Source organism: Meles meles, chromosome 3, assembly GCF_922984935.1.
Source record: "Meles meles chromosome 3, mMelMel3.1 paternal haplotype, whole genome shotgun sequence".
Lineage (NCBI taxonomy): Eukaryota > Metazoa > Chordata > Mammalia > Carnivora > Mustelidae > Meles > Meles meles.
In genome coordinates this window covers 114,097,060-114,169,148 of record NC_060068.1, presented here as the reverse complement: position 1 = coordinate 114,169,148, position 72,089 = coordinate 114,097,060, and positions in this window count along the sequence as shown.

Genomic DNA, 72,089 nt, shown 5'->3' with positions numbered 1-72,089 from the left:
TGGTTTCCTCAGAGCCCACACACTTGAGGGAGGCTGGAGGACTTAACTCAGGGAACATCATTGACTGAAAACCCACGTGACAGTCCCCTCCCCCAGAAAATGGGGAGGGCACGTTTTGCATGGAGCACTGGTTGTTGTGCAAAAAGAATGAATACTGTTACGCTGAAAAAATAAATAAAATGAGAAAAAAAAAAAAAAGGACAACAAGAGAACAACCATCACTACTTCATAGATACAAATTTTATTTTTAACTCGTTCCCACTATTCTGGTTCATTTTTTTTATATATAGATAATTTTTTTTAACTTATTCACCATCACAGTGAGATGTCCAATACATCAGATTCCATAATAACCCTCTAACCTGAACTTTTTTATACATACACCCATGTTTTTCTTTTGCTTTTCTATTTTTTTAATTTTTAAAAAAATTTTAGTTTAGTTTAGTTTATTCTTTTTTATATTTTTATTTTCTAATATTCATATAGAGTTAAACTTCAAGGTAACCTCTTTTCCCCAGTGAATGCTACCCCTATAGGTAAACCAATTTTTAATCCCTCTTTATCTTAGGAAAGTTGAGTCCTTTAACAAAGATATCAAGATACATCCAGGAAGAATCAAAATAACCTTCCCCGCCCACACTGAGAATTTATAACCACTCTGTCATCTTTTTCTTCCACCAGTGTTTCTGTGCATTTGTGTTTGTCCTGATAGTATATAAATCTTATGCTTGGGGTTCTTTTTGACAAGGTTCTTCCCTTTTTTTTTTTTTTTGCTTTTATATATATATTTTTTTCTCTTGTCATATACTTTTTTTTTAAAGATTTTATTTATTTATTTGACAGAGAGATGACAAGTAGGCAGAGAGGCAGGCAGAGAGAGAGGAGGAAGCAGACTCCCCGCTGAGCAGAGATCCCGATGTGGGGCTCCATCCCAGAACCCCCGGATCATGACCTGAGCCTAAGGCAGAGGCATTAACCCACTGAGCCACCCAGGCACCCCGTCTTGTCATATACTTTTATCAGTCTTTTTGTTTGTCTGTTTTTGTTTGCATACTTCATAAATCTTACCTTGGAGCCCATTTGGGCTGAGCCTTCTCTTTTATCTTCCCTTTTTTTCTTGTCTCTCTCTCTCTTTCTTCTTTTTTTTCTTTTCTTCTTTCTCTCATTTGGGTGGGGAATCCTGATTGCTCAGAAGCATTCCAGGGTGCACCTTGACTGCATCACAGTCCATACATCCAGCTACATCTGTTCAGTCATCTCTCACCAAAAGGACTAGGAGGAGGAATGCCCAACAGAAGAAAAATACAGATGATGGGCCTTCTGCAACAGAGCTAGTGGCTATCGACACAGACAATATGTCGGAAAAGGAATTCAGGCTAACAATTAACCAGGCAATAGCTAGGTTGGAGAAAGCCATGGATGACCAAACGGAATTGATTAGGGCAGAACTGAAAGCCACCAGGGATGATGTTCACAAAGCTCTCAATGAGTTCCAATCTAATCTAAATTCTCTAAAAGCTAGGGTAACTGAGACAGAAGATAGAATTAGTGATCTGGAGGACAAACAGAGAGAAAGGAACAAAGGGAAAAAGGAAGCCTGGAACAAACAGCTTAGAAGGCATGAAAACAGAATCAGGGAAATAAATGATGCCATGAAACGTTCCAACGTCAGAATTATTGGAATCCCTGAAGGGGAGGAGAAAGAAAGAAGTCTAGAAGATATAGTGGAACAAGTTCTACATGAAAATTTTCCCAATCTCGTGAATGGAACCAGCGTTCATGTACTAGAGGCAGAAAGGTCTCCCCCCAAGATTATAGATTCTAAAAAACATCTAGGCACCTGATAGTAAAATTGAAAAATCGTAATTTTAGATACAATCTCTTGAAAGCTGCTAGGACAAAGAGGCTCCTTACCTACAGAGGAAAGCCCATCAGAATAACGTCAGACTTGTCCACAGAGACCCAGAAAGCCATACAGGGCTGGCAAAATATATTCAGGGTACTAAATGAGAAGAACATGCAGCCAAGAATACTTTATCCAACAAGACTGACATTCACAATGGATGGAGAGATAAAAAGTTTCCAAGACCGGCAAGGCTTAAAAGACTATGCAACCACCAAGCAGACACTGCAAGAAATTTTACGGGGGGGGGGGGGGGGGGTTCTATAAAAGAGAAAAAATATTAAAAATATCATTGAACATATATATAGAGGGAGACAATCTACAGAAAGAAAGACTTCAAAGGTAACAGGATGTCAATAAAAACGTATCTATCAATAATCACTCCCAATGTGAATGGTCTAAATGCGTATATAAAATGACACAGGGTTGCAGATTGGCTAAAATGACAGGACCCATCCATATGTTGTCTACAAGAGACCCATTTTGAACCTAAAGATACACCCAGACTGAAAGTGAAGGGATGGAGAAGCATCTTTCATGCCAATGGGCCTCAAAAGAAGGCCGGGGTAGCGATCGTCATATCAGATAAATTAGATTTTAAACTAAAGACTGTAGTCAGAGATACAGAAGGACACTACATAATTCTTAAAGGGACTATCCACCAAGATGATCTGACAATTGTAAATATCTACGCCCCCAATATGGGAGCAGCCAATTACATAAGAAAACTATTAATCAAGATAAAGAGTTGGGCGCCTGGGTGGCTCAGTGGTTTAAGCCGCTGCCTTCGGCTCAGGTCATGATCTCAGGGTCCTGGGATTGAGTCCCACATCGGGCTCTCTGCTCGGCAGGGAGCCTGCTTCCCTCTCACTCTCTCTGCCTGCCTCTTTGCCTACTTATGATCTCTCTCTGTCAAATAAATACATAAAATCTTAAAAAAAAAGATAAAGAGTCATATTGATATGAATACATTAATAGTAGGAGATCTTCATACGCCTCTCTCAGTAATAGATCATCGAAGCAGAAAATCAATAAAGAAATAAGAGCATTGAATGAAACATTGGACCAGATGGACCTCATAGACATATACAGAACATTCCACCCTAAAACAACAGAATACTCATTCTTCTCAAGGGCACATGGAACCTTCTCCAGATTAGACCACATACTGGGTCACAAGGCAGGGCTCAACCGATACCAAAAGACTGACATTATTCCCTGCATATTCTCAGATCACAATGCTTTGAAACTGGAGCTCAATCACAAGGAAAAGTTCAGAAGGAACTCAAACACCTGGAAGCTAAAGACCACCTTGCTTAAGAATGCTTGGATCAACCAGGAGATGAAAGAAGAACTTAAACAATTCATGGAAACCAATGAGAATGAAGACACTTCAGTCCAAAACCTATGGGATACAGCAAAGGCGGTTCTAAGGGGGAAATACATAGCCATCCAAGCCTCCCTCAAAAACATTGAAAAATCCAGAATACACCAGCTGTCTCTACACCTTAAAGAACTGGAGAATTAATAACAAATCAAACCAACCCCACACGCAAGAAGGGAAATAATCAAGATTAGAGCAGAGATCAATGAGGTAGAAACCAGAGATACAGTAGAACATATCAATGAAACTAGAAGCTGGTTCTTTTTTTGAAAGAATCAATAAGATTGATAAACCATTGGCCACACTAATCCAAAAGAAAAGAGAGAAAGCCCAAATTAATAAAATTATGAATGAAAAGGGGGAGATCACAACTAACACCAAGGAAATAGAAACAATCATCAGAAATTATTACCAACAGTTATATGCCAATAAGCTAAGCAACCTAGATGAAATGGATGCATTCCTGGAAAACTATAAACTCCCAAAATTGAACCAGGAAGAAATTGACAACCTGAAGCAGTGATCAAAAACCTCCCAAAAAACAAGAGCCCAGGACATGATGGATTCCCTGGGGAATTCTACCAAACTTTCAAAGAAGAAATAACACCTATTCTCCTGAAGCTGTTTCAAAAAATTGAAGCAGAAGGAAAACTTCCAGACTCTTTTTATGAAGCCAGCATTACCCTGATCCCCAAACCAGACAAAGACCCTACCAAAAAGGAGAATTTCAGACCAATATCACTGATGAATATGGATGCTAAGATTCTCAACAAGATCCTAGCAAACAGGATCCAGCAGCACATTAAAAAGATTATCCACCATGACCAGGTGGGATTCATCCCTGGGTTACAAGGATGGTTCAACATTTGCAAATCAATCAGTGTGATACAACAAATCAGTAAGAGAAGAGAGAAGAACCACATGGTCCTCTCAATTGATGCAGAAAAAGCATTTGACAAAATCCAGCATCCATTCCTGATGAAAACGCTTCAACGTATAGGGATAGAATGAACATTCCTGAACTCCATAAAATCTATCTATGAAAGACCCACAGCAAATATCATCCTCAATGGGAAAAAGCTTGCAGCCTTCCCATTGAGATCAGGAACACGACAAGGATGCCCACTCTCACCACTCTTGTTCAACATAGTATTAGAAGTCCTAGCAATGGCAATCAGATAACATAGAGAAATAAACGGTATCCAGATTAGCAAGGAAGAAGTCAAACTCTCTCTCTTCGCAGATGACATGATTCTTTATATGGAAAACCCCAAAGACTCCACCCCCAAAGTACTAGAACTCATACAGTAATTCAGTAATATGGCAGGATACAAAGTCAATGTACAGAAATCAGTGGCTTTCTTATACACTAACAATGAAAATACAGAAAGGGAAATTAGAGAATCGATTCCGTTTACTATAGCACCAAGAACCATAAGATACCTGGGAATAAACCTAACCAAAGAGGTAAAGGATCTGTACTCGAGGAACTACAGAACACTCATGAAAAAAGACACAAAAAGATGGAAGACCATTCCATGCTCTTGGATCGGAAGAATAAACATTGTTAAAATGTCTGTACTGCCTAGAGCAATCTATACTTTTAATGCCATTCCGATCAAAATTCCACCAGTATTTTTCAAAGAGCTGGAGCAAATAATCCTAAAATTTGTATGGAATCAGAAGAGACCCCGAATTGCTAAGGAAATGTTGAAAAAAACAAAACTGGTGGCATCACGTTACCTGATTTTAAGCTTTACTACAAAGCTGTGATCACCAAGACAGCGTGGTAATGGCTTAAAAACAGACACATAGACCAGTGGAACAGAGTAGAGAGCCCAGATATGGACCCTCAACTCTATGATCAAATAATCTTCAACAAAAGAGGAAAAAATATACAATGGAAAAAAGACAGTCTCTTCAATAAATGGTGCTGGGAAAGCTGGACAGCGATATGTAGAAGAATGAAACTCGACCATTCTCTTACACCATACACAAAGATAAACTCGAAATGAATAAAAGACCTCAATGTGAGACAGGAATCCATCAGAATCCTAGAGGAAAACATAGTCAAGATTCATATGGTTTCACTTATTTGTGGAGCATAACAAAAAGCATGGAGGACATGGGGAGATGTAGAGGAGAAGGGAGTTGAGGGAAAGTGGAAGGGGAGGTGAACCATGAGAGACTACAGACTCTGAAAAACAACCTGAGGGTTTTGAAGGGGCGGAGTTTGGGAGGTTGGGGAACCAGGTGGTGGTAATAGGGAGGGCATGTATTGCATGGAGCACTGGGTGTGGTGCAAAATCAATGAATATTGTTACGCTGAAAATTTAAAAATAAAAATAAAAAAAAATGGATGACACTGGGGAGGGTGGTGAGAAGATGGTGGCTGAATAGGAGGACTGAAGCTCATCTTGTCTGATGAACACAACTAGATAACTATCAAATCATCGTAAATACCCCAGAAATCAACCTGAAGACTGCCAACAAACTCCATGACTAAGGGAGAGAAAAGGCCACATCAAAGAAGATAGGAATTGCAGAGATAAGGTTTAGGGGAGAAACAGAACATGGGTGCTGCACTGTGATAGAGACATGGTCACAGAGAAGGGTGAGAGAGAGTAAGGCATAGAGAGGAATGCACAAGGACAGTATTTCCCCAAAGCCATTGACTGAGAAAATGAATAGGGGCTAATTTTTATGAGTTCTTGCAACCAGTGGGAGTTAAAGCCCAAAGTTCTAAAGGTCCACAGTTTTGGCTGGCATGGAGCCTAGAGGGCATTGCCCTGCACCTAAAGAGAAGATAGACAAACAATCTGGAGGCAGACTGCACTGAAACAGCAATTTGAAGAATGTCTGGGGCAGACAGGAGGGAGATTATTCACTCTTCGCTGAGCGCGTCCCTGAGAAGCAGCATTAATGGAGAGCCCTGTCAGGAGGCAAAGGACTGGCCAGCACGATTTTTCTCCCTTGCCCCTCAGCTTAAACACAGAGCCACCTGTGGGGAAGCAGCACAGCACCAACACAGGTTGCAGCAGTTGCTTACACCAAGTTCCACACTCCTACCCTCTAGAGGGACTACCCTTCTCAACCAAGCTTGCCTCAGTCCCAGCCCAGGGGGCTTCCTCCCCAGAAGATGAGCAGAAACCCCTTACGCATACCACATCACCTGACTATAGGTTTCTGCAGGGCTTCCATTCTAGTGGAAGCAGCAGGTCTCATTTAATAAGCAGACCAGAGGAAGCCTAATTAAAACTCACCACATTCTGGCCAAGGACCCAACACTGCCCACTGCAGGCAAGGAGAGACTCTTCAGATGACTAGCCTGAAGGATAGAGCAGTCAAAACACAAGAGCAGAGCACATACCAGAGATACTTCCTGAAGAGCCAAGCCCTGGATACTCCATGACCTTTTCTTCATAAAGCCATTGCTCTCAGGAGCAGGAAACATAACTTCTTTTTCTAACACAGAGAAGAAAGCAGAGACTTAGACAAGATGCCATGATGGAGGAATATCATTCCAAATGAAAGAACGAGATAAGGTCATGGCCAGAAATCAAAGCAACACAGATGTAAGTAACAAGCCTGATGGAGAATTTAAAATGATAATCATAAGAATATTCTCTGGTGCTCTGGACTTGAGAAAATAGTGCAAGACATCAGTGAGACCCTTATCACAGAGACAAGACAGTTTAAAAAGAATCTGTCAGAAATGAAAAATAGAAGAACCCAGATTGGAAATAGGCTTGATGCAATGAACAGCAGTCTGGAAGAAGCAGAGGTGTGAAGAGATAATATGGAAGATAAAACAATGGAAAATAATGAAGCTGAACAAGAGAAAGAAGAATTATGGAAAACAAGAATAGACTTAGGGAACTCAGTGGCTTCCTCAAACATAAGATATTCATTCATATCGTATGATATTAATGTTATTCTTATACAGAACAGGGTATCATAAGGATAATAATATCATATGAATGTCTTGTTCCCAGAAGAAGAGAGAGAAAAAGGGACAGAGGGAATAATAGCTGAAAACTTCCCTAATCTGGGGAAGGAAACAGACATCCAGATCCAGGAGGCACAGAGAACTCTCATCAAAATCCACAAAAGCAGTCCAGCACCAACACATACTATAAGTGTGCAAAATATAGTGATAAAGACAAAATCTTAAAAGCAGCAAAACAAAAGAAGTCCTTACTTACAAGGGAAGACTTATAAGGCCAGCTACAAATTTCTCAAAAGAAACTTGACAAGCCGTAAGAGAGTAGCATGATATATTCAAAGTGCTGAATGGGGGAAATCTGCAGCCAAAAAGACCCTATCCAGCAAGGCTATCACTCAGAATAGAAGGAGAGATAAAGAGTTTCCCAGACAAACAAAACTGAAAGGAGTTTGTGACCATTAAACCAGCCTTGGGAGAAATATTAAGGGGGGCTCTTTGAGTGGCAAGGAGAGACCAAAAGTGACCAAAACAAGAAAAGGTCAGAGAATATCTCCAGAAATAACGACAACATAAGTAATAAAATGGCACTAAGTACATGTCATTCAATTGTCAATCAATTGATTGTCAATCAAATGATTGTCCATCAATCATTATTCTGAATGTAAATGGACTAAATGCTCCAATCAAAAGACATTGAGTGTCACAAGGGATAAAAAACCAAGACCTATCTATATGCTGTCTACCAGAGACTCATTTTAGACCTAAAACACCTGAAGATTGAAAGTGAGGAGATGGAGAAGTATTTATCACACAAATATACATCAAAAGAAAGCCAGAGTAGCAGTACTTCTACCAGACACACTAAACTTTAAAACAAAGACTGTAAGAAGAGAGCAAAAAGGGCACAATATGGTAATAAAGGGGACAATCTAAAAGATATAACAAATTGTTCTACCATTCTATCATTCCCCTTTATTATCCATTCTACCCAACATAGAAGCAGCCAAATCCATAAAACAATAACAAACAAGAAGGAACTAACTGATAATAATACAAAAATAGTAGGAACTTTAACTCCCCACTTAAAACGGTGGGGATAAACAAGGAAACAATGGACCAGATGGACTTAATTAATATGTTCTAAATATTCCACCCTAAAATAGCAGAATATACATTCTGTTCAAGGGTAATTGGGACATTCTTCAGAATAGATGGCATATGAGGTCACAAATCAAGCCTCAACAAACACAAAAAGATTAAGTTTTGTACCATGCATTTTTTTTTTCTGACCACAATGCTGTGAAACTTGAAGTCAACCATAAGAAAAAATTTGAAAAGCAACAAATGTATGGAGGTTAAACAACGTGCTATTAAGCAATGAATGGAAATCAGAAAAGAAATTTAAAAATACCTAGAAACACAATGAAAAAATGTATTTGGGATACAGCAAAAATGGTCCTAAGAGGGAAGTATGTAACGATACAGGCCTACCTTAAAAAGCAATAAAAATCTCAGATAATCTGCCTAACTTTACACCTAACAAAGCTAGAAAGAATAACAAATGAAGCCTAAAGCCAGCAGAGGAAGGAAATAATAGAGAATAGAGCAGAAATAAATGATATAGAAAAAATAACAATAGAACACATGAATAACCAAGAGCTGGTCATTTTTTTTTTCATTTAAAAAATTAATAAAATTGATAAACTTTTAACCAGAACTATGAAAAAGAAAAATGACCCAAATAAATATATCAGAAATCAGAAAGGAGAAATAACCAACACCACAGAAATACAAACTTATAAGAGGATATTGTGAAAAACTATATGCCAACAAAATAGACAACCTGGAAGAAATGGTGAATTCCTAGAAACTTATAAGCTACCAAAACTGAAACAAGAGGAAATAGAAAACCTAAACAGACTAGTAACCAAGAAAGTGAATCAGTAATAAAAAAAATCTACCAGCAAACAAAAGTCTTCACAGGAATATTTCACCAAATATTTAAAGAAGAGTTAATACTTATTCTTCTCAAACTGTTCCAAAAATTAGAAAAGGAAGGAAAAGTTCCAGATTCATTCTATGAAGGCAGCATTACACTGACCAAAATCAAATAAGGACTCTACTAAAACAGAGAACTATAGGCCAATACTCCTGATGAACATGGATGCAACAATTCTTAATAAAATACTAGCAAACCAAATCCAACAATACATTAAAAGAGTCATTCAACACATCAAGTATATTTATTCCCAGGTTGCAAGGGTCATTCAGTATTTACAAATCAATCAATATGATACACCACATTAACGAAAGAGAAAATAAGACCCATATGATCCTTTCAACAGATACAGAAAAAGCATTTGGCCAAGTACAACATCCATCCCATAAAAAATTCTTAGCAATGTAGGTTTAGAGAAAACAAAGTTCAAAATAATAAAGGCCATCTATGAAACACCTACAGTTAATGTAATCCTCAGCGGGGAACAATGAGAGCTTTTGTGCTGTGGTCAGGAACAAGACAGGAATGTCCACTCTTAACACTGTTATTTAACATAATCTTGAAAGTCCTAGCAACAGCAGTCAGCAAATAACTAAGTAAATAAATAAATAAATAAAATCTACATCAACAAGGAAGAAGTAAAACTTTCACTATTTGTAGATGACATGAAACTCTATATAGAAAACTCAAAAGACCCACAAAAATATTGCTAGCACTGATACACAAATTCAGTAAATTGTAGGATACAAAATCAACATACAGAAATCCATTGCATTTCTCTGCAGCAACAATGAAGAAGCAGAGAGAAAAAAATAAAGTCAGTCCCATTTATAGTTCCACCAAAAACCATAAGATACCTAGGAATAAAAGATCTGTCATCTGAGAACTATAAAACACTGATGAAAGAAATTGACAAGGGGGGGAGAAGTTGAAGAGGACACACAGAGAAATGGAAAAACATTCCACACTCATGGATTTGAAGAACAAATATTGTTAAAATGTCTGTACTTTCCAAAAGAACCTACACATTTAATGCAGTCCCTATCAAATTAACAGCATTTTTCACAGAGCTACAACAAACAATCCTAAAATTTGTATTGAAAAACAAAAGACCCTGAACAGCCAAAGCAGTCTTGAAAAAGAAAAACAAAGCTGAAGTCATCATAATTCCAGACTTCAAGTTATATTACAAAGCTGTAGTCATCAAAGCAATATCATACTGGCACAAAAATAGACACGTAGATCACTGGAACAGAATAGAAAAACCCAATAATGAACCCACAGCTATATGGTCAATTAATCTTTGGCAAAGCAGGAAAGAACATCCAATGGGAACAAGACTGCCTCTTCAAAAAACAGTGTTGGGAAAACTGAACGCCAACATGCAAAAGAATGAAAATGGACCACTTTCTTACACCGTACACAAAAATAAATTCAAAATGAATGAAAAACCTAAATGCGAGATATGAAACCATTAAAATCCTAGAGCTGAACACAGGCAGTAACCTCTTTGACATTGACTATAGCAACTTTTTACTAGATATGCCTCCTGAAGCCAGGGAAGCAAAAACAAAAATAAACTGTTAAGACTTAAGAAAAAAGCTTCTGCATAGTCAAAGAAACAATCAACAAAACTAAAAGGCAACCTATGAAATGGGAGAAGATATTTGCAAGTGACATATCCAAAAAGGGGTTATTTTCCAAAATATATAAAGAACTTATAAAACTCTATACCCACAAAACAAATAATTCAATTAAAAATGATCAGAAAACTTGAATAGACATTTTTTCACAGATAACATCCAGAAGGCAAACAAACACATGAAAAGATGCCAACATCACTAATCAGGGAAATGCAAGTCAAAACCACAATGAGATATCACCTTACACCTGTCAGAATGGTTATTATCAGAAAGACAAGCCAACAACAAGTATTAGCAAGGATGTGGAGCCAGGGAACCCTGGTGCACTGTCGGTGGGAATGCAAACTGCTACAGCCACTCTGGAAAACAGTTTGGAGGGTCCTCAAAAAAATTATAACTAGAACTACTCTATGGTCCAGCAATTGGGCTACTGGGTATTTACCCAGAGAATACAAAAATACTAATTCAAAGGGATACATGCACCCTGGTGTACATGGCAGCATTATCTACAATAGCTAAATGGTGGAAGCAGCTCAATTGTCCATCACCTGAAGAATTAATAAAGATGTGACTATATATACAATGGAATGTTACCCGGCCATCAAAAAGAATGAAATGTTGCCATGTGGAACAACATGGATGGAACTAGAAAGTATTATTAAGGTAAGCAAAATAAGTCAGTCAGAGAAAGACAACCATATGACTTCATTTGTGTGGAATTTAAGAAACAAAAGAAAGGAGCAACGGGGAAAAAAAGAAATAGGCAAATCAAGAAGCAGACTCTTACCTATAGAGAACAAACTGATGGTTACCAGAGGGGATTGAATGAGATTTATCTTTATTTACTGTCACATCATACTGAATCTAATTGTATGTACTGCTGGTGTTCTTTTTCTTTGCCAGAGATGTTCTAGAACCTTAATAACATTCGGGGTAAAGCATGATTCAAAAAGGTTACTAAAACTAACATACAGATCAATAGAACAGAACAGAGATCCCAGAAATAGGCCCACACACATATGGTCAATTAATTTATGAAAAAAGTGCCAACAAAATACAATGGGTAGAAGACAGTCTTCAATAAATGGTGTTGGAAAAACTGGACAGCCACATGCAAAAGAATGAAACCACTGGACCATAAATCTTACACCATGCGCAAAAATCTACTCAAAGTGGACTGATGACTTGAATAAAGACCTGAAACCTTAGAGCTCCTAGAAGAATACATGGACAGTAAGCTCCTTAACATTGGTCTTGGCAGTGATTTTTTTTTTTTTATTTGACACCAAAGGTACGGGTAAGAAAAGCTAAAATAAATGGGACTACATCAAATTACAAAGCTTCTTTCTATACAGCAAAGGAAACCCATCAACAAAATGGGAAAGTAATCTATGGGACAGAAGAAAATATTTTCAAATCATCTATCTGATAAGGGGTTAGTATTCAAAACAGATAAAGAACTCTTATAATTCAACACCAAAAAGACAAGTCTATTTTTAAAAATGGACAGAGGACTTGAATAGACATTTTTTCAGAGAAGACATAGATGGCAAATAGACGCTTGAGAAATGCTGAACATCACTAATCGTCAGGGAAATGCAAATCAAGATGATAAGAGGTATTTCCTCACACCTGTCAGAATGGCTATCATTAAGAAGACAAGAAACAACAAGTGTTGGTGAGGATGTGGAGAAAAGGGAAATCTCATAGTTGTTCAACCATTATAAAAAAACAATATTGAGATTCCTTTAAAAATTAACAAAAAGAATTACCACATGATCCAGCAAGTCAACTTTGGGGTTTTTATCCAAAAGAAATGAAAACACTAACTTGAAAAGATGTATGTACCACCACATTCACTATAGCATTGATTACAATTGCCAACATACAGAAGCAACCTTAAGTGTCTATCAGTGCACAAATGGGTAAAGAAAATGTGTGTGTGTATGTATCACACACACTTCCTTGTACTTATATGCATATATTATTTAATTATATATACTTTATTTTGTACATATATGTAAATATACATAAGTAAAGTATTAGTTATATATAAATAAAGTATTATTCACCCATAAAAATAATGAAATCTTGCCACATGCAACACCATGGTTGGACCTTGAAGGCATTATGCTGAGTGAAATGAGTCAGACAGAAAGAGACAAATGCCATATGATCTCATTGATGTGTGTAATCTGGGGAAAAAAAAAAACCCTCATTGATAACAGAGTACAGACTGATGGTTTTCAGAGGCAGGAGGCCAAAGAGTAAAAATTTCCCATTATAAGTATGTCCTAGAGATGTAACATACAGTGTGATGAGTATAGTTAATAATGCTGTATAGTATATTTGAAAGTTGCTGAGACAGTACATTGTAAAAGTTCTCATCACAAGAAAAAATACTTGTGTGCTGAGGGATACTAACTGGACATTGTGGTAATCATTTCACAGTATATACAAATATCTGAAATTATCTGAATATTATCTGTATATACAAATATCTGAAGTTAATATAATCTATATATTTATTAGATTTCGAGTTTAAAAATAAATCACTTGCCTGCACAAACAAACAAACAAACAACAACAAAAAAAAAAAACAAGAAAGATTACTGCATTTTACTGTTATAGTTATCCAGGTTTTTAAATTTATTTTTACTAACATATAATGTGTTATTTGCCCCAGGGGTACAGGTCTGTGAATCATCAGGCTTATACATTTCAGAGCACTCACCATAGCACATACCCTCCCCAATATCCATAACCCAACCACCCTCTCCCTAGCACACCCACTACCCAGCAACCTCCGTTTGTTTTGTGAGATTAAGAGTCTCTTATGTCTTGCCTCCATCCCAATTCCATCTTCTTTCATTTTTTTCCTTCCCTACCCTCCAAACCCCCCCACCTCTAAAATTTCTCTTATCAGAGTGATCATATGATAATTGTCTTTCTCTGATTGACCTATTTCACTCTGCATATTACCCTCTAGTTCCACCCACGTTATTGCAAATGACAAGATTTCATTCCTTTTGGAGGCTGCATAGTATTCCATTGTGTATATATACCACTTCTTCTTTATCCATTCATCTTTTAATGGACATCTAGGTTCTTTCCATAGTTTGGCTATTGTGGTCATTACTAGTATAAACATTCAGGGGCACATGCCCCTTTGGATCACTACATTTGTATCTTTAGGGTAAATACCCAGTAGTGCAATTGCTGGGTCACAGGGTATCTCTATTTTCAACTTTTTGAGGAACCTCATGCTGTTTTCCAGGGTGGCTGCACCAGCTTGCCTTCCCACCAACAGTGTAGGAGGGTTCCCCATTCTCTGCACCCTCACCAGCATCTGTCATTTCCTGACTTGTTAGTTTTAGCCATTCTGACTGGCATGAGGTGGTATCTCATTGTACTTTTGATTTGTATTTCCCTGATGGTGAGTGATGTGGAGCACTTTTTCATGTGTCTGTTGGCCATCTGGATGTCTTCATTGCAGAAATGTCTGTTCATGTCTTCTGCCCATTTCTTGATTCGATTCTTTGTTCTTTGGGTGTTGTTTGGTAAGTTCTTTATAGATTTTGGATACTGGCCCTTTATCTGACAAGTCATTTGTGAGTATCTTCTCCCATTCTGTCAGTTGTCTTTTGGTTTTGCTGACATTTTCCTTTGCTGTGCAAAACCTTTTGATTTTTTTTTTTTTTTTTTTTTTTTTTAGGAAAACCTTTTGATCTTGATGCAGTTCCAGTAGTTCATTTTTGCCCTTGCTTCCCTTGCCTTTGCCAATGTTCCTAGGAAGAAGTTGCTGTGATTGAGGTAAAAAAGGTTGCTGCTTGTGTTCTCCTCAAGGATTTTGATGGATTCCTTTCTCACATTGAGGTCCTTCATCCATTTTGAGTCTATTTTCATGTGTGGTGTAAGGAAATGGTCCCATTTCATTGTTCTGTATGTGGCTGTCCAGTTTTCCCAACACCCTTTGTTGAAGAGGCTGTCGTTTTTCCATTAGACATTCTTTTCTGCTTTGTCGAAGATTAGTTGACCATAGAGTTGAGGGTCTATTTCTGGGCTCTCTATTCTCTTCCATTGATCTATGTGTCTGTTTTTGTGCCAGTACCATCCTGTCTTGATGATCACAGCTTTGTAATAGAGCTTGAAGTCTGAATTGTGATGCCACCAACTTTGGCTTTCTTTTTCAATATTCCTCTGGTTATTCGAGGTCTTTTCTGGTTCTATACAAATTTTAGGATTAGTTTTTCCTTTTCTTTGAAAAAAAAATGGGTGGTATTTTGATAGGGATTGCATTAAATGTGTAGATTGCTTTAGGTAGCATAGACACTTTCACAATATTTGTTCTTCCAATCCGTGAGCATGGAACATTTTTCCATTTCTTTGTGTTTTCCTCAAGTATGTTGTCGTTTTCTGAGTATAGATTCTTAGCCTCTTTGGTTAGGTTTATTGCTAGGTATCTTATGGTTTTGGGTGTAATTGTAAATGGGACTGACTCCTTAATTTCTTTCTTCTGTCTTGCTATTGGTGTATAGAAATGCAACTGATTTCTGTGTATTGATTTTATATCCTGACACTTCACTGAATTCCTGTATTAGTTCTAGCAGTTTTGGAATGGAGTCTTTGGGTTTTCCACATAAAGTATTGTATCATCTGCAAAGATTAAGGATTTACTTCTTCTTTGCTGATTTGGATGCCTTTTATTTCTTTTTGTTGTCTGATTGCTGAAGCTTGGACTTCTAGTGCTATGTTGAGTAGTGGTGGTGATAGTGGACATCCCTGCTGTGTTCCTGAGCTTAAGGAAAAAGCTGTCAGTTTTTCCCCATTGAGAATGATATTCGCTGTGGGTTTTTCATAGATGGCTTTGATGATATGAGGTAGGTACGTACTATCCCTACACTTTGAAGAGTTTTGATCAAGAAAGGACGCTGTACTTCGTCAAATGCTTTTTCAACATCTATTCAGAGTATCATAGGATTCTTGTTCTTTTTTTTATTTATGTATTGTATCACCTTGATTGATTTGTGGATGTTGAATCAACCTTGCATCCCAGGAATAATTCCCAAATGGTCATGATGAGTAATTCATTCAATGTACTGTTGGAGCCTTTTGGCTAGTATTTTGGTGAGAATTTTCGCATCTGTGTTCATCAAGGATATTGGTCTGTAATTCTGTTTTTTGGAACGGTTTCAGGAGAATAGGAATTAATTCTTTTTTTAAATGTTTGGTAGAATTCCCCTGGGAAGCCATCTGGCTCTGGGCTCTTGTTTGTTGGGAGATTTTGGATGACTGCTTCAATCTCCTCACTGGTTATGGGTCTGTTCAGGTTTTCTATTTCTTCCTGGTTCAATTTTGGTAGTTTATATGTCTCTAGAAATGCATCCATTTCTTCCAGATTGTCAAATTTGTTGGCATAGGGTTGCTCATAATATGTTCTTATAATTGTTTGTATTTCTTTGGAGTTGGTTGTGATCTCTCCTCTTTCATTCATGATTTTATTTATTTGGGTCCTTTCTCTTTTCTTTTTGATAAGTCTGGCCAGGGGGTTATCAATCATTAAATCTTTCAAAGAGCCAGCTCCTACTTTCATTGATCTGTTCTACTGTTCTTTTGATTTCTATTTCATTGATTTCTGCCCTGATCTTTATTATTTCTCTTCTCCTGCTGGGTTAAGGCTTTCTTTGCTATTCTTTCTCCAACTCCTTTAGATGTAGGGTTAGGTTGTGTACTTGAGACCTTTCTTGTTTCTTAAGAAAGGCTTGCATAGCTATATACTTTCCTCTCAGGACAGCCTTTGCTGTCCAAAGGTTTTGAACAGATGTGTTTTCATTTGCATTTCTTTCCATGAATTATTTCAATTCTTCTTTAATTTCCTGGTTGACCCATTCTTTATTTAGAAGGATGCTGTTTAGTCTCCATATATTTGAGTTCTTCCCAATTGTGATTGAGTTCTAGCTTCAGAGCATTGTGGTCTGAAGATATGCAGAAAATGATCCCAATCTTTTGGTACCCGTTACCTGATTTGTGACCCAGGATGTGATCTGATCTGGAGAATGTTCCGTGTGCACTAGAGAAGAATGTGTATTCTGTTACTTTGGAATGGCCTAAATATATCTGTGATGTCCTTCTTGTCCAATGTGTCATTTAAGGCCTTTAATTCCTTGTTGATCTTTCACTTGGCAATCTGTCCATTTCAGTGAGGGGGGGGTTAAAGTCCCCTACTATTATTGTATTATTGTCAATGTGTTTCTTTGAGTTTGTTATTAATTGGTTTAAATACTTGGCTGCTCCCATGTTCAGGGCATAGATATTTAAAAATTTTAGACCCTTTATGTATGCTGTAGTGTCCTTCCTTATCTCTTATTATATCTTATTATTATATAGTCTTTGGCTTAAAATCTAATTTATCTCATATAAGGATTGCCGCCCTAGCCTTCTTCTGATGTCCGTTAGAATGGTTATGTTGTTTTCTACCCCCTCACTTTAAATCTAGAGGTGTCTTTAGGATTCAAATGAGTTTCTTGTAGATAGTATATCAATAGGTCTTGTGTTTTGTTTTTGGGGTTTTTTTTATTTATTTTTTTTAATTTTTTATTTATTTCTTATTTTTTTATAAACATGTAATGTATTTTTATCCCCAGGGGTACAGGTCTGTGAATCACCAGGTTTACACACTTCACAGCACTCACAATAGCACATATCCTCCCCAATGGCCATAACCCCTTCCCCCTCTCCCAACCCCCCCCCCAGCAAACCTCAGTTTGTTTTGTGAGATTAAGAGTCACTTATGGTTTATCTCCCTCCCAATCCCATCTAGTGTCATTTATTCTTCTCCTATCCCCATAACCCCCCATGTTGCATCTCCACATCCTCATATCAGGGAGATCATATAGTTGTCTTTCTCCTATTGACTTATTTCACTAAGCATGGTACCCTCTAGTTCCATCCACATCGTCGCAAATGGCAAGATTTCATTTCTTTTGATGGTGGCATAGTATTCCATTGTGTATACCACCTCTTCTTTATCCGTTCATCTGTTGTTGGACATCTAGGTACTTTCCATAGTTTGGCTATTGTAGACATTTCTGCTATAAACATTCGGGTACACGTGCCCCTTCGGATCACTACGTTTGTATCTTTAGGGTAAATACCCATTAGTGCAATTGCTGGGTCATAGGGTAGTTCTATTTTCAACATTTTGAGGAACCTCCATGCTGTTTCCCAGAGTGGTTGCCCAGTTGCATTCCCACCAACAGTGTAGGAGGGTTCCCCTTTCTCTGCATCTTCGCCAGCCACTGTTATTTCCTGACTTGTTAATTTTAGCCATTCTGACTGGTTGTGAGGTGATATCTCATTGTGGTTTTGATTTGTATTTCCCTGATCCCAAGTGATGTGGAGCACTTTTTCATGTGTCTGTTGGCCATCTGGATGTCTTCTTTGCAGAAATGTCTGTTCATGTCCTCTGCCCATTTCTTGATTGGATTGTTTGTTCTTTGGGTATTGAGTTTGCTAAGTTCCTTATAGATTTGGACACTAGCCCTTTATCTGATATGTCATTTGCGAATATCTTCTCCCATTCTGTCAGTTGTCTTTTGGTTTTGTTAACTGTTTCCTTGGCTGTGCAAAAGCTTTTGATCTTGATGAAATCCCAATAGTTCATTTTTGCCCTTGCTTCCCTTGCCTTTGGTGATGTTCCTAGGAGGGTGTTGCTGTGGCTGAGGTCGAAGAAGTTGCTGCCTGTGTTCTCCTCAAGGATTTTGATGGATTCCTTTCTCACATTGAGGTCCTTCATCCGTTTTGAGTCTATTTTCGTGTGTGGTATAAGGAAGGGGTCCAATTTCATTTTTCTGCATGTGGCTGTCCAATTTTCCCAGCACCATTTATTGAAGAGGCTGTCTTTTTTCCAGTGGACATTCTTTCCTGCTTTGTTGAAGATTAGTTGACCATAGAGTTGAAGGTCTATTTCTGGGCTCTCTATTCTGTTCCATTGATCTATATGTCTGTTTTTGTGCCAGTACCATGCTGTCGTGATGATGACAGCTTTGTAATAGAGCTTGAGGTCCGGAATTGTGATGCCACCAACTTTGGCTTTCTTTTTCAATATTCCTTTGGCTATTTGAGGTCTTTTCTGGTTCCATATAAATTTTAGGATTATTTGTTCCTTTTCTTTGAAAAAAATGGATGGTATTTTGGTAGGGATTGCATTAAATGTGTAGATTGCTTTAGGTAGCATGGACATTTTCACAATATTTATTCTTCCAATCCATGAGCATGGAACATTTTTCCATTTCTTTGTGTCTTCCTCAATTTCTTTCATGAGTACTTTATAGTTTTCTGCATATAGATTCTTAGCCTCTTTGGTTAGGTTTATTCCTAGGTATCTTATAGTGTTGGGTGCGATTGTAAACGGGATTGACTCCTTAATTTCTCTTTCTTCTGTCTTGTTGTTGGTGTACAGAAATGCAACTGATTTCTGTGCATTGATTTTATATCCTGACACTTTACTGAATTCCCGTACAAGTTCTAGCAGTTTTGGAGTGGAGTCTTTTGGGTTTTCCACATATAGTATCATATAGAGTCATAGTTTGATTTCTTCTTTGCTGATTTGGATGCCTTTAATTTCTTTTTGTTGTCTGATTGCTGAGGCTAGGACTTCTAGTACTATGTTGAATAGCAGTGGTGATAATGGACATCCCTGCAGTGTTCCTGACCTTAACGGAAAAGCTTTCAGTTTTTCTCCATTGAGAATGATATTTGCGGTGGCTTTAATAATATTGAGGTATGTGCCCACTATCCCTACACTTAGAAGAGTTTTGATCAGGAAGGGATGCTGTACTTTGTCAAATGCTTTTTCAGCATCTGTTGAGAGTATCATATGGTTCTTGTTCTTTCTTTTATTAATGTGTTATATCACATTGATTGATTTGCGGATGTTGAACCAACCTTGCAGCCCTGGAATAAAGCCCACTTGGTCGTGGTGAATAATCCTTTTAATGTACTGTTGAATCCTATTGGCTAGTATTTAGGTGAGAATTTTTGCATCTGTGTTCATCAAGGACATTGGTCTGTAGTTCTCTTTTTTGGTGGGGTCCTTGTCTGGTTTTGGGATCAAGGTGATGCTGGCCTTATAAAATGAGTTTAGAAGTTTTCCTTGCATTTCTATTTTTTGGAACAGTTTCAGGAGAATAGGAATTAGTTCTTCTTTAAATGTTTGGTAGAATTCCACTGGGAAGCCGTCTGGTGCTGGGCTTTTGTTTGTTTGGAGATTTTTGATGACTGTTTCAATCTCCTTACTGGTTATGGGCCTGTTCAGGTTTTCTATTTCTTCCTGGTTCAGTTGTGGTAGTTTACATGTCTCTAGGAATGCATCCATTTCTTCCAGATTGTCAAATTTGTTGGCGTAGAGTTGCTCATAGTATGTTCTTATAATTGTCTGTATTTCTTTGGTGTTAGTTGTGATCTCTTCTCTTTCATTCATGATTTTATTTACTTGGGTCCTTTCTCTTTTCTTTTTGATAAGTCTGGCCAGGGGTTTATCAATCCTTTTAATTCTTTCCAAGAACCAAAACCTAGTTTCGTTGATTTTTTCTATTGTTTTTTTGGTTTCTATTTCATTGATTTCTGCTCTGATCTTTGTGATTTCTCTTCTCCTGCTGGGTTTAGGCTTTCTTTCTTGTTCTTTTCCAGCTCCTTAAGGTGTAGGGTTAAGTTGTGTACTTGAGACCTTTCTTGTTTCTTGAGAAAGGCTTGTACCACTTTATATTTTCCTCTCAGGACTGCCTTTGCTGTGTCCCACAGATTTTGAACCATTGTGTTTTCATTACCATTTGTTTCCATGAATTTTTTCAATTCTTCTTTAATTTCCTGGTTGACCCATTCATTCTTTAGATGGATGCTGTTTAGTCTCCATGTATTTGAGTTCTTTCCAAATTTGCTTTTGTGATTGAGTTCTAGCTTCAGAGCATTGTGGTCTGAAAATATGCAAGGAATGATCCTAATCTTTTGATATCGGTTGAGACCTGATTTGTGACCCAGGATGTGATCTATTCTGTAGAAGGTTCCATGTGCACTAGAGAAGAATGTGTATTCTGTTGCTTTGGGATGAAATGTTCTGAATATATCTGTGATGTCCGTCTGGTCCAGTGTGTCATTGAAGGCCTTTATTTCCTTGTTGATCTTTTGCTTGGATGATCTGTCCATTTCAGTGAGGGGAGTGTTAAAGTCCCCTACTATTATTGTATTATTATTGATGTGTTTCTTTGATTTTGTTATTAATTGGTTGATATAGTTGGCTGCTCCCACGTTAGGGGCATAGATATTTAAAATTGTTAGATCTTCTTGTTGGACAGACCCTTTGAGTAGGATATGGTGTCCTTCCTCATCTCTTATTATAGTCTTTGGCTTAAAATCTAATTGATCTGATATAAGGATTGCCACCCCCAGCTTTCTTCTGATGCCCATTAGCGTGGTAAATTGTTTTCCACCCCTCACTTTACATCTGGAGGTGTCTTCATGTCTAAGATGAGTTTCTTGTAGGCAACATATAAATGGGTTTTGTTTTTTTATCCATTCTGATACCCTGTGTGTTTTGATTGGGGCATTTAGCCCATTAACATTCAGGGTAACTATTGAGAGATATGAATTTAGTGCCATTATTAGCCTGTAAGGTGACTGTTATGTATATTGTCTCTGTACCTTTCTGATCTACTACTTTTAGGGTCTCCCTTTGCTTAGAGGACCCCTTTCAATATTTCCTGTAGAGCTGGTTTGGTGTTTGCAAATTCTTTCAGTTTTTGTTTGTCCTGGAAGCTTTTGATCTCTCCTTCTATTTTCAATGATAGCCTAGCTGGATAGAGTATTCTTGGCTGCATGTTTTTCTCGTTGAGTGCTCTGAATATATCATGCCAGCTCTTCCTGGCCTGCCAGGTCTCTGTGGATAAGTCTGCTGCCAATCTAATATTTTTACCATTGTATGTTACAGACTTCTTTTCCCAGACTGCTTTTAGGATTTTCTCTTTGTCACTAAGACTTGTAAATTTTACTATTAGGTGACGGGGTATGGACCTCTTCTTGTTGATTTTGAGGGGGGTTCTCTGCACCTCCTGGATTTTGAAGCTTGTTCCCTTTGCCATATTAGGGAAATTCTCTCCAATAATTCTCTCCAATAGACCTTCTGCTCCCCTCTCTCTTTTTTCTTCTTCTGGAATCCCAATTATTCTAATGTTGTTACATCTGATGGTGTCACTTATCTCTCGAATTCTCCCCTCGTGGTCCAGTAGCTGTTTGTCCCTCTTCTGCTCAGCTTCTTTATTCTCTGTCATTTTGTCTTCTAAATCACTAATTCTTTCTTCTGCCTCATTTATCCTAGCAGTGAGAACCTCCATTTTTGATTGCACCTCATTAATAGCTTTTTTGATTTCAACTCAGTTAGATTTTAGTTCTTTTATTTCTCCAGAAAGGGCTTTTATATCTCCAGAGAGGGTTTCTCTAATATCTTCCATGCCTTTCTCGAGCCCGGCTAGAACCTTCAGTTCATTCTGAACTCTAGATCTGACATATTACCAATGTCTGTATTGATTAGGTCCCTAGCCTTTGGTATGGCCTCTTGTTCTTTTTTTTTGTGGTGAATTTTTCTGCCTTGTCATTTTGTTCAGATAAGAGTATATGAAGGAGCAAGTAAAATACTAAAAGGGTGGCAAAGACCCCCCAAAAATGCACTTTAACCAAATCAGAAGAGACCCCAAATTGTGGGGAGGAGAAAGGGGATAAAAAGAGCTTCAGAAAAAAAAATGAAAAATATTTTAAAAATAAAACAAATAAAGAAAAAATATAAAAAAGAAAGAAAAATATATATAAGATAAACTAGTTAAAAACGTTAAAAAAGAAAAAGGTAAAAGTTTTTAAAAATTTAGCAGAAGAAGAAAAAAGAAAGAAAAAAAATTGAAAAAGAAAAAAAAATTAAATTAACCGCAAGACTAAAGAATCATGGGGAGAAAGCCATGAGTTCTGTGCTTTGCTTTCTCCTCCTCTGGAATTCCGCTGCTGGCCTAGGTATTGAACCTGCTTTCCTTGGTAGATGAACTTCGATCTGGCTGGATTTTTTGTTGATCTTCTGGGGGAAGGGCCTGTTGTAGTGACTCTCAAGTGTCTTTGCCCAAGGCAGAATTGCACCGCCCTTACTGGGGGCCAGACTAAGTAATCCGCTCGGGTTCGCTTTCGGGGGCTTTTGTTCCCCGAATGCTTTCCGTAGAGTTCCGGAAGACAGGAATGGAAATGGCGGCCTCCCAGTCTCCGGCCCGGAGGAGCCGAAAGCCCGATGCCCCACTCCTCAGTGCGCCCCCAGAGAACAGCGCCCAATCACTCCTGTATCCCCGGCCTCCAGCCGCGCTCTGAGCTCACCCAGCCTGCAACCGGTTCAAGGTAACCCCGAGCTGAGAGTTCAGTCCTCAGCTCTGTCTCTGTAGCCAGCTTCCCCGTTCTAATACCTGCAAGTTCTGCGACACCCCGACACCCCCGATCCTTCTGTGACCCTGCGGGACCTGGGGCCATGCTGACCCTGCGTGAGCTTCACCCTGGTTTTAACCTGCAGAGCAATGTCCCTCAGTGGAACAGACTTTTAAAAGTCCTGATTTTGTGCTCCGTTGCTCTGCCGCTTGCTGGGAGCTGTCCCCTCCTCCCATGGTCTATCTTCCCGTCGTTTTGGATTTACTTCTCCGCCAGTCCTACCTTTCAGAAAGTGGTAGATTTTCTGTTTCTAGAATTGCTGTTCTTCTTCTCTTCGATCTCCCGTTGGATTTGTAGGTGTTTGCAATGTTTAGATAAGCTATTGAGCTGATCTCCTGCTACCTGATGTAGTCTCAGCCTGCTACTTCTCCGCCATCTTGACTCCTCCCCTAGGTCTTGTTTTTTTATCCATTCTGATACCCTGTGTCTTTTGATTGGGGCATTTAGCCCATTTACATTCAGGGAAACGTTGAAAGGTCTGAATTTAGTTTCATTATATTGCCTGTAGAGTGACTGTTAGTGTATATTGTCTCTGTTCCTTTCTGGCCTTCTACTTTTAGGCTCTCTCATTGCTTAGAGGACCCCTTCAATATTTCCTGTATGGCTGGTTTGGTGTTTGCAAATTCTTTTAATTTTTTTTTTGTCGAAGCTTTTTATCTCTCCTTCTATTTTCAATGACAGCCTAGCTGGATATAGTATTCTTGGCTGCATATTTTTCTCATTTAGTGCTCTGAATGTACCATGCCAGTTCTTTCTGGCCTGCCAGGTCTCCGTGGATAAGTCTGCTGCCAATCTAATATTTCTGCCTTTGTATGTTACAGATTTCTTGTCTTGGTCTCCTCAGATCTGCCACTTATGGGGTCCCTGCTTGAAGAGCAGTAGCCTGACTGTGCCTTGAATCACGGTTTTAGGTAACCCCTCGCTGAGTCCACTTCTCAGCTCCATCTCTGTAGCCAGCTTCCCCTCTCCTATACCTGGGAACTCTTCCACACTCAAACACCCCTACTCTTTCTGTGACCCTCCACGTCCTGAGACCACACTGTTCCCATGAAGGCTCCACCCCCCACTTAGCCTCTGGAGCGATATCCCTCAGTGGAGCAGACTTTTAAAAGTTCCAATTTGGGGATGCCTGGGTGGCTCAGTTGGTTGGACGACTGCCTTTGGCTCAGGTCATGATCTCGGAGTTTCTGGATTGAGTCCGGCATTGGGCTCCCAGCTCCACAGGGAGTCTGCTTCTCCCTCTGACTCCTCTTTCCTCATGCTATCTCTCAAATAAATAAATAAAATCTTTAAAAAAAAAAGTTTCAATTTTGTGCTCTGCTGCTCTATCACTTGCCGGGAGCTGGCCCCTCCCCCCCATGGTCTATCTTCCTGCGGCTTCAGATTCACTTCTCTGCACCTCCTATCTTCCAGAAAGTGATCAATTCTCTGTTCCTAGAATTGTTGATCTTCTTTTCTATCTCCTTTTGAGTTTGTAGGTATTCAGAATGGTTTGGTAACTATCTAGCTGAACTGCTGGCACCTAATAATATTTCAGTCTGCTGTTCCTCTGACATCTTGCTTCCTCCCCCAGGTTTTGTTTTTGTTTTTGTTTTTTAATTAATTTATTTATTTTCAGCGTAACAGTACTTATTGTTTTTGTACCACACCCAGTGCTCCATGCAATACATGCCCTCTCTCTTACCCTCCACCTGGTTCCCCAACCTCCCACCCCCCCCACCCCTTCAAAACCCTCAGATTGTTTTTCAGAGTCCATAGTCTGTCATGGTTCATCTACCCTTCCAATTTCCCTCAACTCCCTTCTTCTCTCCATCTCCCTATGTCCTCCATGTTCTTTGTTATGCTCCACAAATAAGTGAAACCATATGATACTTGACTCTCTCTGCTTGACTTATTTCGCTCAGCATAATCTCTTCCAGTCCCGCCCATGTTGCTACAAAAGTTGGGTATTCATCCTTTCTGAGGGAGGCATAATACTCCATCTGTATCCATCTGTATATGTACCACATCTTCCTTACCCATTCGTCCGTTGAAGGGCATCTTGGTTCTTTTTTTGTTTTTAAGAACATCATATCTATGCTTTCATTCCTTATCTTTTAGAATGGCTTTATTTATAATCACCACAGTATAATATAATTATTTTGGACTTGTGAATATTTAATCTCATTCTAAATGCAGGTCACTTTAAGTAGTGGTTAAGTTCATGGGATCTGGCCTCTGGTTGTTTAGGTTAATTACATGGAACCTAGACTAACTGCTTCTGTTTAAATTCATGCCCTGCCACTTTCTTACTATTTGACTTTGGAGAAATTCCATAACTTCCACATATCTCAGTTTTTTCATCTGTATAATAGAAAATCTGCCTCTTAATTAATCATCCTTATTCTTCTGCTCTTTTTTTTTTAAGATTTTATTTATTATTTGACAGACAGAGGTCACAAGTAGGCAGAGAGGCAGGCAGAGAGAGAGAGGAGCAGAGAGCCTGTTGTGGGGCTTGATCCCAGGACCCTGGGATCACAACCTGAGGCGAAGGCAGAGGCCTTACCCCACTGAGCCACCCAGGCACCCCTCTTCTGCTCTTTTTAATATGTACTTCAGTTTCATTGTTCTTTATGTCTTTCATGATAAATCCAACATGTATTTTTTGGTACAACTGGCTAATCCCAAAAAGTAGACCATTATTACAACAATTATGGGGTTTAGTGAGGGAAGTGGGGTTCAGTCAGGGAAGTGGGACAACTATGAATAATATGAAAAAAGAGATTAAGGTGGGCCTGGGTGGCTCAGTTGTTAATCTCTGCCTTTGGCTCAGATCATGATCTGAGGACCCTGGAATGGAGCCCCATCTCAGGCTCCCTGCTCAACAGGGAGTCTGCTTCTCCCTTCTCCCTCTGCTGCTTCCGTTGAGTGTTTTCTCTCTCTCTCTCTCTCTCTCTCTTGCTTTTTCTCTGTCAAATAAATAAAAAAAAAATCTTTAAAAAAAGAAAAAAGATTACTCTAGTAAAAATCTGACATTGTTTTATACATGAGTGGGTTTTGAATCTAACTAATATTTTGCTGTTTATTTTGAGATCTTCATTTCATTTCTGTGAATTAAGTGGATTAGGGTGATAAAATAAAACATCAGAGGGGTGCCTAGGTGGCTCAGTGGGTTAAGCCTCTGCCTTCAGCTCAGGTCATGATCTCAAGGTCCTGGGATTGAGCCCCTCATCGGGCCTCTCTGCTCAGCAGGGAGCCTGCTTCCCCATCTCTTTCTGCCTGCCTCTCTGCCTACTTGTCATCTCTCTCTCTGTGTCAAATAAATAAATAAATAAAATCTTTAAAAATAAAATAAAACATCAGAAATGTCCCTGGCACATTTGATGATATTTTGTATTATAATATTGGGATTTCAAATCAGTGTAAAAAAATATAAAGTATTCAATTAATATTTTGAGGAAATTGGTTATCCATAGGAAGGAAATAAGGTTATATTCCTACTACTTGTTTTTCACAAAAATAAATCCTGTATTTGATAAAGGCTTTATATCAAAAATCTAAACTATAAGAGTAAGGGTAGAAGACATATGACTATGTTTATGATTTGGGATAACACAAACCTTATTAGACAAAGCAAAAACTATAAAGAAAACAACTGATAAATGTCAAAATTAGAGGCTAAAAAGATATAATAAACAACAGACTGGGATAAAGTATTAGCAATATATATAATGCAAATTGGGTTTGTATCAAGACTATATAAAAATTCTAGAAGTCAAGAAGAAAAGAAAGATAGAACCAGTAGGAAAGTGGGGAAAAAGAGCTACATAGAGAATGGTACGTAGGGAAGTGATAGTGGTTACCTGTTACAAGGGACCCAGGATTTAGAGTAGTAATAAAAAAGAGATTTAGTTTTGTGTATAGCATTATGATTTTTATAAGAATACTGTTTTCATGAATTGTTCCTTATTCTAGATAGTCTTTATACATGGAGCAAATTATTTATTTAGCTATTTCTAATTAGGGACAATTAATTGATTTCTAAAGTTTTGCTATCCAAAGACTACTGCAATGAATATCCTTTATACATCTCTTTAAGAACACGAGGGAGATTTTTCCTTATGATAGATTCTAAAAATGGAATTGCTGGCTCATGGTATACTCTCATGTTTAAAGTTTGGAAGGTAGGGCCAAATTGCTTTACAAAGTGCCTATGACAGCTTTATTCTAACAATCAGTATATGTCTGTTTTAGTTTTCTGCACTCTTGCCAACAGTTGATATACTCATTCAAAATAAAAAATATGACAGCTCAGGAGATATATGGGCAAAGGCTCTGAATAATCACTTAGAGAAAAACAAAACAATGGTCAGTAAACATATGAAATTATGTTTGTTCTCACTACTAATCATGAAAATACAAAATATAACAACTGTGAGGTACCTTTTTTCAACCATCTGTTTGGCAAAAAAAATTTTTTTAAGTCCCTAGGATTTTAGAGAATGCATACCAATATTTTCACCATCCAGCAAAGTGAGATAAAAGACTTCTCATTTTTTGAAAATAGAATAAAGTTTTACTTAAAGTAGTAGAGAAATGGCCCATGGAACTTGTACAGGGAAATGAATAAAGATCAATCAAATGTTGTTGGAAGCCAAATACAGCCAGGCTCTGTCAGCAGACCGCAAGCAGCAGAGCTCTCTAGTCTTCCTGTTATTGCCATCAAAGTGATTGAAAGGAGAACAAACTGAGACTACTTACTAAGAATTCACACACATACATACACACACACACATACACACGGACTGGGTAGAGGAGTTCACATCTTAGTGGTCATTGTAGACAATATTGTGGAGTCAGATTGAAATATTAGCAACCCATGAGGAAAAATTAGTGATTGAGAACCTCCTGGAGTTTTATTTTTTTGAGAGGGCAGGAGAGAGATGTTTCTCATTTCTCATAAGCAAATTCATAGGGTTTCCCCCAGTAAAATGGGCCTATTTTTGTAACCAGCATAAGAAGGATATGAAATTAATGGAGTGCTCCATTTGTCTGGGAAATCATAGTATAATGTTGAAAAAGCTGCAAAAGTTTCACAACATTTGGAAAGTGAACTGGGTCCTAAAGGCAGTGTTTTCAGGGCCTTTCAATGTTAGATCAAACCTTGCAAAACTAACTGGTCTATTAGCTTGGAATTATAGATAAGTTTCAGGATATATCTCAAGAGACCAGTACAGCAACAGGCTAAGCTAAGAAATGTTGTGCAAAGCAATATTGGACAGTGAGTTCCAATCACTATCATATTTTTCTTTCATTAGAGATCAACCTGTATCTTGGACATTTTGTGGACTAGAATTTCCACAGGAAATTGTGGGAATGAGATAATTAAATATACATCTGAAATAGCATGCTCAAATTTCCAGTCAAGTCAGAAATGTGCTCATTGAGCACAACCTAAACCTCTCCTAGGTAGTCAGCCAGCTTTGCCATCAGCAGACTAAGGAGCAATGTGTAGTTACTTTCCTAATATAGTCCCATGTACTAGCATGAAGCTGCAAGGTGAAAAAAGAGGGAAAGGAAGGAGCTTCTCATGTGCCTAATCCAGAAGTAGAGAATAGAGATGGAGTTTGGAATCAAGTTCAAAAAAGAAGAGGATGGCTTTCTTTCTCCAAAAGTGGGACATGGGCTGTGCAAAAGATGAGAAGCAATGAATAGAATTATAATGCCATGAAATTTCCAGAACATTCTTCAGAAGTTCACTTTTCATTAATTTATGGATTAAGAAACCATATTATACTGTATTTCAAAACCTATGTGTACCTAGTAAATGCGGGCTATTCTGAACTGAGTGAGAGCGGTTTAAGATTAGTTACACTATATCTGGCATACAGGCTACCCTTTACCATAGAGTGAGGAGTCATGAATATTGTCAGTTACATTTGGCTGAGGAAGGTAAAGCAGATTTTCTTCAGATTTACCTCATTGGGTTAAATTTCTGAGGGTTTATCTAAAGTGGAGTTTTATTTCATTGATTGAAGAAGAGGGATGTTGGAATCTAAAGATTTTCGGAGGTGCTGCTGTAATAGACAGTTTTGTATTACTTGAGACTATGAAAGAGCCCTGGGAGATACAACTGAAGGTGCCAGAGTGTGTTGAGAAGTAGATTATACCTTTTCTATCTATAGGAGACATGCATGGAACATGTCGATTTAGTAGAGAAAAAGCACAGTTCCAGAGCAACTCTAGAAAACTAAAGCTATTTATGGGAATTAATAAATATTGTGGATCAAAGAAAGCCTAGATAAACAAAAACATCTTGCTTAGTTGCCTCAAGGATACCTTATCAGTACAGGGGCTTTCTTCTTATGAATCTGCAGCTGTGGACATTGAACATGAGGCCCACATTGGTGGCTAAAGAATAATTCATCTGTATAATTATTTATTTTTAAATTTTACATATTACTGTAATTAAGGTTGCATTAGTACTGCTTGTTTTGACTTTCTTGTCAAAAATAAGCCTTGCCTTCCCCACAAATAATATACTTCAACAGCTTCCCATCTTTTTATCAAAGTGGTGGAATTTTATAAAGATGCATATGTGTATATATATAATATATATATAAAAATACATATATACATATGTATACCATACCTGTATATACACATGAAATCTATTTTTTGTCTTTTTTTTTTTACAAAATACACTTTTTTTCATGGAAAGCTCTGTAAATTTGGTACAACTAATTTTTTTGTTTTCATGCCTCTTCCATATGCTATGCTATGCTATAAACTATGTATGGCCATTCTCATATTAACAGAAATTAAATTTATCTTCAGTTTTTGTCCAGTATGAATAATACTACAATAGATATTCCATACAAGTGTCTCTTCAGACTGAAATATTTTATTTCTATGAGATAGATTAGATTCTTAGAAGTTGAAATGCTAGATTAAATGGTATAAGTGTTTTTACTTTTAATAGATGTTTACAAATATAATAGTTCATACTTATATCATTAGCATATGAGAATACCCTTTTCTTCACAACCATACCCAAAATAGTTGCTCCAGCTCTTTTCAGCTTTGCCGGTTCTGTGGCTATGAAGTAGAATCTTAATGGAGTCAATATACAAATTTCCTAGTCTGTGTATACAATGCTACTAGAAATGTCACCATTGGAGTCTCATTTCTCAAAGTTCAAGGACATCTGGATATCCATTGTCTGGTTTGTAGTATGTGACAAGGGGACAACAGGAAATAGTTTCCTTTAATATATGCCTCTAACTTAAGCAGTAAACTCCAAGTGGCTTATTGTTTATTGCATATGGTGGATCAGCATAACAACATGCAGTGGAAGAAAGAAAATCAAGCACTATGATACCAAGAGCAATGGCCTTGAGATCTGAATTTTGCTGTGAAATTTATGGTTCTGGGTTGGCATAAAGTAGCTGGCTGCTGGAAGTTTCCTTTTAATCTCTAATGGATTGGTTAAGCTCCCCATCATTTATAAAGTACATCAGGAGGCTAGGATGGGATATTTAAAGGAGTGAAGAATAGAAGATCCACCCGTTATAGAATATACCCAGATTAATAGGTTTCTCTGTCACAAGAAAAAAATACCAGCTCTATTCTCTGAGAAAAAGAGAGTAGAATGATGATAGAAGAGGAGAGTTAGGAAGAGGTCTAGGGTCAGGATGGGAAAGCTATAAAGTCAACACAGAAAGGCAAATATTCTCTTTCACGGTTCTTGAGCAAGAGACAGTGGCTGTAGAGCCCAAGGGAACAGCCGTATATCTCGGGCCGGTATTGGTATTTGAGAACTTTAAAGAACTCCAAAGTGGAAAGGCAAATCATATAGAACAGTCTCTTAAGAGCCAAACATGCCAGGGAACTTACTGCTGTTGTTAGGGCACAGAATAATACTTAAGCCCATCTTTAACTACTAGGAAGATGTAACTTTACCACCCTTTCTGAGAGCTTAATGATATCAATCAGAGGGATATAGCATGATGGGACTTTTTTCCTCTCTAACACTCAACTATTCCAATGTACATCTACATACCATGGCTGGTAGAAGCCAGAGAGGCAAAAAGGGCTCTCGTATTTAAGGAAGAGATTGGAAGTTTTAACTATAACTCACAGAAGATCTGCTGAGAAAACGTTCATCTTCACAGTCTAAAAAGTCTGATTACCACCTTGGGCTCAGGGATCTTTGAATTCTCTCTCCCACTCCCACTTAGGTATATTCATAATGAAATCAACTTGATCCATTTAATTGACATCCTCTGCAGGAGGGTAAGAGGAGGTAGGGCTTTTGGGGGATTAGAACAAAGTAAAGAGGGAAAGAGAATTCCCCTTTGGGAAGCACTTATTTCTCCAAATACTAGACATGGTGGTCATTTGCAAGCTTCAGAGCTTAGCATGAGGGACTCAGACTAGTTGAAGGCCTGAATCTTGGCTGAGCAGTATAAGGGAGTCCACTCCAGAACTTCTATACCCATGTGGTTTATGAAAAATTTAGAACGTGTGCCAGAACCAAAATTAGAGAACCGTCTTGTGGATTCTTCTGAATTTAATGTGGATATGTGATCAGCTAACAATAAAGTTGCTTAATAATGGTTATCTTTTCCTTTCCCCAGTAGGCATAGAGATCTGGGGCTTTATTCATATGATAAATACTATTTAGTATTTTCTACAAACTGCAAGTTTTTCCAGTTGCCAGTTGCCTTACATACAGTATCTCATGTAATTCCTGTTAAGTACTAGACCCAGTTTATACAGAAGAAACTAAAATTCAGGAGGACCTGGGTGGCTGTCATTGGACGTCTGCCTTTGGCTCAGATCATGATTTCAGGGTCCTGGGATCAAGCCTGCTCAGCTGGAAGCCTGCTTTTCCCTCTCCCACTTCTCCTGCTTGTATTCCCTCTCTCTCTGTGTCAAATAAATAAATAAAATCTTAAGAAAAAAAAAAAGAAACTAAAATTCATTCTCAAAGAGGGTAAGGAGCTCGTACAAGATCCCACACATTGTGAGCGATGGGAGAGAACTTCAAGGGCAGCTCTGCCTGACTTTCAGTTCCCTGTCCTTCCCACACTCTCTCTTCTAAACCAAGTACAGATGCAGTAGCTCCTTGTGCTCACTGAGAGAGACCCTTGCAGCTTCAAATAGTCTCAAGGGCCTTGGCATGCCAGCATAGTGGCCAGGTGCACTGGATTCATGGCAAAACTCCGCAACAGTGCTCTCTTTGTTCCGTGGCATTGAATTTCCGAGCATAATATTAGTGTCTCAGGAAATCCTCCCCAAAAAGTTATTTCCAGCCAGTAGCCACTGATTTATTCCAAATGTCTGACTGAGCTGAAGAGAGTTTCCCCTGGTCTGAAGTTGCTTGTCCTGGCAGACAAATGTCTGCCCTATTTCTTTTTAACCAAATTTGTCTCTGCTCCACAGGCTGAACGATCTCTCTCACCTATGTGCTGTCAGTTTACCTGGAGGTAGCAAAATAATGAATATAAATAAGGAACAGATCCTATCATAACATCTCTCCTAACTGCTTTATTTGTTTTTCCTGAAACAATGATTTTATCTTCATTTGTGTCCCTCATTATGGATGTTTCTTTTATTTCATATGCAGTACTTAGCCTTGGCAGCATCAACCCTACTGTTTGAAAAGCTCTTGGAATTTGAAGCAAAGCCATAGTCAAAGTTGACTTTGGCAGTCGTGTTTTTCAGACAGGCAAATTTCTCCATTTTCCCTAAAAGGTATCTAGGGCACTGAGATGAGACCATGTCCTGGACAACACAAAGACCTCTCAATGGATGTGAGGCATGCTCAAAGACCGTCTAAACACCAAACTTTTTAAACTTCGGGAAGTGAAGTAGCTAAAGTGGTTTACTAAAACCAATCATTGTCTCACAGCTTTGCCAAGCAAAGCAGCCAGTGCTGGTATTGAATAGGATATGCCTAGGTCACTCCTGGTACTTTTTTTTTTTTTTTAAGATTTTATTTATTTATCTGACAGATCACAAGTAGGCAGAGAAGCAGACAGAGAGAGAGGAAAGGAAGCAGGCTCTCTGCTGGGCAGAGAGCCCGATGTGGGACTTGATCCCAGGACCCTGGGATCATGACCCGAGCCGAAGGCAGAGCCACCCAGGTGCCCCAACTCCTGGTACTTTTGAGATAGAACACTGTAGTTATTTCATTAGAAAAGTGTTTTATTGGGATGTTAAAGAGTGGGAGTTAGGGACAAGTATTATCGAATGTACTGATTTCATAATTAGCATTTGAATTTCCTCCCAATTTCTCTTTAATCTGTGTATGTTTGTGCTCTATGCATTTTTGCCTTTTCAATTCTGACAGCACAGAGAATTCTTAGTCTCTTAAAAAGGTCTTTAAATGGGTTATAGGTGGCCTGGAGCGTCTTACAGAGAGCTTCTGATGGATGTCACTGAGCAGCGCTCCCTCATTGACTTCCAACATCCTATCTTCCATCCCCCCAGTTTTGCAGGTGCCCTCTGCCTTTTATTTTTTCCCCATAGTAAACAAATTCTACTACCCTTTCCCTGCTCTTTAGAACAATTCATTTCATCATTGCATCACCCGAACATGGTTCTCCCTGAAGACCCTTACTCTTGCATCTTTGTCAGGCAAATGCTGCTTTTTCTCACAGGCACCCCCCAGTGCCGTAGGTGCCACAGAAGCCCTGAGCAGTGAAGCTCATATCTCTTGGTTCCCCAGTGTCTCTTCTGAACTGCCCTTCTTCCACTCTTCCCCTCCCAAATTCCTGCTCCTTGATGATCATACTTTTCCTCCATGTGATTATTGCTGACTGTCTGGTCACTTCTGTTGACTGATGTACATTTTGATAGCCAGCTCACAGAGTTCCTCTCTACCCCAGATCATGCCACTGTGCTGTGTGACATCACAGTTTACAGGGATTGCCATCCAACATGATATTGATGGCCCCCTCAGTGCCAGCGTTTTAAACTGCTCTTCCACATCAGCTATACACTCCCTTGTCCACACTGTGGGTATTGTACACTCTGAATCCTACAACAGTTATTACTTTACCAATTATAGTAACTACCACTGATTAAACATATATTTTCTGCCAGGGCCCTGAGCTATCACTTTCAGATTTATTTTTTCATTTAATTCTGAATTCAACTCTCTGAGGTAGACACTACAGTGACCCCATTTTATTGAGTGGGAAACCAAGGCTCCAAATGTTTAAGGGAATTACTCTACATTAGAGGGTGACTAATGGTAGAGCTTGGAGTGAAAAATAGAGGTCTACTCCAAGTTGAAGCTTTTAGCTCCCACTATAGAAACATTCTGCTCTCTGACCTTACCTCTCTCTCTTCTGCTTCCTTTCTTCAGTGCTGTTACTCCTCATCTAGTTAGTCTTACGGTGTGCTCCAGGAGCTCCTTGGCCTGCCTGCTTCTTTTAAACATATTAGCTTCTCTGTGTTTTCACTTTCTTTCCTATTAAGTTGATTCTGTGGACTGTCATCAAACTGTAGTTTTTGCTAGGTTCTCCTATATTCTTTCCTATTGTCCTTCCTCCACACCTGCCTTAAAGAATTTTTAATCCACTGTACAAAGGCATTGCCAAGCAGTTTGGAGAGAAATCTCTCAAACCGTGGAAGATGCAAATCTTATTCCCCTTACTGTGCAATAAAAGTAACACTTTGGGGTGTCTGGCTGGTTCAGTCTGAAGACCATGCTGCTCTTGATGTCAGGGTTGTGAGTTTGAGCCCCACACAGTTCATAGAGATTACTTAAATAAATAAAACTTTAAAAAAGTAATAACCATGCTTATAACCACTTAGCATCTAATTTAAACTTCCAGTCTGGGTGACAGAAACTATATCTCAGTTTGGACATTTTTCCTCTTTTCCTGAAGTTGTATCTAATTTTCAAGTTATACATGTTAAAATAAGAGTCATTTGGGTGGAGATGAAGAAGAAAAAACTTTCCTTGGAATTGTCAGAAAATCACCCTAGAATCCCCTGAGATGTTTTCATTCAGATTGGTTTTTGGCAGATGAGGGAAGTACTGCTTCATCCTACTTCACTGCCTACTCCAGTGTCTCTACAGGTCTGTCACCCTCTGAGCTATTTATTATCCATGCTGGGCTGTGGCACCAGGGGACCCAAGGATACCGCATGATAAGGGTGTAGAAACAATGGAAAGGTGGTGTGTCCATGAACACATTCATTGAATATGCTGTGCTGTGCTGCCCACTGTGTCCCCCTTGCCAGTTCTCTAGAACTTTTGACCTTAGATGCTCTTGAGATATTCAGGGAATTTGTGGTGGTGGTGGCCCCTTTTCTTAGCAATTCCCTTTCTCTGTAATTCCATAATCCCCTCTTGATCACCTGTTTAGATATTACTTACCATTTATGTCTAAGCTCAGACTCAGTTCCCAGAGCCCCTAAAACAGGATCAGTGACATTTTACATTTTTCCATAAATTCTTGTCACTCTGCTTTGTCAACACCTGTGCATTCATCTACTTCCTCCTTCTGACTGTGAAATCCTGGGAATCAGGTGTTATGCGCGTCTGGATTATCATTAAGTTCTTACTGAAAGTAACAGAAACCACTAATTTACGTTCCTTTTCTTCATTTATACAAAATAGAAGAGAAGAAATTGTATTACTTTTTATGTCAACATGCATGTATTTAATGAAAAACTTGTCTATGATGGCTCTTTGAAATGGAAACATGTTTTTCAGAAAATTAGTATATTAATTTCTGTCATAGAACTTATGGACAAAATATTCTTAAAACAGCAAAGAGATACACCTCAGAAGAGCTAAAAATAATGGATTAGTACAAACTATCAACAAAGATTGATGAGGATATGGAACCACTGTAACTTTTGTACATTGCTGATAGTCACATAAAGTGGTACAACAATTCGAGAAAGTGGTTTGATTCATCTACTAAAATTCAGCATTTGCATACTGTTTAGTTAGCTGTTTCCATGTGTGCCAGAAGACATGAATAATAATGTTCAGAGGAGCATTATTTCTAAAGGCCCCAAATTGGAAACAGTACAATTGTACATCCACAGTAGAATGAATAAATGAAACAGGGCATATTCATGCAGTAGAATGTTACCGCTGCAAAGAAAATGAGTGGACTGTAGCTATACACATAAACATGGCTGAATCTTATAGCTGTTTTCATTTATGTAAAGTTCACTAACAGGCAAAACTAACTTAACCATATCAGAAGTCCAGAGAGTGGTAACCTTGGAGGAGGAAGAATCATTGGAGGTGAATTCTGGAGTACAAGAATGTTCCCTTTCCTGACCTGGATGGTAGTTTATTGCATGTTCAGTTTGCGATAGTTTATATTTTATGATTTGTACACATTTTTGCATGTGTGTTATGCTTTAATAGAAGTGTTTTTAAAAACCCAAGTTGATGATAGTATATCTGTATGTCAGAAATACGTCTGGGTAAAAGTTAGAAGAGGTCACTTTGGGTAGATATGGTAAATACTCTTTACAGGAGCTTGCAAGTTTACCAGTATAAGTCTATTGCTCTCCTTCTAGAAGCTGCAAAGACTCCTTTCAGCACTGTAATTACAGTGTAACTAGGTGAGCATTACTCTAAAGCAGGGATTCTTTTTTTTTTTTTTAGGTTATTTATTTATTTATTTATTTATTTAACAGAGAAAGACACAGCGAGAGACGGAACACAAGCAGGGGGAGTGGGAGAGGGAGACGCAGACTTCCTGCTGAGCAGGGAGCCCAATGCAGGGCTCAATCCGAGGACTCTGGGATCATGACCTGAACTGAAGACAGCCACTTAATGCCTAAGCCACCCAGGCGCCCCTAAAGCAGGGATTCTTTTTTTTTTTTTAAGATTTTTATTTATTTATTTGACAGAGAGAGATCACAGGTAGATAGAGAGGCAGGCAGAGAGAGAGAGGGGGAAGCAGGCTCCCTGCCGAGCAGAGAGCCCGATGCGGGACTCGATCCCAGGACATGAGATCATGACCTGAGCTGAAGGCAGCGGCTTAACCCACTGAGCCACCCAGGCGCCCCTAAAGCAGGGATTCTTAACCTTTTTTTTTCTTCCTCAGCTAGTTTGATATGACCTATAAACTAATATACCTAAGATTACAAGGGAAACCCATTGTAGCACAGTTATCAAAATATTAATTATGAATTTTCATTAGCACTTTGAATAGCAAGGCAGTATATTTAGAAACTAGGCAAGTTAGTTAAAATTTATTTTAAAAAGATATATCCTAGAGTGGGTGCTATTTACACCCTCCTACACCACATAACAAACAGGAGTATCTTTACAGAAAGTTAAGAAATCTCGTTTGAACCATCCAGTCTTACAGAACTTAAACAGTGAAGATGACTTATTTCCATGTATGTATTGATGAATGAACAGTTGAAGATATCAGCATGGGTGCTCTGTCACCATTAGAAGAACTTGCCACCACTTGGTGATAGAACCAACACTAGATGCCATGTAGTTATCCAGGCGTGCATTATGAGTAGCTATAGGTAGAAAGATCATAAGAAATGATCTAGTGGCAAGACTAATAGCCCTTGTAATTTCTAAGTGGTGGTGATAAAAATCAATACTTGAAGTATCTATAAGAAGTATAAAATGTTATACAAAGTATCCCGTATATGTAATACAAAAATGTTTTTGTTTCTGTTGGTCTGTATAAAGTCACAGTTACTGCTGATACTTCTGTGATTTGTTGCTTATATTCATAATGAAGGAAATGCTACATTTTAGTTAGAAGTTAGGAAAGTAAAATAAAGATTAAAGTATTGATATAATTCCCCCCCCAAGTTATGCATTCCCTGAATTATGGCCTGGGTTAAGAACTGCTCTTTGAGGGGTGCCTGGGTGGCTCAGCGGGTTAAGCCTCTGCCTTCAGCTCAGGTCATGATCTCAGGGTCCTGGGATCGAGCCCCCGCATGGGGCTCTCTGCTCAGCAGGGAGCCTACTTCCTCCTGTCTTTCTACCTGCCTCTCTGCCTACTTGTGATCTCTCTCTCTCTGTCAAATAAATAAATAAAATCTTAAAAAAAAAAAAAAAAGAACTGCTCTTTGAAAGTGAAGGTGTGAATTTCTGTGTTGACCTTTCTTGTTGAAGAATAGGTTGTAGGGAAGAGATGATACAAAAAGTCTTCAGTAATCACAAGTGACACCTGAAGCTTTTTCGTAGACAAAGAGTTAAGGTTAAGACTAAATAGAAAACAAGTAGTGCTCAGAACCCTCAGGAGAACTACACCCTGAACAGAAAAACCACTGACCCTAATCCTTTATTGTTTATGTTAAGGCATCTGTGTAGGTTGGGACACTTAGAAACATAAATTGACAACTGGAAATACTTAATTTGTTTTCTTAGATTAGGTCCCTTCACATAAATGTAGACTAAAGAATGAAACAATTGGGGAACTTCTGCTTATCCTTCACATCTCAGCTCACCCTACATGTCAACTTTGTTAAGGAGCACTTCCTATTCCCAGAGTGCCTGGAACTTCCCTATATGTAACACTCATCCTAATAATTTTGGGTTGGGGATTTGTTCTTTTATTTTACTAGATTATAAACTTCATCATTATAAGTCCTGTTCTTGCAGAAGGCTGATTTAATGCAGAATGACTCGTTAATAATTGGGGGCTTTCAAAAACTTAGAAGTCAGTGGGGGTATAGCTCAGTGGTAGAGCATTTGACTGCAAAAACTTAGAAGTCAGAATATCAGTGTATCAAACAAACAACTTCACTGACAGATGGAAGCTCCACAAAATTGAAAGGAAAAATGCCCCTCTTTTATATGGGCAAGCCACTTAAATCCCATATGTGTTTTTCCTCAGTTTTACCTACAAGATAATTTTTATTATCCTTTTTAAGTTAGGTAACTAAGTTAATAAAATGTAAAACTGCTTTTGACAAAAGTAGATCTTTTCAAAGGGTTACTAAGAATTACACTGCTGAGTAATTAAATTCACTGTAGAGGGAGATCAGCTGTGACTAATCTAGATCTTTTTTTTCTCACATTATTCCTTGATTTATTTTTCCACAGTTTACCAGACAAAATCAGCTTTTCTTCTGAGTGATTGTGATCTGTGTTTTAATACAAAATGATTTCTTTGTATTCCAAATGAGTATATATTCCAAATGAGTATATATATAAGGAGGAAGTTAATTTTTTTTTTGCTCAGTTCAGCTCTGCTGATAGTATTAACTATAAAAAGGATAAGATTTGTGGCCTTAATATATATCCTTGAATATTGTTGCATGTTGTAAAATATATATTTTTATAATACCACAAGAACTAGGGCAAGGACGAATGACCCCCAGCACTATTTTCACCCATTAATTTTATTTTATAACTTTATTGTTTGATACTCCTTTTCAATGAACTGGACCTATGCCCTCAATCCATAAAGAGAGAACACTCGCTGCTATGTACTAGCATTATTGTTTACCATCATGAGCCAGGAGTAAACTTAAAAGATAAGTAGCCTTGTCATCCACCTACTGCCACAAAGAATCCCACAATATGAATTAAACACACATTTCCTTTTACACATTTTCTTCAAAATATAAAAAGCCAGTGATGAGTAGCTCTACTTTGCAAGGAATTAGTTTTCTGATCAGAGAATTAAGTATATCTGTAGCTAATTAATTCTCTAGAAATCATGGAGATCAAAAACATATATCAGTGGGGAAGAGTTGAAACTTGTCCCAATCTATAGGGTTTTTGACTGGTGATACCCTACATTAAAACATTTCTTGGTTCAAGCATGTCCCCTAATCTATGAGGCTGGTCCCTAGGAACTCATCTGAACATTTGCTAGGTCAAATGCTGAATGAGGCCAAGGCTTTTCCTAAAGGAACATCTTGGTCGTGCATGCACTTACTCCTGGGTTGTACCTCCAAACAGGTGTTCTTCTGTGGGAGAACAGCAACTACATTTGCTTGTTTGTTTGTTTGTTTTATTTAAATTCCATTAGCCAACATATAGTACATCACTAGTCTCAGATGTAGCGTTCAATGATTCATCAATTGAGTATAACACCCAATGCTCATCACATCATGTGTCCTCCTTAGCCCATTACCAAGTTACCGCATCCCTCTGCTTTTTTAAAAGAGCAAAACCATGTGAACTCTACAGTCTGCTTTCTTGATCTCCAGAGTATACAGATTTTCACTCAAGCAGCAATTAGCAACTTCACTATACTCATCATGTTACTAAAACATATATATATGTACAATATGTCACCTGCTCTTCATCTGGCTGGCATGGATTCCATTTGGGAAAGGCGCTTGAAAGGCAGATACCATTTGTCACCTCTTGGTTACTCTTGGTCATATTCTGTGCTTAGTTTAGACATGAGCCAACTATACATGAGAACCATGCCTTTGCTCTTTATAGAAGTACTTTTATTATTTTTTTTAAAGGTTTTATTTATTTATTTGACAGAGAGAGAGAGAGAGAAGGAGCACAAGCAGGGGGAGTGGGAGAGGAAGAAGCAGACTTCCCGCTGAGCCTGATGCAGGGCTCAATCCCAGAACCCTGGGATCATGAACTGAACCGAAGGCAGAAGCTTAACAACTGAGCCACCCAGGTGCCCCTGTAGAAGTACTTTTAATAACTTGCTCATTCACATATTGCTTACTTTTTATTCAAGACTGTTTTAAGAAACAACAATGGTATCTTTACTTCTCAGGCAGGTATTTTATAAAATGTATATTAATAGTTTTTGCAACAGCATTCCTTATATAAAATTCCTGGTAAAAAATTTATTTTAGGATTTATTAAGAGAAAAAAATTAAAGAACCCAAACTTTATTTTCTCAGTAAAGAAAAAAATTATTTCAGCTTATTTTAATGTACACTGTGATACTACATTTACTTTTTTCTGCTAACTCCTAGGAGACTCAATTAAATCTGAGGTATAGTTATAGCAATTACATTAAACCTTACATCTAACACATTTGGATATATTTTTCCTTGGTTTTCATTTTTCATTTTCTATTTTATTATCCCAGTATATGTCTCTTATGATCATTTTTGTCAGATTATGTTGGAAAGAAATTAGATCCATGGTACTCCAATCACCAACCCCCGCAACACAAGGGACATATATTACATAATGCACGAAAGAGACAGTTCATCCACTATGGAAATAAGCTGAATGAACACAAATTGGATGGATGAAGTCTCTAATCAATACACAAATATTTGTGCCTATGCAAGATTGCTTTCCAAGGTAGAATAAATGAATTAGAAATTTTAAAACTATGAAATAGAAAATTAGAACACTGAGAGAGCTAAAGATATATTCATAACCAGCAGCATGTGTCACACAGTAATTTAACTTATAGAATTACAAAAGAGAGCTTTCACTAAGAAGGGATTTTAGCCAATTTTGAATGGTAGAGAACAGGATGACAGATTGGATGTGTAGATATGTTTGCATAATTGTGTGTGTTCTTATGCATGTTCATGTTATTAGAAGATCAGAAAGAGTGTGTTTGGAGAAAAAGAAAATAAGTAAAATACAGCATTTTTATGATACCTACTAATAGTGAAGGATAACAGAAGCCCATTCTTCTACATAAGATTTTAACTCCCAGTTAAGTTTCTGATTTTTTCCTCCCAATAAAGATAAAATGTCAGTTGTGTTTTTAGGAATCATTGGTAAATTATATCTGGACTGGAAAAATTAGAGATCTGATAGTGAGCCACGACTGTGGGCCTCCCTGAATATGATGACTCTTATAGTTGGATGTGTTCCTTGTGGGGACCTATGGGACTGTTTGTAGAAATCCAGGATCCTGTGGGGCAGCAACTTTTAAGCCAGTGTAGTTCATTCTCTTGTACTTGAACTGTCATCCAGGGTGACCAAGATGGCCTTAACACTCCTCTCTGCTGACTAAACTTTGTTCATGTTTCTTTCTGACTATAAGCCCCTGACTTCCCTCTTTTTAGAGAACTTGGAATTGTAAATTCTTCCTCTACCTCTGAGATGTAAATCTTCTATAACCTAGGACCATCTTTCTCCAGGACCTGGGAGCTTTCCTTTGAAATGTAATCCCTAAGAAAGATAGGACCCCTGACCATTGCAAGGGTAGGAGTCTATCTTTCATGGGCTATAAGTGACAGTTAGCAAACAGAGAACAAATAATGTGGCCTAATCATAGACTAATGTCCCTGCTTAAGATCACCCCGGTGGTTAAAGATATTCTCACCTTTGAAAAGGGAACTCTTGTACACTGTTGCTGGGAATGTAAACTAGGGTAAGTACTATGAAAATCAGTACGACACTTCCTCAAAAAATTAAAAATAGAAATATCAAATGATCCAATAATTCTAATATTAGGTATTTCCCCCAAAAATGAAAATACTGGGGCGCCTGGGTGGCTCAGTGGGTTAAGCCGCTGCCTTCAGCTCAGGTCATGATCTCAGGGTCCTGGGATCGAGTCCCACATCAGGCTCTCTGCTCAGCAGGGAGCCTGCTTCCCCCCCCCTCTCTGCCTGCCTCTCTGTCTACTTGTGATATCTCTCTGTCAAATAAATAAATAAATAATCTTAAAAAAAAAATGAAAATACTAATTCAAAAAGATATATGCACCCCTGTGTTTACTGCAGCGTCATTTACAGTAGCCAATGTGGAAGCAACCTAAGTGTCTATCAGCAGACATATGGATAAAGAAGATGTGGAATATATATGCAATGAAATATTACACACCCTTAAAAAAGATGAGGTCCTGCCATTTGTGACCACATGGATGGGCCTAGACAACATTACTCTAAGTGAAACAAGTCAGACAGAGAAAGACAAATACCATATGATTTCATTCATATGTAGAATCTATGAAAACAAACAAATAAATAAACAAAATCAGCATCAGACCTAGAAATATACAATGGCTGCCAGAGGGGAGGGGATCTGGATAGACAAAATGGGTAAAGGAGAATGGGAGTTACAGGCTTCCAGTTATAGAATGAATAAGTCACAGAAATAAAATGCACATAGTAAGCGGTATAGTCAATGATACTATAATAGCATATTGTAGCACAACAGGTGGTACAGTTGTGGCATAACATAATGTATAAACTTGTCAAATCACTATGTTGCACACCTGAAACTCCTGTAATCTTGTGTGTCAACCACACTCAAAATTTTTAAAAGAATTGCTTTTAATCTTCCCATCTTTTATTTCAAAAGTGTTGAGTTCATTTCCTATTCCTTAAGCATTAGCCTTGAATAACGTCTTCCATGCTATTATTTTTACAAGAGACCAGTGTCATTTTTCTTTCACAGGGATGAGGTGAGGGAGAAAAGTGGACAGCGGCTGGTTGGTTGTGTGGACTGCTGTAAAGACTACTTCCAAAGAAACCTGGTGCTGCTCTTCTTGCTGGCAAGCTGTGGTTTCCATCCTCTCTCTTCCAGAGGTGACTAAGGCCAATAAGGCCTATGATAGTCCTGTAAGTTTTTGTGGTTTTTTTAAATATTTTATTTATCAGACAGAGATCACAAGTATGCAGAGAGGCAGGTAGAGAGAGAGAAGGAAGCAGGCTTCCCACCGAGCAGAGAGCCTGATGTGGGGCTCAATCCCAGGACCCTGAGATCATGACCTGAGCTGAAGGCAGAGGCTTAACCCACTGAGCCACCCAGGCACCCTGGAGTTTACTTTCAACCAAGTAAAACTAGAAAGTGAAATGATGAGTCTTAATTAACTTGCTTCATAGTTTTTTGTAGCCTAATCTTTTTTGTCAGTCCTTGATACTTCATTACTATTTTATGGCTCTTGAGAAAGCTGGTACCCTTGTAATGGAGCTGCTTACTTGTGTTGGGAGTTTTGAAGAAAAATTCAGCTATTTTAGTTAGCTACAAATAGAACAGTAGTTTATTCATAGGTAAAGGAGATAACCAGTATACTATCTTCAAAAACAAAACAAGAACAAACACCCACATGGGATTTATAAGAAAATGAATAGAGGATAAAACCCTACAAGTAGTCTAGGACCAGTGAGGTTTGTTTTAGCATTTTGTAGGATCCCTCGGGATGGGAATATAATGGATTCCCTGGTAGCTAGTGAAGAGACTATTCTGAACACCCAGCCCTTGAGCAGACTGCCTGGGGTCATCTCATAAAAAAACAGAAAACCAATTTCAGTGGTTTATAGATTCTTTGAAAAACCTTGAGGGTTCAACTTTGAGTGTATATGATAAGCTTTCTCTTTGTATTGTCTGCTGGGGTGCTTTCATTTGGTACCTTTCATTAATTATTAGTCCGGGGCTGTACCCTTTCCTCATCAGAATTTCTCAGCACATTCACACAGCCTCAGCTTGGGCAGGATGATGGCAGACGATCCTTCCTGAGGGCTGAATGTGTTTTTCAAAAACAATTACACAAATTCAATTGATCAAGCTAGAAACACTGTTCAGAGACCTAAAGATAGAACAGAGGAGAACCAAAGAAGGAAAACAGGAACTTTTGACTCATTTTCATTCTTTTAATGATCCTTTAAATGTAGGTCATTTATTTGAAAGGAAGTATGTTTAGGACTTGTTTCAAATATATTCTAACTCTAAAATTAAAGCACATTCAGGCAGATAATGGATTGCTGGAAAATTATTATACACACTTTATCTAAAGAGCTGTCAAGAATTTATAAATGAATACTACATTGTCTGAAGTACTTATACAGACCTTGCACTAATGCTAGCTATCAGCTGTTAATGCGTAATAATTATGTCCTCATTGATAATTCTTCCAAGAATATGTTTTCCGTATCTCATTATTGCAATTCTCTTCTTCCTTCACCTTCTCATGCTTTTAACCTTTCCTTTTAAAATTTTTATTATTTTTTTCTACGCAGAGATGAATTCTTGGGAGTATAAAAGGATTTAATGGATGATGGGTTCTGTAGAGACATAGATGGCACATTTAAATCTAGAAAAATGACAGTAGCTTAATTGAGGAAAATAATAAAAAACATCTCTGGGACTATTCCAGACATCTTTGCATGCCACAGATAAAGGACTATGGGATACTGTGGGAGAAAATTGGACTTAACATATGGGGAAATGGGACTCTGGCAGAAATACAGTTAAATTCAGAACATTCCTAAGCTCAGTGCAGAAGTGTGCTTAAGTGCCATAGGAGTTAAAAAGTGAGGAAGACCCTGTGTGTATTTAAGGAATTTATGATCAGACCAAGTTCCTTTCTACTCAGGAGTCCTCTCTTTGAAAGTAAGGTTGACTTGTAGCCATTTTAAATTCCTACAGCCTAGCATAGGACCTGTCAATGTCCAGGAAATAGTTATTGAACTAAAGCACACAAAATGGGGGGGGGGGGTGCCAGGGTGGCTCAGTCAGTTTAAGCATCCGCCTTCGGTTCAGGTCATGATCTCAGGGTCCTGGGATAGAGCGCCGCATCGGGTTCCCTGCTTAGTGTGGGGTCTGCCTCTCCCCGTCGCTCTCAAAATAAATAAGATCTTTAGGAAAAAAAAAACCACACAAGGTTGCTTTATAGGAATAAATAAGAAAACTGCCATATTAATCAAGAAATCTTTCTCTGTAACACCTATAGATCTTTAAAAATATATCTCACCTCTCCCTGGGGAACCCGGGTGATTCACTTAGTTAAGCAATGACTCTTGATTCCATCCCAGGTCATGATCTTAGGGTGGCGGGATTGAGCCCTGCATCAGGCTTCATGTTTAGCAGAGAGTCTGCTTGAGATTCTCTTTTTCCCTCCCCCCCAACCCCCCCTCTCCGTCAAGTAAATAAATTTGGGGGGAAAAATTATATCTTAGCTCTCCCTTTGATTTAACGAAGCCTCTAGATTTAACAGATGAGGAAGGCAAACAAAAATAAAAATAATAACCACTTATTGAGCTACCGAGTTTATATACCATATTGAGTATTCTATAGGGTGCTTTACATGTTTTATCTGACTTTATTCTCACATCATTCTGTGAAGATACAATGAAGCAAATGAAGCGCCTGGTGGTGAAGAATTTTTGCACAGTTATATAGCTAGAAAGGGGAAAGACTAGTATCGCACCTCTGTTCTGTTCAACTCCAGAGCCCAAGTTTCTTCCATTGGTCTTTATGGTTCTCAGGCATGAGCAAATTACCTGAAGCCACTAAATACATGCTTCCAATAAGCCAGAAACTTTGACAGGTGTTCTTACTGGAAGGTTACTGCATCCAAGACTTACTGAGAATTACCCACTCATAAAAGGTAAGGTAAACCTTGATTTTTGTAAGTGAGCAATCTGAAGCTGATATTTAAGACATTTTCCTCTCATTTCCAAATCCCATTCATAGTATTTGTTATGACAAAAATACATGTGAATTTTGACTGTGACCTCCAAATAAAAGTGAGTTTTTATTGCTCTTCTCTTTGTAGTTTTATACACCAGCAAAGAGGGGAGGAATGGAAAGGAGAGTAGAAATTGATGTTTTAGGCAGTAGTAGTAGACAGTACTAGCAGAAGCAGAATTTAATCTCTGGAAGCCATTTTCTGATCTCAAAGCCCATTTCTTCCCTATTTTACCACACCAATTTCCCAAAATTGATAGGATAGTTGTTGAATTGTATTATACTACCTCTGCCAAAATATAGCTGCAGATTTTTGGACAGATCTCTCCAAGCATTAGTTTATTCATCTATAAAATGGGATTAATGGTATTGATTATCTCATAGGGCTTAAGACAATTTGCTAAGTGTCATGCCTAAGAAGAAGAAAGTCAGCCAGTCTTTCCACGACACTGGCAGTGTAAGATATAGCACATTTTGTATTTATCTAAATGAAATTAAATCTAGATTTAACATCCATGTGCCAAGATTGGCTGTATCTCTGACATTAGTAAAATTTGAGGCATCAGTCCTCCATTATATTGTAATAAATTCCAGAGTTTACTCAGTTAAAAAGAAAAGGCACTAAGGGGCATGGTCTTCTGTTTCTGTGGGCCATGACGCTGGGCCTCCTGGTGTTGTGTGTTCCTCGGACAAAGCTAAAGCTGCAAAGAGGGGGTGTTCTCAGCCTCAGTCAGGGGAGTATCATGGAAGTGCCCAAGACCAGGGTTCCTAGACTGCAAACCACATAGTCAATCTGGAGCAGAAGCAGTCCCCTTCAGAGTTGCTGCCAGCTCAGGGCTCCTATGAACCAGTGGGACCCAAGTGTTGGAGGAGGATGTCATTGAGAGGACATGATTACTGATTGACCTACAAGGTAGATCCAGCAATCCAAGTCTCCTCCTCCCCTCCCCTGTCTTTGGAAAGTACATTCTGCCCACCGTCCCCACAATAGGACCTGTTTCAAGGAGGTAGCCTTGAGACAGCAGTGAGTTATTGAGACCATCTGGATGATATATATGACAGAACTCAGTGAAGTCTTCCATATAAACCTTTAAGATTTCTGGCAGGGGGTATGGAAAGGTCCTCCTCTTGCGTCCACCTAAGACAAGCCTTGTATGTAAGTTCCCTTGCTTTTTTTTTTTTATTATTATTTTAAGATTTGCTTATTTATTTGAGAGAGAAAAAGAGAGAGTGTTCAAGCATGGAGAGGGACAGAGGGAGGAAAAGGGAATCTCAAGCATACTCCCCACTGACCACGGAGCCCAACTCTGAGCTCTATTTCATGACCCTGAGATCATGACCTGAGCCAAAGTCAAAAGTTGGATGCTCAACATACTGAGCCACCCAAGTGTCCTCATTCCCTTGCTTATTAAAACTGCCACCTACAGATTGTAGTGGTCTGACTCTTTCTTCAGTCTCTTTTTGCTTTCTATGTGCAGCAACCATTTCAGATTTCACCCAGGAAGGTCAAATTTTTGAACCAAGACCAAGTTGCAACCTCCTCAGTTAGAGAATGCACAGAGTCTGCGCCCTCCTCTCTCGAACAGGATTAACTTCTTTTAATTGACCAGACTTTGTAAAAGGGACTCTGTGCAGGGTTGCTTAACATGGGTTTTCCATTTCAGACTTGAAACCCTGACAGATTATTAAACTGCCCCTTCCCAACTCCCAGTCTCTTCTTTGTACTTAACCTCATGATGAACTAACAGGGCTAGTCAACAGACTGTATTTTGAGTATAGCACTGTTATATATACTTGTTCAGTATAATATACATATTTTGCTGTATTTTGCTTTTGGGCCATTTAACGTTATGCCTTGGAGATCTTTCAATGGAAGTCCAAATTTAGAGCAATCTGTAGACCACATGAAACTGAGTAGGGGGGAAAAAACTGTTTTTGTGAAGTGCCGAGAAGTTTGAGGCTGTTTGTAACACAATCTTACCTAGTAAAAGCCTACTGGTACACATACTTCTACTTGTATTTTACTAACATTGCCTAGAACTCATCGCTATCATTTCCTTCCCTTAAAACAAATAAGAGAATTAGCAATATGTTTTACTGATTTATTTGTTCAACATTATTATTTAGATCCCACTTTTCCCTTATGAATTCTTTTTTTTTTCTTTTTTGCTGAAATACATAATAAGGAAACTCTTTCAGAAGAAGTCTGTGGGTAGTAAACTGAATACTTTAGTTGTCTTAAATTGTTGAGATTTTGCCCTCGCAAACATGTTAGTTTATTTGTGCAGAGGTTCAGAGTTCATGGTTCTCAGAACTTTTGAGCTATTCTTTATCTTCTTGGATTTGGCACTGTCAGTGAGAAATCTGATATCAGTCTTGTTTTCATGCATTCCTTATTCCAGTATTTTGATTCAGTATTTGGATTTTTTTTTTTTTAGGTATTTCTATATTCTCCTGAGAATTTTTTGTATGCCGGGTTCTTGTATGTTTGATAATGTATGTCAGTTGCTGTTATGCTTGAAGGATAATTTGGCCAATAATTTGGATAATTTAGATGATTGGGTGACATTGTTTTCTTATACTCTTGTAGATATGTCTTCCTTAACTCCTAGCACGAAGAGTAGTTACAGAGAAGACTAAAGCAACCGGACTTTTTCCTGTATACATCACTCCCTTTTTTGCTTGGATGACAATATACTTCTTTCTTTAGGTAAATTCTTTCCTTAGCTAAGTTCAAACCATGTTATATCTTAGTGGCTTGTTCTTTTTTTTTTTTTTTTTAAGATTAATTTATTTATTTGACAGAGAGAAATTACAAGTAGGCAGAGAGGCAGGCAGAGAGAGAGGAGGAAGCAGGCTCCCTGCCAAGCAGAGAGCCCGACGTGGGACTCGATCCCAGGACCCTGAGATCATGACCTGGGCCGAAGGCAGAGGCTTTAACCCACTGAGCCACCCAGGCGCCCATAGTGGCTTGTTCTTTAAACAAATTTTTCCTAAGACATCTGGGAAGTAGAATGTTCTTTAGATATGCAGATTAAAACCTTTCTATAATTTGAAATTTTAAAATGTTCATTTGGTCTTTGCATGGTTTTCAGTTCCATTCTTTATAAATTCTGTTGCATCAGGGGCACCTGGGTGGCTCAGTCAGTTAAGCATCTGACTCTTGATTTCGGCTCAGGTCATGATCTCAGGCAGGTTCATGGATCAAGCCTCACCTGGGTCTCTGCCCTGCTGAGCATGGAGACCACTTGGGAGTCTCTCTCTCCCTCTCCCTCTTCCCCTCCCTTCCTGCTCATGCTCCCTAAATAAATAGATAAATAAGTAACATTCTGCTTCACAGGCACTAAGTATGTATGTGTTAGATCTTCAACCTTCAGTCTACCATTTTCTTCATGATAATTTCTGTATATTTATTATTTTCCATTACTCTTTATTTATAATTTCATCTATCCTCTCAACATGTACCTGAATGTGATTTTAAGGCATCTATATTCTATTTTCAGTTGTTTTTAATATAGGTTTTTTTCACTTTTTTCCCTTATGTTATTCCAGAATTCAGCTGGCTCCTTTTATCTTCTGCTGTCTTAGCAATTTATTTGCCTTTCTTGTGAGGTTTTTCTTTTGTGGGCAGGTAATGTTGCCTAAATTTATTTGAGGCCATGGAGACTTTATTTGAACTCCTAATCTGTTGGGCATTTGCTCTTGCAATGTATTTTCTTTGCCTTTCTGCTTTTTATTTTCCCTCTCTGCCTTTTTTGGAGTGTATATACATACTTTAAAATTTCTGGTTCTTATGCTCTTAATGGATCAAGTTATTCAAAGAACATAGTTGGAGAAACTGAGTAGAGGTAGAGTTGATGTGAGTTAGAACACTGTAGATTTAGGTTTCTCATCTTAAAAACGCTCTTAGAAAACCTGTGATTTTCTTTGTCTTGGGGCACCTCTGATCTCAGCTTTCAGTGTTCTAGCAGTTTTTACACATATCAAGTCCTTTATGTCACAGCTTGGCTGCTGAGATCAGGTGATGTTCAGTAACCATGTGTGCTCTTGCCTTGACTCCATTTTATCCATCCATGAACACTCCAGGTTATAGACCTGAAAAATAATATATCAGCATGGCCATCCATTCTGTTTTACTTTCCCTGTGTCTCTGTCAAGTTTACAGTCCCTATACCTTTGTTAGTCCTTTTGTCCTTCCAAATCTTGTTGCTCATTTAGGACAGAATCATTAGCTTTAAGGCAAGTGTTTCTTGTTCATAACTTAAACCTATACCTGTCTATTCCTAATGTCCTCCCTTGTTTTAGTCTAGATTTTCCACTATGGCAAACATACCCCACATTTTGTAATTTATTTGAAAATTAAGATCTTTCTCTTTGCATTCTTTTGGATGTTTTTAGTTGGTTTCATGGAGTTGAGAGTACAATGAAAAGAGACTTTACTCCATCATCCTCAATGGAAAAACCAGAACACCTTTGAAAAACTTGATTTGACATGGTGAAAAATTGACAGAATTTTTGTTGATATGAATGGCAGAAATGCTTAAGATGCAGAAACAACAAAGCTTGTTGATACATAGAATATAGAAACCAGAAAAAAGGGAGTTGTTAACGATAGTCATGATATTTTCTCGGTTTGAGATACTATGAAGACAATGATGCTACTTGTGTAATGAAGAAGTCTGGGTGGCCAGACTGCTATGCGAAAGTGTATTAAAGGTTCCATCTTAAATGGAGGATGAGAAATGAAAAATCTTTGAGATATCCAGGTGGGGATTTCACATATGCTCTTGGATATAAGTTTGGAGCTCAAGGAAGAGGTTGAAGTTTAATATGAATTTGGAATAGGTAAGCCTAAATGTGGTAATTGAAGGACTGGGAATGGGTGAACTGGTCTTGGAGGTTGTATAGATAGAAAAGAGTAGAGGGCAAGCTCTGAGACACTCTGATTAGAGGTCAGGTATTAGAGAAAGAGAAAGGAGGCTGAGGTAAGAGAACACAGTGTCTCTGAAGTCAAGATGTGATACAGTTTGAAAGAGAGAGGAGTCAAACATATGAAATGAGTCTGAATGTTGGAGTAGAATGAATAGAGTTCCCATTGAATTTGGCAACATGAAACTCACTGATGACCCTGACAAAAGCACCATCAATACATTGTTGGGTAAGGAGCCAATATTGCAGTGGCTCAAATTGGCAAGTTAGATGAAAGTGAGAAAACAGAAAGGTGACATTTTTAAGAGGTTTACTTGTAAATAGTTGGTTCTTTCGTAAATAGGTAGTGAGATGTAGCATCAAGCCTTTTGTTTAATTTTAACATGATACTAGAGCATGTTTGTATTCCACTGGAAATGATACATAGAGGGGAAGAGATTAATTATACAGGAGAGTACTGGAATTATTGACATTGTGTAGACCTTAATAAGGTGAGAAGGAATTTGATCTAGAGCCAAGGTGAAGGGTCTTTCTCTGGAGAGATATGTGTGGTCATATCTCTTATTGAGACAAGATGGAAGATAAGGAATGGGTGTTAATGCAGAAAGGTTTTTTTAAAATTCAGTGGTGGGAAGATGATGAAATTTCTTTCTGATGTCTTCTGTATTCTCTGTAAAATTTGAGGGGAAGTCATCAGATTGCCGAGGAGGGACAATTTTGTGAGGCTTGAGATAATGATGGCATTAGAAACACTTTCACTGTTAGGAACTCAAAACATCTGCCCTGTTATATTTGATATATTTAAATAATGACTCTATATTAAGGGATTCTTATTCCAGAAAATAGTTAATGAAACTATAAAGCAAAGCCGAATGCCTGCTGATACAATACTGTATGAACTAGGGCTTATTAGCGTATCCATTTTACAGATTTAAAAACTTGGCCTTTCAGATGTTAAATAATTTGCTCAATGTGACACAGCAGGGAGTTGAGACAACTGGAGTTCAATACAAACTGTCTGATCTCAAGGCTTGTGCTGCTAATCACTACAATGTATTGCCTGTACTCTTCGTAAAATTTAGAACACATGCACACACAATGAAAAGACTTTTTTTCATTACTGTACTTACCTCTGCTTCAGAAGTCCTAACAAACCCAACAAACTTTTAGATTCTGAATAAAATGAACACCTGGTTTCTACATTACTAAAGTCAAGAGTCAGAAATAAAACTATATATTCTAACCTTAGCATTTTCCATACACATCATGAATTTTTATTTTTAGTCTTTAATAACCAAGCAGTGATGAAATAACTAGAAATTTGGCAGAACTTTGTATTGTACATTATGAATGTGTGTCTTTATGAATAATCTCTCTCTTCTCAATCTGATATAAACATTTCCTTTTATGAACATGTTAATTTTTCTACATGGTGGTTTCCTTTCACTTTTCTTTTTTTAAATAAGTCAAACACAAGAATGGCTGAGATTTGAGAGAGTATATAAAGCAGAGAAGAACAAAAGGTGCTTGGCATTGAGTTAATGAATTATATTTTAAAAGATTCTGAAAAGTGTTGAAATAATGTGGGTATGTTATTCATGAATCCTGTTTATTTCTCTTGTTTTTCTTTGCTTAGAAGAGCTATCTGCAGTTTAGATGCAAAAGTTTCATTTGACATTTCAGTTATTATTAAAGATAATTTAAGAGTGATTAGCAGATACTTAGCTAGAGAGAGGAAATGCAATAAAAAGAAAGAAACCATTATCAAGGAGGGGTTAAAAAAAAAAAAGGAAACTGGGGGGCACCTAGGTGGCTCAGTGGGTTAAGCTGCTGCCTTCAGCTCAGGTCATGATCTCAGGGTCCTGGATCGAGTCCCACATCCGGCTCTCTGCTCAGCGGGGAGCCTGCTTCCTCTCTCTCTCTCTGTCTCTCTGTGTCAAATAAATAAATACAAATCTTTTTTTTTAAAAAAAGGAAACTGACAAATGTTTCTGTGATTCCTACATTTTCTAATACATTGGTCATTTACTACAAAATTTTATGAAAGAGGCTTGAGTTATGATCCTGTTTTTTGGAAGAGAAAAATGAAACATCATAAAAATGTATAATTTGGTTTAGGGTGACTGTTATATTAATTATATATAACACATAAAATTGATGTCTCTCCCTTTTTTCTGACATTCTTCTTGCTTACTTTGATTCAGGAAATCTTGGTTATGCAAGGGTTACTGCTAACCTATATTGGGAAAAAATTGAAATTTTATTTTTCTTCTTGGTAGAGTGGCTCTACCTAAGAGATATGCTATTCTAGATCACAAGATCCAATATACGTAGGGCTTAAGAATAAAGAGCCTTACATCCAAATGGGTAAGGAAGAAGTAAAACTTATACTTTTTGATGACATGATACTATAATATAGAAAACCTTAAAAGACTCCACCAAAAAACCACTGGAACTGATCAATGAATTCAGTAAGGTCACAGGATACGAAATCAATATACAGAAATCCACTGCATTTCTACACTCTAATAATGAAACAAAAGGAAAATAAATTAAGAAAACAATTCCATTTATAATTGTACCAAAAATAATAGAATATCTAGGAATAAATTAAACTGAAGAGGTAAACGACCTATACTCTGAAAACTCTAAAACAATGATGAAAGAAATTGAAAACAAAACAAAGAAATGGAAGGACATTCCATGCTCATGACTCGAAAGAATGGATATTGTTAAAATATCTATATGGCCCAAGAAATCTACACATTTAATGCAATCCCTATCAAAATACCAACAGAATTTTTCACAGAACTAGAACAAACAATCCTAATATTTGTATGGAACCACATAAGACCCCAAATAGTGAAAGCAGTCTTAAAAAAGAAAAAAACAACTAGAGGTGTCACAAGTCCAGACTTCAAGTTATATTACAAAGCTGTAGTAATCAAAACAGTATTCTCCTGGCACCAGAATAGACACATAGATCAATGGAACAGATTAGAAAACCCAGAAACAAACCCAAAATTATAGTCAGTTAATCTTTGACAAAGCAAGAAACAACATCCAGTGGGAAAGAGTCTCTTGGACAACTGGTGTTAGGAAAACTCAACAGCTACATACAAAAGAATGAAACTGGACCACTTTCTTACACCATACACCAAAAATAAACTCAGAACAGATTAAGCACCTAACTATGAGACCCGACACCATAAAAATCCTAGAAGAGAGCACAGGCAGTGGTATCTCTGACATCTGCCATAACAACATCTTTCTAGAGATGTCTCCTGAGGAAAGGGAAGCAAAAGCAAAAATAAACTACTAAGACTTCATTAAATAAAGCTTCTGTACAGCAAAGGAAACAATCAACAAAACAAAACTCCCTGAATGGGAGAAGATATTTGCAAATGATGTATCTGATAAAGGGTTAGTATCCAAAATGTTTAAGGAAATGATACAGCTCAGCACACAAAAAACAAATAATCCAATTAAAAGTTGAGCAGAAGGCATGAACTGACCTTTTTCCAAAGAAGACATACAGACGTCTTCACCTGGGTGGCTCATTTGGTTAGGGGTCCAGCTCTTGATTTCAGCTTGGGTCATGATCTCAGGGTTGTGGGATCAGTGCTTGGCTTGGAGTCTGCTAGTCCCACTCACTCTGCTTTTCCCCTGTTCCTGCATGCACTCTCCCATGCTCTTCCTCTCAAAAACATAAAATCTTTTTTCAAAAAATACTTAAAAAAAAAAAAAAAGACAGGGGTGCCTGGGTGCCTCAATGGGTTGAGCCTCTGCCTTCAGCTTGGGTCATGATCTCAGGGTCCTGGGATCGAGCCCCATATCAGGCTCTCTGCTCAGCAGGGAGCTTGCTTCCCTTCCTCTCTCTCTACCTGCCTATCTGCCTGCCTCTCTGCCTACTTGTGATCTCTCTCTCTGTCAAATAAATAATAAATAAAATCTTAAAAAAAAAAAAAAAGATGGCCAACAAACACATGAAAAGATGCTCAAAATTACTCATCATCAGGGAAATGCAATTCAAAACCACAAGGAAATCTCACGTCCCGTAGGAAATCTGCCTAGTCAGAATGGCTAAAATCAAAAAGACAAGAAACAATAGCGTTGGTGACGATGTGGAGAAAAAGGAACCCTTGTGCGCTGTTGGTGAGAATGCAAACTGATGCAGCCACTGCGGGAACAATATGAAGGTTCCCCAGAAAGTGAAAAATAGAAACTACCCTATGCTCCAATAATGGCACTAATGGCTGTTTACCCAAAGAATACAAAAACACTAATTCAAAGGGACACGTGCACCCCTGAGATCACAACAGCATCACTTACAATAGCCAAATTATGGAAGTAACTAAGTGTCCATCCATAGATGACTGGATAAAGAAGATATGATTCTGTATATACTATGGAATATTATTCAGCCATGAAAAAGGATGAAATCTTGCCATTTGCAACAACATGGATGGATCTAGAGATTAAAATGCTAAGCAAAATAAGACAGCCAGAGAAAGACAAATACCATATGATTTCACTCATATGTGGAATTTAAGAAGCAAAACAAACAAAATAAAAAGAAGAGAATGAGAAACCAAGAAACTATAGAAAAGAAACAGATGGTTGTCACAGGGGAGGTGGGTGGGAGGGTAGGTGAAATATTTGAAGAGGATTAAGAGTACACTCATCTTGATGATAACTGAGTAATATGTGGAAGTGTTGAATCACTGTATTCTACATGTAGAATGAATATAACACTATGTTTTCTACACTGGAATTAAAAACAGAATTTAAGGGGTGCCTGGGTGGCTCAGTATGTTATGCCTCTGCCTTCGACTCAGATCATGATCACAGGGTCCTGGGATCAGGGCCCATATCGGGCTCTCTGCTCGGCGGGGAGCCTACTTCCCCATCTCTCTCTGCCTGCCTCTCTGCCTACTTGTTATCTCTATCAAATAAATAAAATCTTAAAAAAAATAGAATTTTAAAAAAGAATAAAGAGCCTTAGACAATACAGAAAAGTACCATACAATTTGCATTTTCTGAGGAAAAGGAGGACGTCCTGAGCAGAGGTATGCCATATCTGAAGGTGGAACTTCCTGAGTCTTTGATAAGGAATTTTTTTTTCTTTCTTTGATAACACAAACATTTTTAAGACAAAGCTTCTATGATTTATGTTTTCAAAAAGTTCTCATTGCTATATTTGAAGGTGAATTCATTCATTTGTTCTTGTAATTTGGTAAAATAAGAGTTGAATTTGCTTTCCAATCACAATAACAAAGAGGGGCGCACCTGGGTAGCCTAGTCAGTGGAGCAACTGACTCTTAGGATCGAAGTTCTTGATTTCAGGTTGTGAATTTAAGCCCCACATTGGGCAGGGAGCCTACTTTAAGTAAGTAAATAAAAGAGCGAATGAATGGAGAGATTCTAATAACGTACCTAGAACTATATACAAATCTTTTTTTCATTGCCTTTAGCCTCACTTTAATGTCAAATACAGCAGACGTGGTTTTTTAAAATTTTTTATTTATTATTTTTTTAAAAACATATAAGGTATTTTTATTCCCAGGGGTACAGGTCTGTGAATCCTAGGTTTACACACTTCACAGCACTCACCATAGCACATACCCTCCCCAATGTCCATAACCCCACTCCCCCTCTCCCAACCCGCCCCCAGCAACCCTCAGTTTGTTTTGTGAGATTAAGAGTCTCTTATGGTTTGTCTCCCTCCCAATCCCATCTAGTTTCATTTATTCTTCTCCTATCCCCTAACCCCCCATGTTGCATCTCCACTTCCTCATATCAGGGAGATCATATGATAGTTGTCTTTCTCCAATTGACTTATTTCCCTAAGCATGATACCCTCTAGTTCCATCCACGTCGTCGCAAATGGCAAGATTTCATTTCTTTTGATGGCTGCATAGTATTCCATTGTGTATATATACCACTCTTCTTTATCGATTCATCTGTTGATGGACATCTAGGTTCTTTCCATAGTTTGGCTATTGTAGACATTGCTGCTATAAACATTTGGGTGCACGTGCCCCTTTGGATCACTACGTTTGTATCTTTAGGGTAAATACCCAGTAGTGCAATTGCTGGGTCATAGGGTAGTTCTATTTTCAACATGTTGAGGAACCTCCATGCTGTTTTCCAGAGTGGTTGTACCAGCTTGCATTCCCACCAACAGTGTAGGAGGGTTCCCCTTTCTCTGCATCCTCACCAGCATCTGTCATTTCCTGACTTGTTAATTTTAGCCATTCTGACTGGTGTGAGGTGGTATCTCATTGTGGTTTTGATTTTTATTTCCCTGATGCCGAGTGATGTGGAGCACTTTTTCATGTGTCTGTTGGCCATCTGGATGTCTTCTTTGCAGAAATGTCTGTTCATGTCCTCTGCCCAATTCTTGATTGGATTATTTGTTCTTTGGGTGTTGAGTTTGCTAAGTTCCTTATAGATTTTGGACACTAGCCCTTTATCTGATATAGCAGACATATGTTTTGTCACAAGCTTAAGGTCCTGGAAGTTCCTTAACCAGAAATGTTGAAAAAAGAAACAAACAAACAAAAAACCTGTACATGTCTCCTTTAAAGAAAGCATTGGGTAAAAAAAAAAAAAAAAAAAAAAAAGAAAGCATTGGGTGTGGTGCATAAACAACAAATTTTGGAACACTGAAAAAAAATTTAAAAAAAAAATGGGTATTACAAAAATCAGGGGACTAAATTTCCAGTTATTCCATTCTACCCCTTACCAGTATTCTTGATCTTGAAATATACTGCTTAAAGCTGAATGCCCCTTTTGAGAGTCAGAATTTTTAGTAAGATCCTAACTAGCAGAGAGGAGTCTCCTCACTAGGAATGAAAATTATTTTCCTAAATTGGTAATGTATATTTCTAACTGATGATTCTTTGAATTAATGAAAGTTTATGACCCAGAAGATAGGAAATGCTTTAAAATGTGACATAGCCTTAAGAAATTCAAAATATTATCTAAAATTCTTGCATATTCCAAAAACAAGATTGGCTCTGTATCTTATAGACCAAGACTATTAGGAAAGAAGAGATTTTTTTTCTTTCGGATTCATGTTCTTTAAGATTCCAAAATTCTTTTAATTTAAACTATTTCACTTATTTTTTATAGCAATCCAGTGAAATAAATATGAACTGGCATTATCACAGATAAAGAAATCAATTCTCCCCACAGTTCACTGCTTTGAGGTAAATCACCCTGTCAAGGAGATGGTAAGAATTTGATGGTGGCTCCAAAGCACCAAATGTTTGATATAATTCCCTAAGCCTCAGTTCATATACTTTCTTGTCTCTGATTTAATGAAGAATAAGAAATAAGTAGTCTGAAGATCGAACAAGCAAGACTGGAAATAAAGGGCCGGAAGAAAATGATACATCCTAGAAGATGAATCTTAAGAGGAAATGGATGATTAGATTTCGTCTCCTATCCTAGGGTCATGTCTCTGCTTCTTTGGTAATTAAACTGCAGGCTAAAATTTTGAAAAAAGGAGAGAGAGAGAAAGAGAATACCCACATTATAAAAGTTCAGACTGGCATCTGTGATAAATTGTTAAAGATTAATTTAATTAAAATTTTAATTTAAAATGTTTGTAAGTAGTATTCACTTTAGATATACTGCCTTTCTCCAGAAAAGAATGCTATCTTCCTGTGCTTGGGGAGATGATAATCAGACTGGCATACTGGCAATCAATGTGAATTCATTAAGCATGTAAACAGGTGTTTCAAAAATTCTCTATGTGTAAATACTTTGACCATGAAATAGTTTTGATGTTCAAAATTGATAAAACAAACAAATAAACGAAATAAGGCAAGCAAACAATGGAAGAATCCTGTGGGAAATATATTTTCCACCACAGAGTATTTTGTCCTCAGAGATTATTCTGACTACCCACCTCTCCAAGATATATAAAATTTTTCTTAGCTAATGCCAGCCTTTACACGATCTATTTGCTGCTTTTTTTCTTGATTACCAAAATAAACATGCTGAGTGTAGAAAAAATGGGGAAAAATAGAAGCACTTAATATTTAAAAATGATTGTCACTCAGCTATAACCAACTTTGATATTTTATAGATTATTATTTTATGTTTTTTTCTCTGGTTGCAATACCTTTGTGTATTCGCCTTCATAAGTACACACGGAAACTCAAAATAAAAATGAAAATACAGTTTGAGGGTTTTTTTTTTCATTTTATATACAGTGATATACATATTTTTGTGAGAGCAGTGTGTTGTATTTATTTGTATAGATTATTATCATTCTTCTTTTTTAATAGTTTGTAATGACTGATGGAAACCCAACTTAATATCCAATATCCTTTTCCTTCTGACAGAATCCCAGTTTTATTGAGAGCAGCAGTGTGCCCAGCTGCAGAAACAAAATCAGCTAAAGTTACCAGAGTCCTTTACAGTTTACATAGCCATCGACACACTCCCTGCCAGTGAGATTACAGGGGTTTCAGAGGAATTTTGTTTTCTCAGTACAGGTCCTGCCTCTACTACTTTATCCTTTTCCTCCTTCCTGTTGCCTTAAAATATGGACAAAATGGCTGGGCTATGATTTCACCCTGAGAGAAGAGTTATGCAAATCACCAACATTTTTCTCTTGACATTCCATGCTTACAAATTTCTAATCATTTGCTAAGAATGATATTGAGCCCTTATTTTACATCATACACAGAAGTCAACTCAAAATAGAGTAATTACACAAGACCTGAAACCATAAAATGACTAGAGGAAAACATGGGGGGAAAGCTTTTTAACATTGGTCTTGTCAACGATATTATGGAATTGTCACCAAAAGCAGAGGCAACAAAAGCAAAAATAAACAGGTGGGACTCCAGCAAACTAAAAATCTTCTGCACAGCAAAGGAAACCATTAACAAAATGAAAAGACAACTTACTGAATAGGAGAAGATATTTGCAAATCATGTATCTGATAAAGGTTGACATCCAAAATATATAAGGAACCCACCTAAATCAGTAGCAAATCATCATCATCATAATAATACACCTAAAAAGTCATCAGAGGATTTTCAAAGAAGAAATACGGATGGCCAACAAGTACGTGGAAAGATGCTAAATATCACTAATCATTAGGGAAGTTCAAGTCAAAATCCCAGTGAGATACCACCTCATACCTCATACCTGTTAGAATGACTTTTATCCCATCTTGTTTCATTTATTCTTCTCCTATCCCCCTACCCCCCCATGTTGCTTCAATGACTCTTAATCTCACAAAACAAACTGGGGGTTCCTGGGGGGAGGTGGGATTGGGAGAGGGGGAGCGGGCTATGGACATTGGGGAGGGGAGGCGAACCATAAGAGACTATGGACTCTGAAAAACAACCTGAGGGTTTTGAAGGGTCAGGGGTGGGAGGTTGGGGCAACCTGAGGGTTTTGAAGGGTCAAGGGTGGGAGGTTGGGGGAACAGGTGGTGGGTAATGGGGAGGGCACGTTTTGCATGGAGCACTGGGTGTTGTGCAAAAAGAATGAATACTGTTACGCTGAAAAAATAAATAAAATGGAAAAAAAAAAAGAATGACTTTTATCCAAAAACAAACAAACAAACAAACAAAATCCCACAAAATAATAAGTGTTAACAAAGATAAGGAGTAAAGGAAACCCTTGTGCACTGTTGGTGGGAATGTAAATTCGTATAGCCACTCTGGAAAACAGTATTGAGTTGCTTCAAAAATTTTTTAAAAATAGAAGTACCATATGATTCAGCAATTCTGAGTATTTATCCAAATTAAAAGCACAAATTCAAAAAGTTCTGTGCACTGTTCTGTTCATCACACCATTATTTTACAATAGCCAGTATATGGCAACAACCTAAATGTTCATCAGTGGATGAATGGATAAAGAAATGTAGTATATATAAAAATGGAATATTATTCATGCATAAAAAAGAAGAAAATGTCATTTCTGACAACATGGATGAAATTTGAAGGCATTACACTAAGTAAAATGAGTCTGAAAAAGACAAATACTGTATGATCTTTTATTTATATGTGGAAACTTAAAAAAAAAAACAAGAACAAAAAACAAAAACTGAGCTTGTGAATATGAAAAACAGATTGGTGGTTGTCTATGCCATGAAGGGGCCAAATGAGTGAAGGGGGTCAAAAGGTATAAATTTCCAGTTATAAAAATAAATGAGTCATGAGGATGTAATGTTACACTGAGCGAAATAAGTCCCAACAAAAAAAGACAAATACTCTATGATGTCACTTATATGTGAAATCTAAAAAAGAAAATGTAGCATGGTGGTCACCAGAGGTTAAGGATGAAGAAAAAGAAGAGATATCAGTCGAAGGGTACAAACTTTCAACTGTAAGGTGACTTTTGGAGACCTATGATACACAGTTTAGTGACTGTAGTTAATGTATACTTGAAATTTGCTGAGTTGATCTCAAGTGTTTACAGACACACTCATAGGTAACTATATGAGGTGATACTAATGTTAATTAGCTTGATTGTGGTAATGACTTCACAATGTATATTTATATCAATACATCATGGTGTACATCTTACATAATTTTTATGTTAGTCATACCTCAGTAAATTGGAACAACAAAAACCCTAATTTTCTTAAGCCACTGATTACTTAACAGCTGTTACAACTGAATGTACCTCTTGTGATATATGAAATGATAAAAATGGAAACGCCATATTTTAATAGAATACATGAAATACAGAGAAAAATAAAATTCGGATGTACTATTTAAAAAATAGTGAACATGTCATAAATTATCTAACCATTCAACAAGTAAAGGGCATTTTGAATATCTTCAGTGTTTTGCTATTACAACAGTGATATAATGGGATTATTGGTACCTATCTATGCCAGTCTACCTTTTCTACCATTTTTTTACCATTTTGCATTCTTTGAGGTTTTTTGGATCAATCTGGCATCTCACTAATTCATATTTTATCTAGATTTCTTCTTATTTTTAGGCCATTATTATGTGTTTTTAAATATGAGCATTTATTTGTGAGCTTATATTTGTGTATGTTTACATACATTAAATATTTTACATATATTATAAAAATGATATAAAATATGAAATATTTATATGAAAGATAATATGTTAAATATTAAGGGTTATATATGTTATATTTAAGGTCTAAGCACCAAAATAGGGATTTTTTTAAAATATATATTTATTTATTTATTTTAGAAGAAAGGAGAGTATGAGCAGTGGGAGAGGCAGAGGGAAAGAGAGAATCCTCAAGCAGATTCCCTGCTGAGTGGAGAGCTGGATGCAGGGCTCAGTCCCAGGACCCTGAGATCATGACCTGAGCCAAAATCAAGAGTTGGTCACTCAACCAACTGAGCCACCCAGGTGTCCCCAAAATAGTTTATTTCCAAGATAAACATTTCTTTTATTATGAGTAAAGGAGATTTTTAAAGGTTACTAATTTTACTTATCCAAAATTTTATTGTTTTTTTTCCTCTGCTGTGTCTAGTTCATTGTAATGTTAATTTTCATATATTTTGGGTTTGACAGTTCCAACCTCCTCAACCCCTATCAGCCTTTCATGTTTGCTTCTGAATAAATGAAAATTCTTAGGAAATTCTAGACTGCAGTTTAAAAAAAGAAACAGAGGCACCTGGATGGCTCAGTGGGTGGGGCCTATGCCTTCGGCTCAGGTCATGATCTCAGAGTCCTGGGATTGAGCCCCACATCGGGCTCTCTGCTTGGCGGGGAGCCTGCTTCCCCCTCTCTCTGTGCCTGCCTCTCTGCCTAATTGTGATCTCTCTCTCTCTCTCTGTCAAATAAATAAATAAAAATCTTTTAAAAAAAATAAAAATAAAAAGCAAGAAACATTCCTTTGGTTTACATGATATTTACTCTGAAGACTTTGCTGTTAATGTAGATTTTGACTACTATACACTTTGCTGCAGGTAGATAGTGATGATACCTGGGAGCAGGCATAGCGTATGAGTCCCTGATTTTCAGGATTCTGGCTCCTTGAAGCTTCTTTGTGGTTGTGAGGTATCTGGGACACATATCAAATTCATTGGCCCAGTCTGGGTGTGTCTAGTGTGAAAATATCTACTTCACAGAGCTGTGCTCTTTGGTTTATTGGCAAGGGGATAGAGTGAGGTCTCAGATCCATCGTTTAGATAGTAGAGAAATTAGCTCAGCCAAAATGTGCATTTCCCTCATTACCACTGAGGTCAAATATCTTTTCATACATTTCATTAACCAGTACTATCTATACTTTCATGAATTACATGTTTATTCTCTTTACCCTTATCATATTGTGTGTGTGTTGTATTTGTTTTTAAATGATTTAAGGGTATTTTGCCTACTTTATATATTAAAAATACTTTCTCCCTATGTCATTTGCATTTCTCAAGTCATTTGCATTTTTCTATTCAGAATTTTTAAAATTTCTTGTACTTAAATGTGTTACTCTCATTTCTGGCTTTTTCTTTTTCTGACTTTTGCTTTTTGAAGATCTTTAAGAAAGCTTTCTTTTGGGGCACCTGGCTGGCTCAGTCAGTAGAACATGTGACTCTTGATGTCAGAGGGCATGAGTTCAAACCCCATGTTGGGCGTAGAGATTACTTAAATAAATACATAGTTAGATAGATGGATAGGTAGATGGGTAGACAGGTGCATAGGTAAGTAGGTAGGTAGATACATATATGACAGATTGATAGATAGATAAAAATTATATTTTAAAAAAAGAAGGCTTTCTTTCACCCAAGGTTATACATGCAATTGAATATCTTTATCTCCAATCACTTTAAAAAAAATTTTTAAGATTTTATTTATTTATTTGACAGAGAGAGAGAGAGAGAGATCACAAGTAGGCAGAGAGGCAGGCAGAGGGGGAGTGGGAAGCAGGCTCCGTGCTGAACAGGGAGCCTGATGTGGAGCTCGATCCCAGGACCCTGAGATCATGACCTGAGCCGAAGGCAGAGGCTTAACCCACTGAGCCACCCAGGCGCCTCTCAATAACTTTTATTTTAAAATGTAGGTCTTAATAAGTCCTGGGGATGTAATGTACAACATGGTAATTATAGTTAATAGTACTATATTACACATATGAAAGTTTCTAGGAGAATAGATCATTAACATTCTCATAACAAGAAGAGTCTCGTAACTAGGTATAATGAGGGATGTTAACTAGACTTAATGTGGTGATCATTACACAATATATACAAATATCAAATCATTTTGATGTACACTTGAAGCTGATATAATGTTATATGTCAGTTACACGTCAGTAAAAAAATAAATAAAAATTTAGATCTTTAATTTTCTTGGAATTTAATTTGATGAATGAAGTAACAAAGGAAATATATTAAACATTTTTTCTGAATGGTAGTTGCCTAAACTTTCTGTATGGACAAGACCATAATTTTCCCACAGCTATCATAAAACAAATGTCCATATAATTTTGACTTGTAATATTATAGACTTGTTAATTCTATTTTTTCAATTATTATTAAAGTCTCAAAAATTCTTCAATTTTATAACTTTCTATATAGAAATCTTGCATTTTTCCTTAGTTTTATTCCTTGATATTCAAATTCTTGCAGCTATTTTGAATGGATTAATTTAAAATTTTTTTCTAATGTTTGTTGCTGACATTAGAGATGCACTTGATTTTGTAAATTGACCTTTGTCCTGCAAATTTCCTAAAATCACTTAATTCTAATAATTTATTTACTAATAATAATAATAATAATTTATCATTTATGATATATAATACTTTGTAATAACTTATCTACTAATGTTAATAATTTAGCCACTTTTTTTAGTTTTACATGCACAATCACATGGCCTATAAATGTAAACAGTTTTATCTCATCCTTCCTAATTCTTTTGCATTTTATTTTTTCTTGCCTTATTAACCTACTGGGCCCACCAGTACAATGATGAACAATGACAACATCAGGTACTCTTGTCTAATTCCCAATCTCAGAGGGAAAACTTTCAACATTCACTATTGTGAATGGTTTTTTTAATGTGGATCTTTTAATAAGTATCCTTTATCTGATTAAAAAGTTTCCTTTATTTTTTAGTTTGCTGAATGGCAAATATTAGAATATATGATACATTAGAATGGATGTTGAGAAAATGTTTCTTCTGCATCTACAACAGTTATAATATATTCTTTTTCTTGGTTCTGGTCATGTGTATGAGCGAAATGATTGACTTGGGGTCAGTAAGTCAACCTTGCATTCTTTGAATAAACCCTACTTTGTCATAGGGTCCTGTCAGGAAAGCAATGACCTAGTGAAATGGAGTATCTTGCAGATAGTTAAATAAAAGGGTGGTTTAAAAAGATACAAACTAGGAAAAAACACACACAGATGAAGTTTAATAGCAAAGCCCTGTTACTCTATGCCTGCAGGTATGAGTGTTGAGATTAGTTACAGAAAGAAAAAGAGAAGTTGGAAGTTGGAAAAAAGAGAGTTGCATAGAGAGGGATACCTGATAGAAACTGAAGGAATTCATAAACGACCCTTAGTCTTCTTCTTTCTTCCAGTCTCTAACTAGTGCTCATCAGTAGCCAAATTCAGATGAAAGCTTCTTAATGGAAGAGAAACTTCACTAATGCAATCCTTGTAGGTCATTCTTCCATTGTACCAAGTGGGGTGGATCTGAAAAAGCAACAAAATATGTCAAGTATGGACATGGGTTGATATTTTCATTTACTTCTGGATTCAGTTTTTGCATTTACATTCAGAAGTGAAATTGGCCTTGAGATTTCCTGTCTTACAATTAGCTTTATGCTGACCTTATTTTTGTGTGTGTAGCATATTTCTTTTTACTGAGGTAAAATTAACATACCATGTTATTATGTTCATTTTACGTGTGCAACATTGATTTGTCAATTCTGTACATTACTCAGTGCTCATCTCAATAAATGTAGTCGCCATCTGTCCCCCTCTACAACATTATTGCAGTATTATTGACTATATTCCCTAGGCTGTACTTTTCATCTCTGTGACTTACTTATTTTATAACTGGAATTTTGTACCTCTTCATCTCCTTTCTCTATTTCTCACATCTCCCCACAGCCTCCCCTTCTGGCAACCACCAATTTTCTCTCTATATTTAAGAGTCTGGGTTTTGTTTGTTCATTTGTTTGTTTTGCTTTGTTTTGTTTTTAGATTCCACATATAATTTAGATCATATGTTTTCTTTTTCTGTCTGACTTGTTTCACTTAGCGAAATACCCTCTAGGTCCATCCAAAATGCCCCAAGTGGCAAGATCTCATTCTTTTTTATAGTTATAAACACATCTTTTTTATCCATTTATCTGTGGGTGGACACTGGGTTGCTTCCATACCCAGTGGCTACTGTAAATAATGCTGCATTAAACATAGGGCTGCATATATCTTTTCAAATTAATATTCTTATTTTCTTTGGGTAAATACCCAGTCATGGAATTTCTGGATAATACAATATTTCTGTTTTTAATTTTTGGGGAAATCTGCATACTTTTTTTCCACAGTGGTTGTGCCAGCTTACATTCCCACCAACAGTGCACATGAGTTCCCTTTGCTGGGTACCTGCACCCCAATGTTTATACCAGCAATGTCCACAATAGCCAAACTGTGGAAAGAGCACAGATGTCCATTGACAGATGAATGGATAAAGAAGATGTGGTATTTATATACAATGGAATACTATCAGCCACTAAAAAAGAATGAAATCTTGCCATTTGCAGTGACGTGAATGGAACTAGAGGGTATTATGCTAAGCGAAATAAGTCAATCAGAGAAAGGCAATTATATGATTTCATTCATATGTGGAATTTAAGAACCAAAGAGAGGAGCATAGGGAATGGAAGAGAAAAATAAAGCAAGACAAAATCAGAGAGGGAGACAAACCAGAAGAGACTCTTAATTACAGGAAACAAACTGAAGGTTGCTGGAGGGGAGGTGGCTGGGGAGATGGGGTAACTGGGTGACATGCATTAAAGAGGGCACATGATGTAATGAGCACTGGTGTTATATGATGAATCACTGACCTCTACCTCTGAAACTGATACTATACTCTATGTTAATTAGTAGAATTTAAATTAAAAAAGAAAAGAAGTATTCCCTTTTCTCCACATCTTTACCAACACTTGTTATTTCTTGTCTTTTTGAAATGATATGCTGTCCTTATTAAGTAGTTTGGGATTTTAAATATTTTTCTCTTCTCTCAAAAGGTGTTTTAAGATTGATGTTATTTCTACCTTAAAAAATTTTTCAATTCTCTGCTAAAGACATCTTATTTCAGTTATGTCTTTTTTTTTTTCATAATGGTCTGAACAATGATTTATCACTCACCAATCCTATCAAAGAAGAGATCATTTCATTAATCTGTATTCATTGTTTTCTTCCTCATACTTTATCAAGGTTTAATCCTCTATTCTGTTTCCTTTGCATTGAAATGGATGCTTAGCTCACTGAATTTGAATTTTCTTTTCTAGTATGCATTTTAGTATGTAAATGTACTGCTTTGTCTACATAAGTTTTGATATGTAAGATTCTTTTTATGCCTTTGTTACCATTTGATTCAAAATACTTTTTCATTTTCATTCTTTGATTCATAGGTTATTTTGAAATCTTTTCATTTCTAATCGCCAAATATATGAACTTTTCTTTCTTTTAAAATACATTTTTTTTTTTATTCCTAGCCTAATTGTAGGATGGTCAGAGAGCATATGTATGAAGTATGTACAACTTCAGTCCTTTGAAATTGTTGAGATAGGCCTTTTGACCCAGCATCTGGTATTTTTTTTTCTCAGTGTTTTATGCGTGCTTGAAAAAAAAATATTTATTCTACAGTTTCTGTTTAAAAAATTCTTTATATATCCACTCAATCCATTTTTTATAGTATTCAGTTTGTTGGATTCTTAAGTTTTTTCCTTGATCTGTCAGTTACTGAGAAAAGTGTGGTTCACTATCAGGAATGAGAAGTATATCCTTGTGACTGAATTTATTTCTCTTTACAGTTTAGTCAATAAAATGTATGATTTTTTTTTTAGTTTTTTCTAACTTATTAGTATAAAGTTGTATATATTGTTCCATAATTTCCATAATTTTAAATGGAAAGGCTAAGGAACACTTTGATTAAAATACATAAGAATAAAATTGCAAAAAAAAATAAAAGGATAGAATTGCATGTGATTATAATAAACATATGTGATGTTAAATTGGCAGTCTTGTTCCTTTAGAGGACGAGGCATTGAAACAGCCTTTCGTAATGTGTCCTTTACTGAAATGTTGCCAAAATTTCTTCCATCCCAGTGCATGTCATTTTGCAAATGATTAAGAAATTAATTACTCTCCCTTAACCTCTGTACTAAGGTAAATGCCACATTGATTGAGAGGCTTTGAATTGGCTTATACTACTTTCTCAGTCATATCATATGTGGTTTTATACAATACTGTGTTCTTTTTGACATTATACTTATTAGAAAGGTTGTGAAGGTGGAAAAGATTAATGGGATTTGAGGCTTCAGGTTTGCTATGTCTTTGTGGAGTCTTGACCTGTACTTTCATGGAGCTGGAGCATAATTAATGCTTCCTCTGATTTATGATTTCCACTGCTAGGAAACTACAAAGAAGTATTCTTACCTGCTAGCACTTTCTTTTCTCTGTCTACAGATATGTTGAATATGAAATATAGCTTTTGGTCATAAATTCCATCTTTTGAGATTTGTTTGTAGTGTTTTAGTTGCTATGTAATAAAACATTTTTATACCTTGATCCTAAAGCCAAATTTGAATACCTGCTCTCATTGTATTTCTGGGGGGTATAAACGTGAAATAGTTTCAGATTTTGACCTTTGGAGCAGAAAGCAGTTCTAATAATTAACTCTCATTTCATAACTGTAATCAGGAAGGGATCTTCTTCCCTGCAATGGCAGGATATTAAGCTGGAAAGCATGAAAATACCTTCAAAATGTAGCAAGTGACCAGGGCTGCCAAGGATAGCAGACACTTATACTTACTAACCCACAAGAGATGACTTTCGTCTTGAGATAACATCGCTGAATGTATAAATGACACGTCAGTGGGAAAACTGTTGATGGAATAGTAAACATCATCTTTGAACTCTTTCCTCCACGCAAACAAGTTTATGGTTTCTTAGTCCTTCATCGTTTAAATGATTCATAAACTTGTTGAATAGAAGTAAAATCATCTGGCTATTATAAACATATAAAAATATTATACTCAAGGGCAACCAGATTATATGCCAGAGAGGACTATGTGCAAAGAATGCACTATCTACTAACTCCTACACAGCCATTCTGAAACCTTATGGGAGAGTGCAGTGTAATATTCAGCTACCCTTTAGGGAATAAACAATGAACATATTATCATTAGGGAAGTTTAGCCTCCTGTAAGATAACTTTTTTTTAAAATTATTCATCCTCATTATTTCCATAAGAATTATCTTCCTAAAATGTATTAGGTTATTCTGTTTTACCACCGTATTCATTCAGTTGCCCCCAAGAAATAAGTTCAAAAGCTTTTAACTTGATATTCAAGGCTCTTTATGATAAGACCACAAGTTATCTCTCTAGCCCAATTTTCCATATTTCTACTCAATTCTGATCTAGAATTCTGTGGTATTTTCTATTCCCCAATCATGTCAGGTAATTCTCTATCTCCTTATACTGGCTATACTCGTTTTTCACTCTGCCATGCTTTCCCCCTGTTCACTTACAGTGAAAAATGATGGCATTGCTCAGAGACTTTATCCACTGAGCCACCCAGGCGCTCTGCTCAAATGAAACCTTCTCTTTGAACCCTTACTGGATTCTCCGAATGTGTTTTTCCTTGCCCCTGGCTCTCACACTATAGTACTTGCATTTCCATTTGGTGCTCATTTCACTCTCTCTCCCAAAGATTTGAAGGTCACTGTGGGCAGGGTCCATGAGTAATTGATCTTATGTTCCCAACGATAAGCAATAACTGGCATTTATTTATTAGTTATTCTGTGTAGGATGCTATTTGTTTGAGATACACATATGAAAAGATAGTATCCCTTGCCTGTATTAGATCCTTATTAAATATATGTTGAGTGACTGAATTACATGGGAGGGATCTTAGTTCTCTGTTGCTGACAGTAAGTTCCCGTCATCTTAAATAGTGTATGGTTGTAGAAAATCTGATAAACAGAATGAAGGAAGTTATTTTTTAATACCTCATTTGGAAGTTCTTATGAAGTAAGTAAGTGCAGTCAGGATATTTCATGGTGGAAGAACATTGAATCACTAATTTAGAAATTCCCCATTGCTGCTTTGTAATTTACCTTAACAACTAAAATAAGCTCCTCGTTTGGCCTGAGTGTTAAAGAACAGAATCTTGAAGCCTTCTCTCCATGGATGGCTAGATTCTGTCAGTCCCATATGTAGTATGTAGGAGGATTTATAAATCTTAGCATTTTTAAATTTTTTTAACTGAGAATATGATCACTATTCACATTATCCTGAAAGCTGAATCCTCTATTGAAGAAGCTGCCTAAAATATATGAGATTATAAATTTGAGTGCTGAATACAATTAAGTTAGTTTGAAGATATAGTATTAAAAATTTTAATAAGGAATGTAAATTTTTCATCCACAGTAGGCAAACACTGGAAGTTGTTTTGTTTTTTGTTTTTAAGATTTATCTATTTATTTGAGAGAGAGAGCAACCCTAGGGAGAGGAGTAGAGGGGGAGGGAGAGAATCTCAAGCAGAAACCCCCCCTCCCCCCAACCGCTACTGAGTACAGTCCTCACCTGGGCTCAATCCCATGACTCATGACCTGAGCTGAAACCAATAGTCTGACAACTGACTGAGCCACCCAGGCACCCCAAACACTGAAAGTTTTAAAGTGGTTGATGACTTATTGTCCATTATATGCAAGGCCAGTTAATGTGCCAAAAGAAAGATTAGCTTCACAAACAATGAAAGATCAGAGACCAGATACGAATATAATTTTATAGTTGGCAATTGATGAGAACTATAGCGAGAGCTATTTTGGAAATAAAAAAGAGAGTACGCAGATGTTGGAACCACTTTGGAGATTAATCAGTACAGTCTAATGATTGATGAGAGACATGGGGAGAGGAATGTAATAAAAATGACTGGCCTGAATGCCTGCGGAATGACTTTTATCAAGAGAGGAAATGTAGGAGGAGAAATAACTAGAGAATAAGAGTTTATCAGGCAGGTTGGCATATGTTATATTGCATTAATGTGAACCTTCAGATCTCAGGAATTAAAATAGCAAAAGTTTATTTCATGCTGGAATTTCTTCTCCACATCCCCCTCATTTGGGGGACTCACGCCAATACATCAGCCACTGTGTAGAAAGTAACCAGAGACTGTGGCAAAGAAGAGAGCAAGATGGGTATTTATCAGCAAGTATACATTCTAGCCTGGGAGTGACACATGCCACTTCCACTCATAACTCCTTGACCAGACA